Source organism: Mizuhopecten yessoensis, unplaced genomic scaffold (assembly GCF_002113885.1).
Source record: "Mizuhopecten yessoensis strain PY_sf001 unplaced genomic scaffold, ASM211388v2 scaffold8573, whole genome shotgun sequence".
Taxonomy (NCBI): domain Eukaryota; kingdom Metazoa; phylum Mollusca; class Bivalvia; order Pectinida; family Pectinidae; genus Mizuhopecten; species Mizuhopecten yessoensis.
The window spans coordinates 978,259-1,050,347 of NW_018407615.1; the positions used below are offsets into that span (position 1 = coordinate 978,259).

Consider the following 72,089-nt stretch of genomic DNA (forward strand, 5'->3'; position numbering starts at 1 on the left):
TTGAAGTAACGTCATAAAACTATTGACCTGCTGTTTCTTAAACACGAAACACTGAGTCAATATCAAACATCACCGCTCTCCACGTGATTATGATCCGACAAATAAGGATGTTGGAAAAAGTAGTGTAACCTAATACTTGTTGGTACAGTAGATTGCAAATGGTGCTCATGTACTGGTAATTCCGTATTCCTATTCCAGAACACCTACGTTGCATACTATAAACAGCCAAGTAGCGGCTATAGTGTTCTAAGCGGGTGTTTCTATGCCAGCTTTAGTGAGTGTGGCTTCATTGATGACCTCAGTATTTGTTTTGGAAGCGTCCTCACCACCACAAGGAAACTTGTCAGTGCCTCTTCACTGGTAAAGGGAAGGTAATTATTTGAATTGAAGGGTTCTTACGCGGAAATGGTAAATATTTCACAGATAAATATTCCAAATATATATAAACTTGGAATAACATTATATAATAATTAGCCAAACAAAAATGTGTGCTTATTTCGCAGCACTAAAAACACTTTCTTTTTATATTGTTTTATATTAAAAGTCAATAATAGAAAATATTTTTTCATTTCTTTTGAACTGTACATTAAATATACTAACGTAAAAAGGATTTTGGTCTATTTTTGTTTTATGAAGATGCCCAGATGACAGTACACTAGCTTTGGTATGCGATGGGATAGTACATGACTTTGAGATGGAATCAGGGGGTACTGTCAACAAGTACAAACAAAATCTAGCCTGTGGTTTTATTGTCAAGTTCTGGAGGGAAATACGAAATATACTTAATCCTGTAAGTAGAATACACATAATGTAGTTTTAGTTTTCATTTTATGTAACTTAAAAAGCAGTTATATGGCTTAGTATTAATTCCAAATAATGTCGTCGCGCTTATCAATTATTTGTTGACATCATTTGTTGACAAGTTGGTCGTACATGTAGTATGTTGATTATGACCGTATGTTAAGTCAATATTGTAAAGATGGTCGATCATGTTACCTGTAATCTTGTGCTTCATTACCTGTACACAGACTCAATAAATAAAACTCACAGAACAACTCGCAAAATGTCCACAGTAGCGAACTCCATATTATAATCCAAATTGCATTAGTCCGAGAAACAGGATGATATTGGTCTCCTGTGGACGCCGTGCGAAGGTCAACAAGTGTACCAGGCGCCATCTCCAGGACAACCAGCGCACGACACTGTTGGATGCCCTGTTCCTATAGTTGCTAGCCCGGCGCTAGTAACCGGAGAGGCCATGTTTCTGGACGATATGCCAAGATTTGAAAGTAAGACACCTTTGTCTTATTTGTGTTTAATGTAACACTTGTAATCAGATATATTGCGTTTGATACTCACTCGGCTAGGAACGCTGACTGTGTTTTTATCGAATACCTCTGAAAACCACATGGATTGCATACAAATAACGGTGTTACATAATTATGTACGAGGCTACTTCCTATGTAGTATTTAAATGAATTCTTTTAATACATTATTGAATTATAGATCTTATATTTGAAGGGTAATTCCTATTTTCCAGATGAGTTATACTTGCAGCCGGTTTTGAGTACAAAGGCTCATGCCCGGATAACTTGTGTTGATAAAAGTGTTGCCATGACTACTCCTGGAGTTGTAGACTTCCTGGACGTTTCATCAGTACCAGGAGAGAACCTATGGGGACTTTTAACAAATGATGAACCAGTGTTTGCTGAAAAAGAGGCGATTTGATATTCACTCTTGAATTTTTGCCATATTTGTAATATTTATTGTTTTCTATGATTCCAATTCTCTTGCTAAGTAACGAGATTCGGAGAAGTATATGTCATTGACTAACTGCACGTGAAAATAATTTAGTCATCAAAATAAGTTGCTTGTAAAAACCTGCCATGAATATTATGCCCACTGATAAAGTTAATATTTTATTTTTTATGGTGAGATCGGTAATTTTTATTTTATGCCTATTATAACAATTTCTGGAAAATGGTTTTCACAGGTGTTCTGTGTCGGACAAACAATTTGCGCAATTGTAGCTACATCAGAAGAATCTGCCAGGAGAGCTGCTGATCTTGTTCGTGTCACGTATGTGGATCTACCAAGTATACTTACAATCGAGGTAAACTGTCATAATGTGCAAAATTGTAATTCAAAATATTTATACCTTTTTCAGCAATGACTATTGCAAAAGTGTCAATAATCTAAATGTATAATGGTTAACTTTTGTATATGTTTAAATAATTATATTGCTGTTAAAACAACATGAATCATTTTTCTTCCTATGGATAATTATGACACACAATGATGCATTTGCGAACCCATTATGTTAGGCCTCGTTGTTTGTGCGACATTCATTCTATGATTATATTGCACCTTTGTTCCTTCATTTTATATAATCCCCATGTTTTCCATTTAAATGTTTATTTCATATTAACACAAGATTTGTAATATTCTAACATGCCTCTTGAGCAGGTCATTTAGCCTAATCAAAATAGATTATTTTGTGACCTTTCGTGAGAGTGTCTTCTCTATCAACCTTCTTTAAGTTCCTTTCATTAATACGCTCAATATTCGCACTAGGATATTACACATTGTTTGGCAATCAGTATCATCGGTCTTCTCAGCTATATTTTTAGAATAAGTTAAACAGTACATATTGATTTTCCCCGCAGTCAGAGTGTAGGATTCCTCACCACCACCACTCGTTGGGGAACCTCTATAACACCAATGAATAGAATGACAGTAATTGGGTGTAGAATAGAATGACAGTAATTGGGTGTAGAATAGAATGACAGTAATTGGGTGTAAAATGAGAGGCGTCTCCTCTCTTGTTGTCAATTTGTAGAATTATATATAAAATTCTAATAACAACTTTATTTTTATATGACATTCAACGGTGACTTACGAATGTGACCTCATTTTTCACTGACTGACGGATGAACACTTGCATAGCCTTTATTGCCTGAGGGCTTCTAATGCAAAATTACACACGTAGGTTTCCCTTTTAACGATTCATTCATCGAAGTGTCACGCATTATTTTAGGTGAAAATATACCCGGAATTTGTAAAAATATTTCTACGATATATTGAACAAATAGATGATTAATCTAATAATAATAATAATAGTATAAGCTAGACATATGCTGCTACTAGCTAATAAATCAGTTATATTACAAACGTGACCTCTATGCTGATGGCTTTTTTTTTATTATTAAAATATGTTTACGATTTGCAGGAAGCTATAGCAGCCAACTCTTACTTTGAGTACAACTCACATCCGATAGAGTGCGGAGACCCAGACAAACATTTCCCACATTGTGACTTTGTGGTAGAGGGCCAAGTTCGGTCAGGATTCCAGGAACATTTCTACTTAGAACCAAGTGGGGCACTTGTGGTACCGAAAAACGAGTCTGGAGAAATGGAAATATTTACAACATCACAATCACCCAGTTTCTGTCAGGTAGTAGTTTCCTGGTCTCATTACACCTCATCAGTTAAAATGAACATAACATTTCTGTATTGAAGTAATCATGTTTTCTAAAGATATGTTTAACGATGTCACCACCATCGTCATTGACAAGTCCAAATGATATACGTTTGTATAAGCGGTTGTATGACATAAATATAAGGTTATTCAATTAATACTCAATTTGAATAATTGGGATATTAAATATGATTTCCTTTTAATATTTATAATTATTAAAGTAATGATATATTTAATTAACCAATTTTCTAAGACACAGTAACCTTGTTACATGTTTCCAGTCATCTGCCTCGCGGATTTTAGGAATCCCGATGAACAAAATCATCGTCAGACAGAAAAGACTTGGTGAGTTAAGGAGTACTGGCACATTTATAAGTTTTAAATCATTATATCGTTCATAGCAGCATTTGTTCGCACTTATTTATTACGAATAAATTGTTGTTGTTTTTTACATATATATATACCGATGTCCAAAAAGATTAACATATTTTTCTTCAATGCACATGAATAAAAAAAAATATTCTTCAAGATGAGGATTAAAATGAAAAATATTATATCATGTATTTGTTTACATGTTAAAACTACAGGTGGTGGATTTGGAGGACGAGAATTTCGTACACCTTTAGTGTTTGGTCCATCGGCAATAGCAGCTCACAGGTAAGGATATCGACCGTTCAGAATGGGAGCAAAGTATAATAATGTGTGATGTTCATAGGTTGTTGAAGATGTTGAAATTTAAATACCATATTATATTAAATACATTTACAGGTTGGGAAAACCTGTGCGGTCAATAATGGACAGGTCGGTTGATTTAAAAACTACAGGAAAGCGCCACGAGTTCATGTCAGCATATAAAGTAAGCTATTTATTGAAGTGGGTGTATCACAAGTTTGTGTACATACATTGTAATGTAGATTATATGCAGGAAAAGAATGAATCAATTACTAAAATAAGTAGAAGAGAAAAGGGATATGCATAACACAGCGTAAACACACAATATAAAACGACGTCAAGAAGAAAACCAAACATAAAACGAAAATGGCACCAACTATTCCGGAGGTGTAAGTCATTAAGTACAATTCATGCGACAGTCATAACGTTTCCCTTTAAATCCAGAAAAGTATATTGGTCACTCATGGAATTTGACAGGATAATTCATTCTGAATAATATGTTTGATACACATATTTGTTCTAAGATAACAACATTTTTTACCGTTTTGGTATTAAGCTTAAATTGCTAATTTGCCTTAGGCGGGTTTCCGGCGTGACGGGATGTTGGAGGCTGTTTCCATACACATCTACATTAATGCCGGGTACACTCTGGATGCCTCATCATTGGTATGACATAATTTCTTAAACTGAACATGCTGTTAAACTGAACAATCTTTGTTAGATTTGAATATCGTTCAATTGGTATATGTTACCACGATATTTCATGAACAGGTTCTAAAAATTCGAAACGTAAAAAAAGCTAAATTCAAAAAGGGCAAAGATTATCATAACATCATGCATTACAATATACGTCTATTTTGTTGCAGTGTAATAAGTGATCAATAAATACATTGGTTCTCTATAAGTTGAAAAAAACAACATTTTTTTTACGTATTTTAGTTGTAGTTATTAAAATATCTGTTTAAGGTTTTAGAGAACGCCAGTATTAAAGCAGACGCGGCCTACAAAACTCCTGTGTTTGCTGTATATGGCCACATCTGTAAGACCAATATTCCCTCTAATACCTCTATGAGGTCGTTTGGCGCTGTGGAAGCTGTCTTCGCTATGGAGGTTATTTTATGTAAAGTAGCAGACACCGTTGGGCTCGATCAGGAACATGTATGTTTAATTTTATTGATTCTGTTTATTATAATTCTATTAACTACCATTTGTAAGTTAATATTGTCATCATTGATCAATATATATATCCATTTAAAAAATGATAAAACCGATTGTAATGTTTATCCAACAGCGATGTGTTTAGTGTAAATTGAGAAATTACTTAACAATAAATACGATTACGTATTTTAAGCCTAAACGTGCGCTTTAACGAGTATTAAGTGTAAAGGACAAGGGCCTGTTAGTGTCATTGTAATACAGATAACATATTCAATACTTACTTCTTCAAAACTATTTAGGCACTGCTCGTAGTGGGACAGAAATGTTCGCTTCTCGCAATAAAGAAGGACACAATCGATTATATTGCATATTCCTGATATCTAAAATGAATGACAAAGAAAACCCTCATAAGTCATACCTTTTTAATCTTCAGTACCGTCAATCGTATTCTATCGTATGTGTTAATTATAGTTATCGATATGCTATATGAACAGGTTCGAGAACTAAACATGTACAAGGAAGGAAGCCTCACTCACTTTAAAAGGAAACTTGAAAACTGTATGTTGCAACGTTGCTGGCGGGAGTGCATGCTTCAAAGCAAACTTGGAGAAAGGAAGACGGCGGTTAAATTATATAACAGGTAACAGTTTCTCAAAGAACGAATAAAAAATGAAAGTCATTTTTACAACTGACTGACATTACATTTCAACACAATGCTTTGATAAAGAAATCCAATGGAATTGTTTAACAGGTAGGGTTTATAAATGTCCTCTCCAGCATTCCAGGTTCAACATACAAGTGTTAAATGAAGTGAAATGGTATGCCCATTACTAACGATGTTTGGATATTTGACGCATATGATTTAATCACAACGCAATCACAAACCAATGTTTGCATAAGGGTGGAAAGTACAAGATGACATAAAATGTATCTACATGTATGTATATTTTATACAAAAATGTATTAGGGTATGCTCAGATTACATTGAGAATAAATACAGCGAAGTTTTGGCTAATGTGAATTGATGTATACATGCAATGACATTCGCAGGGAAAGCTATCTGCTTTAATACACTTGTATCTGTGGTTACAGCCAGAACAAACACACCAAGAGAGGTATCGCCGTCATGCCCTTGAAATTTAGCATAGGGTATCATGTCCGTTTCTTAAACCAGGTAATAGCACGCATTTAAACATTCACATGACAATAATCGATTCTATCTTCACAATAACGTGATATTTTTAATTAGATTACGGATATGAAATGAAATATGCACCGTTACCGGTTCCTGGCCGTCGTTGTTTTATATTATTCTGATATTTAAGGGGTAAAAGGTTGGAATTGCATCATTAATCTTACTTTGTGCACTTAACGCTTTTTTGGTTTTATTTCTGATTGTGTGAAAGTGAAAGTAGAAGCTTGAGGACAAAATTGAGTTGAATCATTTTATAATTTACTGCAAAAACCCTCAAATTATATAGCGATATTGATATGAGCCTTCGAATGACGTCAGTCTGTTCACCCCATTCTTGAGCTAACTTAATAATACCACTGTAGCGAGCAGATTAGAAAAAAATAGTACCTACCAACCGTTGTTAACACAGTTCAATCACAACCACAAACAGTCAGTATATTAGAATGACAACTATCATATCAGAATCATTTTTCTGCAATTCAAACAAACAGTAAAAGCATTTATAAAAGTTTCGTTACTTATTTGTAGGGGGCGGCTTTGGTAAACATCTACCTTGACGGATCTGTGATGATAGCTCATGGTGGAGTGGAAATGGGACAGGGGCTGCACACGAAGATGATCCAGGTATAGTTTGTATCGTACATGGCTCATACGACATATGAAGTGTTTAAAATACTGCAATATAGTTTAAATACGAAGGTTCAGTTTGTATAAATATCACATACATGTTTATGCTAGGAAACAATTAACAGTCATTTATAAATGAGAGTTTTGTGACCTAAATATGCGTTCTACTCAAACAATGATGGTCACTGGATAAGTCGTATGGTAGACAGTTACAGGATGCTAAATTATTTAATTATAATAAGATCATACACATTTTAAACAAAGAATTTACTTATAAACGTGTACAATTTTATGTTTAGATTGCACAAACAGCGATATTACTACTCAAAATGTAATGCCGTTATCGTTAGTCTACCACTGGAAGGCGGTACGCTAGACCTCCATGCAAACTTAAAAGAAAACATTATCTACGAGTAACGTTAGCTTTTTGAGACTACACTTTCATAAGCTGCATTCTTTTTGCAGGTTGCGTCCCGTGCTTTAGACATACCTATGGATAAAATCTACATCAGTGAGACTGGCACAAATACATGCCCAAATACAACCGCTACATCAGCCAGTGTGTCGTCTGACCTACATGGCGCAGCCATTCTGGTATATTTTAGAGAGAAGCTTTATTAAAAGGATCCAGTTGATAGTCAAATATATATAAATATATTATGTTTTCATTTGATCAAGTAAGAAAAAAATATTATTTCTTTATTTGATCAAATTGAAAATCCGTGCCTTTATTGCAAGAAGCTTAGCGTAGAGAACATGCAATTTCGAACTAGCTGTATACACTGTGAAATGACATGGTAAGATGGTTACGTATTGTGTTCGTCTAAAATTTCATGTTTATAAATCTTCTCGACTAAAATCGTCTTACCAGAGTATATTTTCCCTAAACAGAAAGAACATAGCCGTTTTATACATTTCTCCAACTCTAGGACGCATGCAGAAAGATCAATAAAAGGCTAAGGCCATACAAGGAGAAAGATCCGTCTGGACAATGGACATCATGGGTAAGTACAGGTTGTCGAAATTTGAATGAAAATAAACAGTTATGTATCGTGATATTATCCGTGAAAGGATTGCCATCATTAAAACTGTGTTCATTCAACAAGACTTACCAACTGTATACGTAGTATTTCCATTGTGTAAGGCGACGTTAGCTTTTGGCGAATACAGATTTACTTGAGAAAGGCGAATATTTCATTTGAGAGAAGTTTCCCGGTATTGAACATCTGAAACCGATACAAAAATTATGACAGCTGTGTCATTTATTCATCAAACTCATATGTATACGACTATTCTTTTTAAAATGTATTCATTGAATAGTCGAAAGGTTAATATTGATCTTTTGTTTATATAAATCCTGTGTGCTAAGTTTTTGTACAAAGACAAATGTTAAATAAAAACACGAAACGTCCTACACGATTTTAATGCTATTGTATTGATGTTTTATTCATTTAATACTTAAGAGGCTATGGCTTGTCTCGATCTATGACTATTTTGCGTGCTACAAAGATGCATGTTCTATAGTAGCACAAAACCATATCTCACATATCTCAATGTCATTGCATTTATGTTATATATATCATACATATATGTACGTCGTTAAATGCATTATTGTATAAACTTCCGAACTGCAAATGTGAGAAATACAACCTTACTCTGAGTGTGACTGACCAATACCGAGAAAAACAAACTTACTCTGAGTGTGACTGACCAATACCGAGAAATACAACCTTACTCTGAGTGTGACTGACCAATACCTGTATCGATTACTATTATAGAAGTAATCATTAGCTACATGTAGCAATTGATATCAACTAGATGCAATCAATTAACATTCTTCTCCTCGCCATTACAGATCAATCTGGCTTATATGGACAGGGTGAGCCTTTCCGCCACCGGATTCAGCAGGTAGTATATCATTATGTTAGGGAAATAGATCTCTTAGTGCACATCATTAAACAGTTATACGCCACAGTTCGATCGCAGCTGTCGGCAGAATAGCCCGCAATATGATAAAGAAAGTTGAGTGAAGTTCAATATAGTTCGGTTTAAGATATATTAGAATAAGGAGCTGATGTATAATGTTCCCAAACCCCCAATGAAGTAATATTTCTGGCAATAACCAAGGAAGTCAGATTTATAGCTGTTTTCATTATTATGTTTTGTAAAAGACCAGGAAATCAACAAAACGTTAAGGATGAGGGCAACTTCTTCCTCTACTACACTTATGGGGCAGCTTGTACGGAGGTGGAAATTGACTGCTTAACTGGGGCACACCAGGTGGGTAGCAGTTACAATACAATAACACCTTCTTTAAATGACTAAATCTATAATTGTATCTCTATTAACTTTACAAAGTTTAATGGCAGCCTCTCTCTCTTATTGTAAAGGCTTCGACTTTGTTGTGATTATGTGCAATTGTAATAGATTCAATAAAGGAAAACATATTTCTGACAATAAAAAGATGCTTTGTTTCTGTTAAATTTTATGCATGTAACCTCGGCGTTGACCATTTAAAACCAGTTTGTATTGTTTCATGATTTCGTTAGAATAATACACAGAAACCTTTGCAATCACAATACTACATGTACCTTTTTATTCAAAGACATGTTTTCTATGTGAAGTTTTTTTAAACAGTTGTGTACATTTTAAGCAAATGTTTATGATTGTTAATGTTTTTACGTTTCTGTGTGAAATGCAGGTGCTCCAAACCGACATCGTAATGGACATAGGAGACAGTCTGAATCCGGGAATAGACGTGGGACAGATTGAAGGTGGGTTCGTACAGGTACGTATTGACGTAGACACTGAACCCTGGTATAAACATAAAACAAAATGAAGGTGGGTTTGTGAATGTTCTATTGAAAAGAAAGTCTGAAACCTCGGGTAGATATGTGACAGAAAATATCTAAAATGGCTAATCTGCATGATTCAGGGATATGGATGGGTCACAATGGAGGAATTGAAAATCTCCCCTGAAGGACATATACTAGCTAGCGGACCAGTCGATTACAAAATACCGAGAGTAACGAATATCCCACGTCAGATGAAAGTATATATACTCAAAGATTGCCCCAGCACCGGTACCGTGTATTCTTCAAAGGTACGGCAAAACAATTTGGATTTATTTATCTAATTTAATATTTTTCACGTGACGAAATTTCACTTTGCATTTTTTTATATTTTCTATAATATCACTTGACGTAATACGTATCGAGCATGCGAGATGATGTTTGTATTTTTTAGGTTATGTTAATTGTGCGCTCATTTATGTAATATACATTGTTTTGTGATGAAATAGCCCAATTGTGATCGGTAGAGATGTTTAAGAACCATTTGCGACGTAAATAATTTTATATTGTGCTTCATTATAAAAATATCTTTGATATTTAATAGAATTAAGAAAAAAGAACAATGCCCTAAACCAATGTCAGCTTTCTCTTCTGCAAACCACTATTAACATACATTTATATATGTTCTTTTTGAAAACATTTAGCATGCAGGGATTTCCATTATGTATGTGCAAAATCTATATAAAACTACCCACTACATTATACTCTTTCTTTTATAACAGGGTGTCGGAGAACCACCCCTAAATCTGGCAATATCGGTTTACATAGCACTGAGGGAAGCAATCCGAGCCTGCCGAATGGACGTTGGAATCTCCAGTTCATTCGACCTTGATATCCCATTAACTCCCGAGAAAATCAGAATGGCCTGTATGGTTAAGATTCCCACGAATAAGAATCAACTCTAAACTACCGGAACAAAAGGATTTTCACAAAAACTAACTTTGTGGACACAAACAAGTTGTAATCGTCTAGTGCTGTAGATATAGTACGGACTGTTCATGTGATTGGTGTGTACTGCTCTGACATGCTGTAGATATAGGACGGACTGTTCATGTGATTGGTGTGTACTGCTCTGACATGCTGTAGATGAGCTACATATATGACTAAGAAATTGTGCATGATACAGTTGAACGTGGTAAAGAAACAAAATCCCATTTTCAATTATCCATTTCGTTACCCTAGATTCCTCCATTTTTGGAAAAATTAAACTGTGTTGTGTTAGTGTGTAAGATACTTCATATAATTTGACTTGTTTTATCTGGATTTACACATAAAAATTATAAAATGTCTTATGCCCATAATTTAACAAAATAATAGTCATATTATGTTATACCCTCAGTATTTCCCATAACGATCATATATTCACTGTTACATTGTAAGCAGATTAGCGTAAATTCAGTTACGTCTATATCCAAATTGATGCCGACGTAACTACATTGTATTCTACCACGTCTGTGATGTAACGACGGTTTTCATTGGTTAAAAAGGGTGCATTATTGAGCGATATACCATGCGCGTGCCAATAACAAATGCACGTGAAATAGTGCGTACGCATGCTGTTCCAACAACCTCCCCGTATTTTATCATGAATTAACAAAAATAGCATAACAGTCAGGCGGGATCAAACTATTTGACAGGCCTGCCATTCAAAAGATTACACGGATCTATAGACCTACAGTATATGGGTCCGTGCAGTGAAAATGATTTATTAATTATTGACATTTAAAATGTACAGGTCTGAAGACAAAATGATAAATTATTATTTAATTACTTCTGTTTACTCCACTGGGTAGTGCCGTACATTTCACGATGTGTGAAGTGTGTGTATGTACTGTCAAGCGTTGATTTCATGTTTTGACGAACGATGTCGATAGCGTGCCAATGTTTGATTGAAAATTTTTCAAAACACATTGTGAACTCTGATCTAGATTTTCTACTGGGATGTGTTTATATACCTCCCGAAAATACTAAGTATGCATCCCCGGAAGCGTTCAATGAAATTGAAAGGGAGATGATAGAATTATCCCATCATGGTAACAAAGTCGCCATAGTCGGAGATTTTAATGCTAAAACCCAAGTTAGAGATGATTTTGTAGAACCAGATGATAACTTCATTCGTTCATTAAACTTAGATGAAAATGATGAGCTATACTCATATCTCTATGATATTGAAAAGTTGAAATTATATAATGTTCCTCTGCGAAGGGCTAGTCAATGTAAAGCTAAAGTTAATAATTATGGCAATAAATTGCTTGACTTCTGCAAGCAAAATAATATGTATATTGCCAATGGTCGGATTGGAAATGATGCACAAATAGGTAAAACTACATGTAGTGATGTCAGCGTTATAGATTATCTATTGCTGTCGTCAGATATGTTTCGGTATACAACAGATTTTGAAATCAAAGTTTTTGACCCACTCATATCAGATGTCCACTGTAGACTTGTATTTAGCCTTTGTAAATTAACTGATGAATGTATATATAATACCGAATGTCATGAAAATCGATATACAAAGTGGAAATCCTGTAAAGAACAAGATTTTGTAAAACATATACTAGATGATGAAAGAGGTAATCTCCATAGAATTAATGATAAATTAAATGAATTATTAAATAAACAACACGACAATGTAACCAATAACGAAATTAATGACATTGTAAACTCAATTAGTGAATTGTTCAAAGGCTCTGCTAAGCAGGTTTTTGGTAGTAACAATGCTTACAGGAAACGGAGGTTGAGATGTGATAATAAACCTTGGTTTAATAGGGAATGCCACTTAAACAGAGTTGAATTTAATAAAGCCAAGGCCTTATTTCACAAAGTAAATAATCCTATAAATAAAACTAATCTCAATAGAGCTAGTAAAGTTTATAGAAAAACATTGAATAAAAATTACAGAAATTATCAGGAGAAATTGTCAAGCGAGTTAAGAAATACTGCTAGAATGGATTCAAAAAAATTCTGGAATATTTTGAATAAATGTGACGGATCTGTAAAGAAAGGTAATGCTGATATATGTATTACTGAATTATATGAATACTTTAAGGATCTGAACAAGTCTGTTTATGATGATGACGATTTTGAGCTGGAAAATCCTGATAATAGTATTTTTGATGATTATCTGAATGGTGAAATTACCACTGATGAAATTAAATTTTCTTTAATCAATTTGAAGAATAGTAAAGCCTCTGGTATAGATCAAATCCTAAATGAATATCTAAAAAGTACAATGGATGTATTTTTACCAATTTATCAAAAAATATTTAACCTTATTCTGAATACTGCGTCTATACCAGATGTGTGGAAGATCGGTATTATAAAACCAGTATATAAAAACAAAGGCGATCCAAAAGATCCGGATAATTATAGAGCGATCACTTTAGTCTCGTGCCTTGGCAAAGTTTTCACTTCGGTTATTAATAATCGTTTAAATAAAATTTCTGACGAATTTGACCTGATAAGCAGTGCACAAGCTGGGTTTAGAAAGGGTCATTCTACAACCGATAACATGTTTGTATTGTATTCTTTAATCTCAATATATTTTTCATTAGGAAAAAAACTTTATTGTACGTTCATCGATTTTAGTAAGGCGTTCGATTCTGTATGGAGAGTTGGTCTGTGGAAAAAGCTCCAAAAAAGCAACATTACTGGAAAAATTTTCAATATTATTTATAAGCTATATGATAAAACCAAATCATGTGTTAAAAATGGATGTGAACAGTCGGATTTGTTCAATTGTGAGATCGGTTTAAAACAGGGCGAAAATTTATCGCCATTTTTGTTTGCAATTTATTTAAATGATTTAGAAACTTATCTTGTTGAAAAAAATGTAAATTGTCTTCAAACAATAGACAAATTATGTATTGATAACATTGGAGTGTATCTCAAACTATTCATTATCTTATATGCCGATGATACTGTCCTGTTTTCAGAAACACCAGATGGTTTACAGTTAGCTTTAAATGAATTTGAACAATACTGTAATACTTGGAAGTTAACTATCAATTCAGGAAAAACTAAAATTGTCATCTTTTCAAAAAGAAAATGTGCAAGAACTCCCCATTTTACATTATGTAACGTAGAATTAGAAATACTGGAAGGGTATACCTATCTAGGATTATTCTTTAATTTTAGTTGTAGCTTCTTTAAAGCAAGGAAAAAAATTGTTGAACAAGCACAGAAATCAGTGTTTGCTGTCTATAAGAAATTGAGAAACATATCTTTACCAGTTGATCTACAATTGAAGATATTTGATTCATTAATCATGCCAGTTCTTCTGTATTCATCAGAAATATGGGGTTTTGAAAACACAAATATTATAGAAAAAATCCATCTTCAATTTTGTAAATATATACTAAATGTAAGAAAAAGAACACCAAATTTCATTATTTATGGTGAGCTTGGAAGATACCCACTAGACATCGAAATTAAATGTAGAATAATAGTATTCTGGTATATGTTGATTACCTCTAGTAAGTTATCAAGTACAATTTATAAGCTTATGTATACATTACATGAAAATGGAACTATGTTATTTAAATGGCTCGCATATGTTAAAGATATTTTTTCTCAAACTGAACACTCGATGTCAATAATCAAATTTATAAAATGTACTACTGTGCTTTATGTGTTATTCATGAGTGTTACAATGCAAAATAAAACATAAATTTAGAACGAACTAATAAAAGAGGTTTTTAAAGTTGTTATTTCAACGGACTTTATTATGAGCTGTTCCATCAGTCAAACAGTTTAGCGTTTCGTGAAGGTATTGTGATATTTTAAATGTTGTTATTAATTATCAAAAAAAAACCTAAAACTGAAAAAGTTAAATTTTTAAATTCTTTCCGTAAGAAAATTGTCTATGAAATATAATCATAAAAAGGCGAGAAGATCCGTATGTAGCAGCTAAAAGACCTCTAATATAGTATTAGTACTACAGTTATTGATATTCTGCTATCGAAATCTGTATTTGTTTACATCGGTCACGGCATTCAGTTGTTTAATTATTATTGTTTAAATGTATGAGGTTGTAGTATGAAGATGTTAAACAGTGTAGCACATAGGATTTTAGTCTTTTTTCTAAAAACTGCTGTTTCATTATTTTATAACGATTTGATTAAATATTATCTAAACAGAACTCAAATCAATCACTTTTGTTAAACAGACTTGTATAAAACGTTTGATTTAGCCTGTTGTTAACCACTTCCTTATAATAAATTGAAAACAGGTCTAAAAGTCTTGTCTTTTTTCTGCTATTTTTAGCTTACCTTGCGCGAAGTGAAACAGACTTACATGTACATGCATTCCTGAAGTATCCCTGTATTCATTTTCATCGAGAAGAATGTAAGAAAATGTATCAAATCTCCAGAATAGTGCCTTATATTTCCACTGAATAAATCATAACTGAGCACAAAGCCAGCAAGGCTGTAAAGCAAGTACACTATTCAAAAAACTACTGCAGGCTCTCACTCAGTTAGTCTGGATTGATTGTATCAATAGCCTTGTTAGCTTCATGAATGATTGTAAAATATCCAATGAAAATGCATGCAATTATTCTTGAGATTTGAAGCATTTTCTTACGTTTTTCTCGATAATGGTGAAAACACGGATACCTCAGGAACGCATGTACAGGTAAGTCTTTTTCAAGAATTATAAAATATTCAATGCAATTTTGTGCCACTCAAATTCTGTCTTCAAAATGGTGTGTCTACATTTGTCCAGAATTATGTAAAACCTCGATCTGACGTAACAAAACGATTCGAGTAGGGTCTGTCAGCAAACATCCGCGCATGTACAGGAACTTGCCTGTACCGGAAGAACTTAACTGTACCGCGGAGCGTTCGCTTTGCTTATGAAACGATATAACCACCCTGTACAGTCAGGGATGTAAATTGTAGTGATGTAAAAAGTTATATTATTGTACTCTTACTGTTAGGGATGTTGACCTGTACAGGCAGGGACGTAAATGTAAGTATATATGTATTTTAGATTGTACAAAATTAGTGTGTATTCGGTTAATTTTTACACTTTGCTATATTAGAATATATATGCATATAGCCATGTGCGTTTAGTCACCCAACAGTTTTGCATGAAATTTGTGCATCCTCTTATCTATGTACTTTTAATTAGTATGTTTAAATAATTCTCTCATACTTAGCAATAGTAGTTTTATATCTTTGTTACCTTGCTGTGATATTTTTTTCTTATGTTTTGTCCTAATAATAGCTCTTCAGAGCTAATGTTTCTGTTTACATATATACGACTTTAAATAAAATGTCTTGCATCTTGTATCTTGTAAGTTATAATATTGTACCGGTACAGTTAAGGATGTTGACCTGTACTGTCAGGGATGTAAATTTAAGTTATAATATTGTACCGGTACAGTTAAGGATGTTGACCCGTACTGTCAGGGATGTAAATTTAAGTTATAATATTGTACCGGTACAGATAAGGATGTTGACCTGTACTGTCAGGGATGTAAATTTAAGTTATAATATTGTACCGGTACAGATAAGGATGTTGACCTGTACTGTCAGGGATGTAAATTTAAGTTATAATATTGTACCGGTACAGATAAGGATGTTGACCTGTACTGTCAGGGATGTAAATTTAAGTTATAATATTGTACCGGTACAGATAAGGATGTTGACCTGTACTGTCAGGGATGTAAATTTAAGTTATAATATTGTACCGGTACAGATAAGGATGTTGACCTGTACTGTCAGGGATGTAAATTTAAGTTATAATATTGTACCGGTACAGATAAGGATGTTGACCTGTACTGTCAGGGATGTAAATTTAAGTTATAATATTGTACCGGTACAGATAAGGATGTTGACCTGTACTGTCAGGGATGTAAATTTAAGTTATAATATTGTACCGGTACAGATAAGGATGTTGACCTGTACTGTCAGGGATGTAAATTTAAGTTATAATATTGTACCGGTACAGATAAGGATGTTGACCTGTACTGTCAGGGATGTAAATTTAAGTTATAATATTGTACCGGTACAGATAAGGATGTTGACCTGTACTGTCAGGGATGTAAATTTAAGTTATAATATTGTACCGGTACAGATAAGGATGTTGACCTGTACTGTCAGGGATGTAAATTTAAGTTATAATATTGTACCGGTACAGATAAGGATGTTGACCTGTACTGTCAGGGATGTAAATTTAAGTTATAATATTGTACCGGTACAGATAAGGATGTTGACCTGTACTGTCAGGGATGTAAATTTAAGTTATAATATTGTACCGGTACAGATAAGGATGTTGACCTGTACTGTCAGGGATGTAAATTTAAGTTATAATATTGTACCGGTACAGATAAGGATGTTGACCTGTACTGTCAGGGATGTAAATTTAAGTTATAATATTGTACCGGTACAGATAAGGATGTTGACCTGTACTGTCAGGGATGTAAATTTAAGTTATAATATTGTACCGGTACAGATAAGGATGTTGACCTGTACTGTCAGGGATGTAAATTTAAGTTATAATATTGTACCGGTACAGATAAGGATGTTGACCTGTACTGTCAGGGATGTAAATTTAAGTTATAATATTGTACCGGTACAGATAAGGATGTTGACCTGTACTGTCAGGGATGTAAATTTAAGTTATAATATTGTACCGGTACAGATAAGGATGTTGACCTGTACTGTCAGGGATGTAAATTTAAGTTATAATATTGTACCGGTACAGATAAGGATGTTGACCTGTACTGTCAGGGATGTAAATTTAAGTTATAATATTGTACCGGTACAGATAAGGATGTTGACCTGTACTGTCAGGGATGTAAATTTAAGTTATAATGTTGTACCGGTACAGATAAGGATGTTGACCTGTACTGTCAGGGATGTAAATTTAAGTTATAATGCTGTACCGGTACAGATAAGGATATTGACCCGTACTGTCAGGGATGTAAATTTAAGTTATAATATTGTACCGGTACAGATAAGGATGTTGACATGTACAGGTCAACATTCCTAACTTGACCGGTACAATAATAAAACTTAGTTTTCCAGTTTGTTTTATCAGGAAAATTACAACTATTTTTACATTCATGCACATATTTGTTCAGACTATACTTCTGAATTATTATTAATAAATCTGGGCAGAAACTCTGCTTTTTAATCAAACAATTTGTATCTATCAACACAACTACTGCAGTCAATCGATTCAAAAGGAATTTAAATGATAACTTATTCCTGCCCATTCAACATAGCCTTCCAAAAATAAGTAATCTCTTGACGTCACCAATACTTTCTATGGATGACCATCCTATTAGACTGCAGCAGAATAATGTTACTTTTTATTACATTTGCCCATCAACCTATCTTCACGGCAGTGTCAAATGCTTTACGGAAATCAGCATATGAACGAAAACTTTTTTTACCGAGGGAAAATAAACGGATATAAGTGCATGCAAGACATTTTCTGTTGTAGAACCTATCCTATTTCTAAATTCAGCTAAATAACAGTGTTGAGTGCTTTTTAAGTATTCGTTTATGATGCCATCAATATTCGGTGCTTTGTTACTACTAAGATTACAACTGTATCAAGTAATTAATGTATTACAGTGTATGTATACTGTTTTTATTCAGCACTAATCACGACAACGCAAAACGAACGCGCCAGTACAGTCGCGTCCTTCCGGCACAGGCAAGAGTACGAGTACAGTCTGGGATGTAAGCTGACAGGTCCTGATGCTCTGTTCGGCGTAGCTTGCGCAAACAAGAAGAGTCTGGTTCTTTCCGAAGATAAATAACCAGTACCAAACTGTTCAGTCGTACCGACAGTGGTCAGATTAATCACGACGCTCAGCGACAAACTGTATCGAGTACGCCCGACGTAAGTATATAACTTACGTGTCCTACTTGTCAACTTACGTGTCCTACTTAATTGTCAACTTACGTGTCCTACTTGTCAACAACGTTACAGTAGTGCTCTCGACTTAATGTTAGTCGCTTTAGGCCCTACTGGAGCATTCAAAGTAGGAACTCTTTTATCCAAGCTTGTCATGCAAAGTACGGAATTTGTAGGTTGCTCATAATTTCCCTCAATATAACGGAGCATGGAAGTGGTTTGGGTATCGTGTACTGTATCCAAAACAATGTGAAACTATGACCATGGTCAAACTGTTATAGACTTTGTTGTCTTGTCTGAAAAGTGACATTTTATTACAGGAAATGTATGTACAAACATAGCCTATGTATTATGAAAAGTTAAATCATAACCGTATACAATTTTGTACACGCACTCCTGAATCCTCGGACGGTAGTGATTAGCATCGGATATACAAAGAAAATGCTTTCATAAATGTTTAATATAAATCATAACTAATAAACGAAGCTAACAAGGCTAGACGCACGAGCCATGCCCGCTCGTCCGAGTTAGAAACTGTTCTGTACAGTGTAAAGGTAACATAATACTTGGTTCGCTGATGCATACTATTTTTGTTCACTATAGTCAGCTTTATTACTTTTGCGCGAATTTTGCCATAAACATTAAAGGGACATCACGTGAAAAGGCGGGTTTTTTTAATGAATGTATGTATTGTATGCACTTCCACTTATGTTACCTCGCTATCCCCATATTCATAGTCCGTTCCAAATGTCCAGTTTGACCACTTGAATTGTTCGGGAAAGCCCGGCTAAAAATAGCGCCGATAACGTCACCTGATTAGGCAGCAAACACAAGTGGTGCGAGCGAGATGAAACGGTTTACNGCAATGATTCAAATATTCATACATATGTACATAACAGCAATGATTCATATGTACATATATATTTACATAACAGCAATGATTCCTATATACATATATATTTCAGTGTTTATTTTATATGGATAGACCGTGGACTAATGTTAAATGCTGACAGTGTACATGTTTTTTGTTTGTTACAAAATTATAAAGTAAAACAACGGAATTTAAATGTTAGTCAGTTTGTTTGGTTATGCATACATATACGTACGCCTTTTTTAGGACTGGTTGATTGGTGTTACCTTGCCTGATGAATGTGTACGGCCATGTGATTTCGGTTTTTTATTCTTGATGTTATAAAGACATTTGAAAATGACAGCCACCCAGAAGTCTTTGGTGTTTTTCGTAAATGGACATAAAGTAAGTTTTGGTATTATTTCTTCCTACACCATGAAGGTACTGCCCGACCTATCTTTAATACTGGTATAACAATAACACATTCCTGCTGGTATGAAATCGTTAAAAAGATAATTATACGACTTAACATTATAGCTTTGGTTGACCAGTTTCAGAGCCCGTAAGAGGAAATATTGTACACTTGGGCCTATTTTGACCTAAACGTGACCGACATTAAATTCAAAAATAATGCTTTTTAGTTAAAGGGACTTCTTGGTTACACCAAGATCAGAAGTTCGAAACCGTGTGTTGGAGAAAAATTATATTGTTATATGTATTTTTTTCTAAAAATGAAAGCAAATAACTATAACATTTTGTACATAAATATTTTCGTATAACACGAGGGAAAATGATATCTCTTATCGTTTATCAATAGAAATATTGTCGTCTGTAAATATCTAACGATATTTTGTCTTCATTGCTTGTAAAACCTATCTTTATCATTATGTAATCTAATGTGTCAAACATCAATTGAGCTGTTTAACTAACGTTAATTGAATTAATGTTTTGTTTCTTTCCTTTTATTGTATGTCTCTACAATATTCATAAAAACATGTACAATCATGACGGGAGCGTTTAAAATATACCCGATACCAGAGTAAGCGTACAAGTACTGTTTAAAATATACCCGATACCAGAGTAAGCGACGTACAAGTACTGTTTTAGACTCGAGTCACCGAATGCACGTGCCTACTTGGTCAATTGATCGTGTACTTCTAGACCGTGTCATTGCGGCAAACTGAAATAACAGCTCGCCGTTCCTTACTCGAAACGTTTATGAAGGATGCCGCTTCGCTCCAAAAAGACAGCGAGGGATAAATGTATCTTTGCAAAGGATAATTAGGCAGAGGATATTTGATGGTTTCTCATTAAATACCACGAATATTGTTCACAACTGCGTTTCGCATGGACTCCTCAAAACAGTTCTACCGTTTAATGATATGATATCTGCTTTAAAATGATCTGAATTCCGCATCTGGTAAATGTGATGATATGAAAAGCAAAGATATACATAATAACCACTTTCCTACCGTTGCTCCATCTGCATATGACCAAAAATGGCGGCTTTCAATATAGTGAATAGATTGGTCGGCACCAAAGGTGTTCTATTCCAGCTATTACGAATATCACATGGGTTTTACGGCTACTGCGTAGGCAACACTAAACGTTGACTCGATATCATGACGGTTTTGGTATTTCAATCCTCTTCTCTTTGCTTCATCTTCCTCTATTTAAGATTGTGGAGGATAATCCAAATCCGACGACAACCTTGCTGCAGTATCTTAGACGCAAATGTATCCTTATCACTGTTCAGTTCAACGGATATTGAAATACGAACGTAATTTTGTTTTTCGAAACTCCACTTAACATCATTGATATTCTGTTTTCATCAGTACGTCATGTGTATCGGAAATATATCGAGTCACTGGCAGCGTAATAATTTTGAAGAGTTGTTAACTTACAAGCAGTTACATTAATAGTCGCCATTAGTTAAAATTACACTAACTGATAAAGTAATATTGAAACTACATGAAATATGACTGCTCTAAATTTGACAATTTGACAAGGGCATTTGTCAAGTTAGATATTGTTAGGGCGATTTCTATTAAATAATTATTTACTATTATGTGAACATTACTTAAGTTCCAATAAACTTTTAAAGAAGTCAACACTTCTCCTTAGCAATATTAAGTGAAACTCACAGGGACAAAGAACGGCTGCAATCAAGGAGGATGTGGATCCTGTACAGTGATGATGTCGTGGTGGCACAAAACGGAACAACAACTCAAGTATCCTTTAAGAGATAGCTGACTGAAGTTTATGTAGTTGGTTAAATATTGAAATATCATAATCTCGAACGAAAACATCAACAATCGATATTGTATTAAATCGCCTTACAGTAGTTTAAAAATGAACGTGAACACTTATTCTTTTTTCATATACTAAACCATAAGTTTAGCATACGCTTTAGCGACTATTTCATAATACTTTGGAGATGTTTCAAATTAAATTACAAGGACATTGTAAACGTACTTATAGAGCTTGTTTCCGAGTCGTCGTTGTTAATGTTTTTGTATATAACATCAGTTTTGAATTATTAGAAATAAATAAAGTTTAAACTAAAATTTATATCCATTATGTACATTGCATTATACTCATACGATAGCATTCGATATACATTAAAATCATTATAGCGGCCTTTGTTCATAAATTATGTAGTGACACAAATAGGTAATACGTTCTTAATTTCTATTTAGCGAATACTAACTTGGTCGGTAATTTTAGTTCGATATCAATGATGTAATGTGTCGAAAAGAGGTAATTTATATTAGCTATTACATCAGTTGAATCGTTTACTTTGTAAAACATTGGGTTAATAGTTCTCAGCTTACTTTAATTTCCGTAAAGACGAAATACATTTAGCTCAACATGTATTCTAAGTACTATTAATGATTATAATAATCAATACTTTTGACACACTAGTTAAATTATTGATCTGTCTTTACAACTTACGAGACACTCCAGTGTAAATGCCTGCCTCATTTTGGTATGCCAGCTCCATGGTTACGCCATAACGACGGTGGAAGGAGTTGGAAGCACAAGACATGGACTCAGCAAAGTACAGGTTTGCAAATTACTCTTATTTTGAAAACAAAGCTTACACTTAAAACTTTTATATTACAATGAACATTTATTAAGGTTTATTGAGATAATGAATTAATCATGTTATGAATAGAATGCTGATAACAAGAGTGTTCAGTTATTGTTCTAAATTAGAATTCTAAATATGTTATTGATTGTCTTAATTTTGTAAAAAGAATAACTGATACATGCCCTCATATATTTCAGACATTTTGATGTAGACATCTTTTGAGAACTTTGGAGAACTGAAAAATTAAACACTTCGTTTTTATCATAAGGAAATTCACTGCGGTAATATTTATTTTGAAAATTACAAATAAGAGGAGGTTTTATGCACTTCCCGTTCGGTTCTAACGGTAGTTGAGACCTGTTTGGATTTCCAATGCTTTGGCTCATTGCATCACCGTTGAGTCCTAAAAGGACGAAACAGCTACACGGTGCAGTGTAATTTGTCTTTGGTCCTGATGAAGCCATTACTAAATTGTATATGTGCAGTTACATGTGTGAGTGTGTTCTGTTCATCTTTACACATAGCATACCATGATAAATAACTGCTTATTACCATTTCAACAACTACTTTAGCTACATTAAATAGAGGTAACAGAAAGTGTTCATTGATCACAGAAGTTACAATTTAGCACATAGGAATTGTTAAAATGTGTTTGTATATTTATTCTAATTTGATACACATGTATTCTGAAGTTTAATTGTACAATAACGTTTACAGATGATCATGGCCTTTGCCCTTAGCATGTTGAAATGTAATGTTATATCTGTCTAATGTACACTGCAGGCTTTATAATTGAGAGGAATTAAAAAAAAACCTATTTAACTGATTTCGTAGTGAAAACTACATGAAGAAAGTAAAATGGGATCTAATTTGCTTTTATAATTGTATATAAGACAGCTATGGTTTTGATTAAAAAAAACTTTGTAGCGTCCAACTAGTTGATATAACAGAGGCATTCAATTTGTATTATGGACATTGTAATAACAAACAAATGGATGAGTTGTTCATCCTACAGTTGTATAAACCTTGTATTTACAGACACGCTTGATTGAATCGTTCGGTATTCAGTGTGGCTTCTGTACTCCTGGAATGGTGATGACTATGCATACTCTGCTGCAGAATGACAACAATCCATCTGAACAGTCCCTGGAGAAAGTCCTAGAAGGTAGTGTACAATATTATCCAGAGACTATTAGTGTTCTAATTCATCTTTAAGCATAATTTTCATTTCATCTTTTTACAATGGTGTTGGTTCATGCAATAAAACCAAAAAAATAAAAACAAAAATGACCCCCAACACCGCCAGTAACAGTTTAAAGCTCCCTCGAACAGCATCATACTGAGTGGTTTAAATCTGCCAATACCACCTAAAGTAAGTCCTTACAAAAATAAGATAGTTTGTATCACGTCGATCTACTTTTTTCAAAGAATGACATCATGGCTATTTAACGAAGTAAAATTCTTGTTATTTTAACTAGAACTTGTCATATCTTTACATCGTACAGGATTGATACAATCTATTTATAATAATAATAATAATATATAGCATTTGATACAGCGCTCTATCTAGCTAACATAAGCCTCTCTAGAGTGCTTTACAGTACACATATATACAATTAGAACAATTAGCATATACATTAATCAATACAATTTTAAGGAAATCGCAGGAGCTACCCTATCAGGCGCTAACAATGTCGTTCAACTCACTTAATCCAGGTCAAAGTTATATTTTTTAGAGTTGGTTTAAACAATATTTATTTCATCATTTGCACACTTCATTGCAATACAGTGCAGATACAACGAGGATCGGATAACAAGCCATACGCTTATATTAATTCCTCTCCTCTAGTACAGTTGCAGCACTTTACATGTATCGTCTGCAAAAAGTTGAACTTAACATCTTAGATTAACAATTATATCGTTTATATAAACATGAAACAATTACCACGTCATTATATAATAAAGGAGGGATAGAAGAAGATTTCTTTGAAAACCCAGTAAACCTGTTTGCTATTGTCCACCATTCACGTGAAGAATATTGTGTAAGCCTAAGTTTATCAGCTAGTTAACTAAAATAATCTGCCTTAGCTTTTCTTGTAGCATCAACACAAGAACTTCTTAACTGTTTAAACTTATTCCAATGAACTTGGTTCTGAGTTCGCTTAGCTTTCCTATGGATACGTTTTCGTGAACTTTTAATGTTCTTAAATGTATATTATTGTGCATCCAAGGGATCTTGAGAACGGACAGTAATTAATTTGTTAGGGATTGAAACTGAAGCACATGCTAGTATGGATTCGGTTAAGAAGTTGACTGCATCTTGTAGAGGAGAATTTCTATTTTGGCTCGCCAGTGGATTGCACCAAGTTTGGTATTGGACAAATGATAATCGCCCTGATTATATAACCATATTTTCCTTTTAAAAGGTATAATTGCATATGTATTTAGGGATATCTAGGTGTATATATATAGTGCAATGATTTCTGTCTATAGCTGGTAGAACAGATTCGCAGACTGATACTTTTTTTAATTATGTTCATGTTGTTAACTATGAACACATCAAGTAAAGAAGAAGATGATTCCGTGAAGTTTGTAGGTTCCTCCACTAATTGTGTCAAAGAGAAACGGCTAAGTATATCATTGATACGTACAGGCCTGTCAGTACCGGTAGAGTTCAATAGATGTTCATTAAAGTATCCCGTAATGATAATGTTACTAATATTCGTATCAATTGCTAGGTCTATAGAGTTATCTATAAGATGCCATAACTCATTACTAGAGTTTGGAGGTCTATACAAAGTTCCAATGAGGATGCCCGTATTGTTTATACTTAACTTCTATCCCTCCTTTATTATATAATGACGTTGTAAAGTAAAATTTCTAATTCTGTTCACACACACTGCTATGCCTCCGCCTATGCGGTTGTATCTACTATTTAGGAATGGTGGGTGGAATCTATCAGATAGCAAATCATCAGATGTTTCAGTTACAGAGTTCAGCCATGTTTCAGCAATAGCAATTATATCAAAATTTTCAAGTTCAGACCTGAAAATATCTATTTTAGGTAACAGACTTTGGACATTTTAATGAACCATTGACAAATCACACCTGTTATCTAATGACTCAGTACTATAGGATGAAATAGAATCGGAGTCGTTCACTAACGGACCGGGGTTCAGTTCAACGTCTCCGCAGCGATATAGCAAGTATACCAACCACAAAATGTATAATGATATTATGGAACAAATGAACAAATACAAAAATAAGATTTAAAAGTTATTACTTACAAAGGTTGTTTGCTGTTTTTGCTTGAGATTGACAGTTGCATTTAGATTGCCTTCACATGTCAAAAATAAAAACATGATAATCGGGAGTGATCTCAGATTATAAAACCAAAACAAGTTTATCATCAAAAGAAAGAATAGATTGATCCTCTTTTTTGGATGTGGAAAACGAGCTCTGATCCCATGCATACCAGTTCTAATGCGGTGACAAAAATAATCAACTGGCATTAAGTGATACGGTTTTTATCATAAGTGATTCGTTGGATATCATAGTCATACTAGTAGGATATTTTATACAACTACCATACATACAATATCATATATAATCATTGATATTGATAATATATATTAATACAATGCAGTTTCGTGTACATTTCACTTATAAACTACAATGGATTATGCATAGTACGATATAAACACAAAGAGTCAGTAAATATTCCCATTATAGTTAGACCCAAGATAGGGATCAAGGTTATTAATGCCGAGAAGCTCCAGACGAGTTAAAAGTCTCTGTGAACTGGAGGTTCGATGGTGTGGCCAAATTGGATGAGATCTGACTCCTCTGTGATTTGGTGTTTGTGTTCGGACTTGTCTCTGACCATAATCTTATTTTTAGAGTTGTTGTCGTTAATCATAAGTTAAATGGGAACTCATGTAAAATCATGTATACTACTATGTATTTATATTTCCAGGAAATCTCTGTCGTTGTACCGGATACAGACCGATAGTTGATGCATTTAGAACTTTTTGCAAAAAGGTAATAATGTGTGTTTATATTTCAAACGAAAGACAATGTGTCTTGAACTTAGAACAACTCTTGCTAAAATCCAATAACTGTTATGTCAAAAATATATTAAATTCTCACAAAAACGTAAAGTTTTGGCGTTTGTAGGATCATTATTTGTGTTCTTTAAATTATGTATTCTATATCGTAAAGCTGTTGAGGTAAATGTGAGAGTGGGAATGAAATCTTTAGTTGCAACTTGGAAAAGTATTATTTATTTGTTTGCCTCAAGGACTGCTCAAATCGGGAAGAATGTGCCGGTGGAGACATTGAGGACATCTGTCGTGATGACACTGATAGGAACAAGACACCCCAGGTACACGATACACATATTCACAAGTATCCATGATTACAAGTATCTGTCTCTTTACCAATTTTAAAACCATAATGTATACAATCAAATATTATCTGCATTTGACAATTTTTAAAGAATATTAAATTAAAGAACAAAATTAATTATTTAAAAAAAAGGCCTTCGATACTTTTATTCTTTAAACCAATTAAGATCAATTGATGTATCAATATGTGGAAATAACACTTTTTGTTGTGTAGTAGCATAGGTGAGGCATTTACATTATATTAATTTAGGGGCAGTAATCAACAGTAAACATTGCCAGAATGACCCCTTTAGAAATATCGCTGTTAGGTTTCCTGCATCAGAAAAATTTGTTCATCTGAAAAAAATATTTGAAACTTAAATACACTGATATACTTTAGGCGTTAACAGTGTTTATTTGAATATCGATTCCAGGGCAGCAGTAACTATAAAGGCGGTGAACAGTTGCAATTTCCAAACGAACTCCAGGTACAGTGTATACTGAAGTGATATCAAAATAATCATTTCTTATGTCATTAACCTTTATAAACTGAAGTTATTTGTGTTGTGAATACATAGTTTGAGTGTACAAAAAGTGATCCTCGTATATACCAGAAGAGTTAAATTGATAGATTTGTTTAAAAAAATGTCATTTTATTATAGAATGAAACCACAACATGTCTGGATTTTCGGAGTGGAGACTGGTGTTGGTTCAGACCGTTGACATTGGGGGCGGTTCTTAGCCTAATGGATCAGCATTCGGACTTCCACATCATAATGGGGGCGACCAATCTAGGTAAGGTATCAATCTAAATGTGGTTGCTGATCTAGGACCTTTTTTCATAAGATAAGGGGCTATCAATTTAGATACATGTACCGATCATCATAATGGGGACTTTCAATCAAGGTACAGTGTCATAATAATTGGAGATATCAGTCTTTAAGGTATACAGTTATTACTGCTATTGTAGTGTGTGTAACCAATCCGGTAATGTATACAGTGATTACTGTTATTGTAGTGTGTGTAACCGATCCGGTAAGGTATACAGTTATTACTGTCATTGTAGTGTGTGTAACCAATCCGGTAAGGTATACAGTGATTACTGTTATTGTAGTTTTTGTAACCGATCCGGTAAGGTATACAGTTATTACTGTCATTGTAGTGTGTGTAACCAATCCGGTAAGGTATACTGTTATTACTGTTATTGTAGTGTGTGTAACCAAACCGGTAAGGTATACAGTTATTCCTGTTAGTGTAGTGTGTGTAACCAATCCGGTAAGGTATACCGTTATTACTGCTATTGTAGTGTGTGTAACCAATCCGGTAAGGCATACAGTGATTACTGTTAGTGTAGTATGTGTAACCAATCCGGTAAGGTATACCGTTATTACTGCTATTGTAGTGTGTGTAACCAATCCGGTAAGGCATACAGTGATTACTGTTATTGTAGTGTGTGTAACCAATCCATTGTAGTGTGTGTAACCAATCCGGTAAGGTATACTGTTATTACTGTTATTGTAGTGTGTGTAACCAATCCATTGTAGTGTGTGTAACCAATCCGGTAAGGTATACTGTTATTACTGTTATTGTAGTGTGTGTAACCAATCCATTGTAGTGTGTGTAACCAATCCGGTAAGGTATACAGTTATTGCTGTTATTGTAGTGTGTGTAACTGGAGCTACCAAAGTACAGTGTCAGTGTAAAACACGTTTTATGTAAAGAAACATTTCTTGCTTCATTTTTCTTCGTAGTGTATAATGGTCACTTAAAAGACAAAGATAGTTAAAAAAAACCCGATTTTAGTTAATGTCTTGACATTGTTAATATAAAAACATAGCCAATGTTTCTGATTCACATCTGTTTCCCTATCTTTTCAAAGGTGAACAAATAAAAACAAAGGTAATCACTCACGGCACATTGATATCGTGCACGCATGTAGAGGAAATGATGGTATTTGAGCAAACAGACGACTGTCTCACGATTGGTGCCGCTCTTACACTTACGGATATTGCCGAGCGTCTGGAAGCATGTACATTGTCTCCATCAGGTTTGTATTTTAATCATGTTACACATTAACAATATGAACACATGATGTTATCTTCTTGGCGTCTTTATATGCCATTTAACAAAAACTTCAGAACATGAATATTATGAGAAATACTGTTTATTCGTATCTCGTAAATAAAGTGATAGGCCAAATGTTCTTGATAAAGAGGTTGATTACCTCGAAAAATTGCCAATTCCTTTTTCTTCACTGTTGCTATTTCTTCATTGCTTATGTTTCTATTTACTCATCCAAAGAACATTGTTTGGTTTAGTTCCAATGGTCATATTGGTCCATATTGTCACTATGACTACTAATGATACCTGATACTATTAGAAGTTCGTTTTACATGTACCGAGGTCCTGTTTTACAATGGAATAAATTACATTTACATCATATATTGATGCAAACGTATGTTTATATGTTTGTGTAAATCGCCTTATGACGAATCACTGGTTACATATACGTGATATGGTTAATGATATACACACTTTACTTTTGTTTCAACAGTAATTTCTACCTTTTTGAATTTCCAACATTTTGGCCCATAGCATCACGGATGAGTCCAAGAAGGACGAAACAACTGTATGCGCAGTTTTATTAGCTCGCCTGTCCGAATGGCAAGCGAGCGTCCGTCGTCCGTCAACGTTTCCTTCAAAATGCTACTTGGAATTTAACTAAATTTAGTCTGGAGCATCCTTGGGCCAAGGGGTCTCCAGTTTGAATAACAATTTGGTGTGGCCCCCCTGGGGGCAGAGGGGTTGGTCCGAATAGGGGAAATAGAGGTAATCTTTAAAATCCTTCTTCCACCATTGGGATGAAGGGATTTCATCCAAATTTGGTATGGAGAATTCATAGGCCAAGTGCACTCTATTTTGAATAAACGGTGGGTGTGGCCCGCCTAGTGGCAGAGGAGAGGGGCCCATTAGGGGAAATATAGGTAAACCTTTCATATCCTTTTTCTACCATAGGGATTAAGGGATTTCATTCCAATTTGGTCTGGATGATCCCTAGGGCAAGGGCACTCATTTGTATAAACTGTGGGTGTGACCCCCAGGGCAGAGGGGAGGGCCAAATAGGGGAATAAGAGGTGAAACCTTTGAAATCATTCTTCTACTATAGTGATAACATGATTTTATCCCAATTTTGTCTCCATCGAGTTTTCAAGTATTGCCTGTTACTATTAGGATGTATTTATTAAAACAAGATGGCCACCAGGCCGTCATCTTGGGTTTTGACATTTGAAGTTTGTTCTCGCTATATCTCCAGAAATACTGGATGGATCTTTCTGAAATTTCATATGTACATACAGTACCAACCATATATTGCTATATACTTACCTCATATCAAGTTCTTTAAACATATCCAGGTGAGCAATATAGGTCCACTGGGCCTCTTGTTCATTTTTGGCATACTGCATCTATCGCCGAATTTTAAAGATACAATCATGGCTGGAGTGTTACTTCATCTTTGATAGGATGCATATTTATATTTTAGTACAGCTTTGAAATTTTGAAAATTTAAAAGGGAATTGCGATTTTCAGCAAAGCTGAGGAATTCACAAATAGCCGAAATTACAGGAATATTCAATGTTTGTAAAGATATATTGTAAGTCGGTTTCGTATATACATGTCATTCGTAAAAAGAAGTTATTTTATATAATTTGTGATGACTGTTAATTGATATATATTTATTATATTTACTTTTCCGACAGGGCGTGGACTACGCGGTCACGTGATTAGCGCTATGCAGGACAGTCTTCGATGGCTGGCCAATCAGCAGATTCGAAACCAAGCGGTATGTTAGGGAAATGTTTTTAATTATGACAATAAAGTAATAATGTTTGATACTCTTCAATTCAATCCATATGTATTAATGTTAGCATATTTTTAAGTGATATACATGGCCTAAATGTCATTGGTTTCAAGGTAAACTAAATATCAGGTACTGAGTTGAAAACGTGTCTCACGTAACCAAACCCAAACTGAACTAACGATCCGAGATTTGATTTTGCACACTGTTGAGTGGTAATGGCGGACATTGTTGGAAATTTCATAAATATCAATTCATATATAAAATTTAAAAACAAAAACCAAAAAAACCCGATTTGGTATATTTCATTTTGCTAGGTGAGTTTCGGCAAGTTTTAAGGGTCAAATTGTGATAGCTTTTAACCATTTTTATCATTTCAGACATAAAACGTTTTCGTTGCAATAAATATGATGAATTGTCAAATACTGATCCCTTTAAAAAACGAAGATAGTTAATAAACTTGTAAAGAAGAATCGCAAAAGGCTTTGGGTCCCCTATATATCTCACTGAGCCTTTATGCTTTAATAAAGGGTCAGCTATCGACTTTGGCATCGAGGAACCTATCTTTATATACTTATAGGGCAGAATAAATTTAACGCTACATCTGCAGTCCATTCCAATTATTATCTGGGTACTTAATGTCAAATTGGTCAATATTAACTAGCGAAACTGTTGTGTGGTATCATTCCAATTACGATATTAAACTGTAGTTTCGGAAAATATCTGATTGTTGCACCGAAAAAAAAGTCTTAACAATGAGGAATTACAACATATTTGAACTGTTTATATTCTGTCAACCAGACTCTCGGTGGTCACGTGACGATAGGAGACCCTCGTTCTGATCTCTGTGTTGTATTAATGGCGGCTGGAGCAACGGCTGTTGTTGCTTCAAAAGGTAGGGTTTTTTTCATAACAATTAAATGCGATTATTATTTGTCGATAGAATGATAAATTGTTGTTTCGATAATGAATTCCTTCATCAACTGAAATACACATTACTTACTAACCTTTGTATCTGAATTTGATAATTGTTTTAATATAGGAATAAGGAACTTTGATCTTATGAAAAATGGACTTTTTTGATGTTACAATTTGGTGCGAACTTGCACCATTGGAATACTACGTTTACGTAATTCGCTCTTTCGAAATCAGTTTTATGCTTTAGCTAAAAAAAGGAAACGGGGAAAACAAGCCATTTAAAATGAGAACTATCAAAATGCAATAATATATTGATATAAATAATATAGGAACTCCAGAAAAACAGTCATAATATAGACTGTCAACTGATTGTTGAAATCGATCATACCTCTGTTGTTTTGGTTTGTTGCAGACGGTAGTAGAGAGATAGAACTTGACAATCAGTTCTTTATCACGGATGGGATTATATCACTTGGTCGGACTGATATTTTGGTATCTGTTAAAGTACCAATTAATCCTGTGGTAAGTCGATCTCAACATCACTTTTCCATGAGTCACTAGAGTAAACACTTTTAAATGGTGCATATTCATCCTGATAAACAATTAACATTCAATAAAACTTGCTTCGTATTTCTAATAAATTGCGGTTACAGTAGATTTCAGATGGTGCTGTTGTAGAGACCAGTGATTTCGCATTCCCATTCCAGAACACCTACGTTGCATACTATAAACAGCCAAGTGAAGGATATGCTGCTCTGAACGGCTGTTTCTATGTCAGCATTAGTGAGTCTGGCCACATTGATGACCTCAGTATTTGTTTTGGAAGCGCGCTCAGCACCACCAGGAAACTTGTAACTGCCTCTTCACTGGCAAAGGGAAGGTAAACTTCTTCGTTGAAGGGTCATTACACATAAACGGTAAATATTGGTAAGAGGAATAATCAAAGGTAAACTTGAGAAACTATAATATACAAATAGCTGACGAAATAGTTCGTTTTTTCACGACACTCGGAATTTTTCTGTAAAAGCGTGGAGTAATCGTATAATGCTTTTGATAAAATGCTTGATTTATAATTATATTTTTTTTTTATTTTTCATTTGAAATCAAACTGTACATAAACATAAACATATCAAATCAAACAAGATTTTTAGTATATGTAAAAAACTTGTTTCATAAAGATGTCCGGATAACAGTGCATTAGCTTTGGTATGTGATGGGATAGAGCGTGACTTCGAGCTTGAATCAGGTGTCACTGTCAGCAAGTACAAACAGAAACTCGCCTGTAGTTTTATGGTCAAGTTCTTGAGGGAAATCCAAATCATGCTTAAACCTGTAAGTATATACTCTGAGATTATTTGTTTATTATCTAATAAATTTCTCTAATAAATAAATAAATTTATTCTTGTTTTTGATGTTATTGGAAACCGAACATAAATTGGCATTTATTTCGAACAATGTCATCATATTTGTCAATCAATTATAGATATCATTGTTAAACAAATTGACTGCGATCGTATTTTTGGATTAAGTTCTTTTAAAAATATCCGATATTGTCAAAATGGTGCTTGATGTATCTCTACGTTAGGTAAAAAAGTGAAATTACACAGGAAACCGCGGAAAGAACGTCGAGAACAGCAAACTAAATAATATGATCCAAATTGCATTAGAACGAGAAACAGGATGTAAATGGTCTCATGTGGACGCCATGCGAAGGTCAACAAGTGTACCAGGCGCCATCCCCAGGACAACCAGCGTACGACACTGTTGGATGTCCTGTCCCTATAGTTTCTAGTCCGGCGCTAGCAACCGGAGAGGCCATGTTTCTGGACGATATGCCAAGATTTGAAAGTAAGACTTTTCTTTTATTAGTATTTGAATACATATTTTGTTAGTCGTAGCATTCGTTGTTTATGTTTGTCTTCCCCGACAACAGAAAAGATTGTACAACTACAGGTGTCAGTACTTGGCTAAGAACTTTCGACGGATGTTTAAATTATCTGTTTAGTTTAGTTTAAGCATATACTATTGAACAAATATACAAATGGATTGGTCGACGACAAGTTATTTCAATTTAATAAAGTCCTTTCCTCAGAACATATGGTAAACATAGTATATATGTTTTTTGGGAAAGGGAGAAAGATAGGGTGAAGAAGGAAAGGCGTGTGTGTGTGTTGGGGTGTGTGTTACACAGAAAAGAAATCGTGTACAAATGTGGAATGGATCAGCATTTGAATAAATTTAAATAAATTAAAAATTATACAAATTTCATGACATGCAGCCTGGAAGAGTAATTTCACATATAAATAGAATCAATGTAATTGTAATTTCATCAACACATATAACAAAGTACACACATGAATAAAAATAAACAAAAATAATTATAGTTATCAGAACCTTTTGCTGGATTTGATGTAAGGCTGCACATGTTTTACTCTATAAAGATCATATTTAAGTGGACTACATTGATGACTAAGTTTTGTGTGCAAAATGTTTAATTTACGTTCACCGAAGCCTAAGTAGATTGTTGGAAGAGATTTTACATTTGAAGTTAACGAGGTTTTGAAAGAATGTAAAGATGCCAATGATCGTACTGTTGACGGCAATAGAGAATTTGGAGTTTTCTGCGTTTTCTCCTATTCGAAAGAGTTTCTAAACCAGTTTCAAAAAGTAAGTCTTCAATTCGGGCATATGAAGGAAGTCAAATTACAATACGAGAAGCTTCTCTTTGGGCTTTCTCTAACATTTCTGTTTCATAGGTTGTACAACCATCCCACAATTTACATGCATATTCTAAAACTGGTAAAATAAATGATTTATAAATCTTTGAGAGGTTATCTCGATTTAATAAGTATTTTAGTCTACGTAAGACGTTGACTTTTTTCATAACTGAAGTATATATTGCACAAATATAATCCCCCCATTTTGCACTTGAGTCAAATTTGAAAATTCGTCATTAAATTCTTGTAGTAAATCTTTACCAATTTTAATTGAGTTTGAAACAAAAATTACCTCAGTTTTTTTCTGGATTGAATGTTACTAACCAAGTTTTGGACTATGCATTAAGAGACTCGAGATCTCTACGCATAACCGTTTGGATTTCTAGACATGAAGAGGATGATTTTAACTAAGAAGCAAAAACATAGCACTGTGCATATCCTTACAGTTGTACACACAAATTTATATCTGGGCACGTACATGCATTAAATTTAGCAGGTACACACTTATACACGAACACATGCACAAGCATGTGGTATGCTCACATGTGCTGGTGAATGCCTGCATACATGCGCGCAAACACACACACACACAAACAGGCAGGCACGGACGTACTCACGGAAGCGCACAACACACACAAAGGGATGTATACACAGTGTACATGTACACACACATGCACTCACATACACGTACACATATTGTATATATTAGTTTCACTGCATTATAAGTTGGATTACTAAGGAGTCTTAAGCAAAAATAAACTAGTACATCTCCAAACGCGTATGAAGAATAGCTTAAAAGAAATATCATGCAGAAATGTTAACCTAGCAAGGCCAAACACCAGGTTGACAACCTAACCTTCGAAAAGGCAAGCTTACTGAAGGGTTATGTAACTAACGACTATTATGATACACATGCTTATGTTAATTAAGTCCCCCAAAACAAAGTTTTGGGGACTTACTGTTTTTACTCCGTTTCTTCTTCTTCTTCTTCTTCTTCTTCTTCTTATTATTCTGTGTTGTTCTTCTTCTTATTCTTCAGCCATGAACTTGTCCAGAGGTTTTCTCAAAAACTACTGGGCGGATCATCATGAAACTACACACATATACTCATTAGGTGGTATAGGTGTGCAACAAGCTATTTTTATCTCGTTCGGAGGTCCAAGATGGCCGCCATGAATTTTTGAAATTTTTGGGAATTTAAAATTTCTAAAGGTGTGCGCTAAGGTTAGCCAATGTCACCTATCCTTTTTTACATGTTTTACATATATTTTCCAATCAATCCAAATTCGGCATGTAGGTGTATGATGGTACCGCAAACACAACTATAATATCCGTTTTCTAATTAAACAAAATGGATGCCATATACTGGTTTCTGATTGGTCGAAGCTCCGTTGTAGTTCGATTTAGTTTAAATTTAGTATGTATGTGTAATATGGCATTGCAAACTCAACTGCGACATTTGTTTTCTAATTTGACAAAATGGCCACCATATACTGGGTTCTGATTTGTCAAAATATAGATGTTATCCGATTGTCCCCGGAATCGGTACATAAGGGGTTTGAGTGATGCCTAACACATTGGTAACACTTTCGAAAAGCTCAGTTACCATGATAACGAAATGGAGGCCTCTGATTGGTCGAAATTAAGAAGTTGTCTGATTCTGTCCAAAATAAGTACATAAGGGTTTTTAGCGATGCCAAACACAATGGAAACAGTTTCGAACAACTCAGTTGCCATGGTAACGAAATTTGTCCCTCTGATTGGTCGAAATTTCAATGTTGTCTGATTCTGCCTAAGTCCCTAACTCCAACAGGGGTCGTTGGGGGACTTCTGTAACGGCCATCCGTTACAATTAGTACTAGTTTCACTTGTATTTCCTTTTCCCCTTTCTTTCTATGGATACATATGTACGTACTTCAATATATATAGGGACGAACACAAGCAATTATCTGTCGAATCCTTCGGAAAATAAACCATAATATTCCTAAAGCAACGTTTCTTAAGTGGTATTATAATTGTTAAGACGTGTAAATTTTCTATTATTTTTGAAGTAAATTACTCATTTTTCAGATGAATTATATGTGCAGCCAGTTTTGAGTACCAGGGCTCACGCGCAGATAACGTGTATTGACAAAATTGTTGCCATGGCTACGCCGGGAGTTGTAGACTTCCTGGATGCATCATCTGTACCAGGAGAGAACCTATGGGGACTTTTCATACAGGATGAACCATTGTTCGCTGAACATGAGGCGAGTTGATACATGTAGTTATACGTTTGCACAAACTTGTGAACTGTTAATTTATTGGATTAGATTGCATATTTGTAATACTTATGTTACTTAAGTCCCATCACATGCTTTTAAAAGAGTTTGCAAAATTCTTTGACATTAATTAACTTCCTGTGTAAATAACGTAATACATTGTTATCAAATTATGATTTAAATTCATAATCAAATTATGTTTTAAATTCAAAGAACATTGACCTTTTTTCGTCTGGTAAAGTCATCTTTTAATTTTTGATAAATGAGATCGGTGATTCTTCACTGTTATGCCTTGTAATAAATATCATAACAGTTTCTGAAACATTGTTCTTCTGCAACAGGTGTTCTGTGTCGGACAAATAATTTGCGCTATTGTAGCTACATCAGAGGAAGCTGCACAGAGAGCAGCTGACCTTGTTCGTGTCACGTATGTGGATCTACCAAGTATACTAACAATCGAGGTATTTATACCTGTTACACCGACTCGTTTTCCAAAATGGCAATAGTCCAAATTTACAATGGTCAAATATATCTATATGTAACTATCAAACTTACATGATGATTTTTCTTTCAATATCTTGGTATGTATGATAAACATATTTATCATCTACACACCACTTATACCACCCACCGATTGCATGATACATTCATGATCATGGGTTGTCAGTATGAGAATACTCAAGAAAAAGTTAAGTACGACTTTAGAACAACATGACAAGAACTTGAGAATGGATTTCCCCATTTCTCAGCATTTGGGAACGTTTTTTCTCAAGACAGAACGTCTGCTCACGCCAGGTGACGTCCTACACCGGAAATAGTATCCACACAAAGGTGATCTGCGTAAGAAGGTAGTCCGCCACAAACATATCAATAAAAAGTTACGAAAAAATATTGTGAGAATAACAACATATTTTAAGCGTAAATGTGCTTTTGGAAAAGCAAATGACGATAAGGTTGTTTTAAAAATATATTTTCTACATAGTTTTAAGGTTCGTGGTATTCCTCCGCGCGAATCATCTATTTGTTTACGTTCGATTTGCGATCGATGACCATTGAGCCTAAAAGTCGTTTGGAAAATATGGTGTTAAGTTGACTTTTTTATTGAGAAATAAATAAGGTAGTAGTATATAGATGATAAACAGTTTACGACACAGTATTTTCGAGGTTTGTCGTTCGAGCAATTTTCTCATCGCTCGTTTGTGAATAAAGGGCTACACAGTTTGGCGTTTACATGTTGCGTTATGTTTTGATATTTTTATGGTTTTCAATATATTGTGATCATTTACCTTCGTCCCTTGACTTTTTTAAGTTATATATATCCCTTTTAGATGTTTATATTAATTGCACGAGGACTTGCAATATTCTAACGTGTCACTTGAACATGTCCATTCAGCCTCATCGCGATGGATTAGTTTTTGCCTTTTGGCGAGATTGCTTTTTTATCGACCTGCTTAGAGTTCTTTTCGTAAACAAATAATCTAAGGCTGTCATTCTTTCCGATTTAATTTTAGAATACTATAATAGAATATGAAATTTTGAGAAAATATGATTGGCACCCATGGACAGAATGATTGTTATTGCATACAGAGTAAGCGATATTTCTCTTGTTTTCAATTTGTAGAATAGCATCATAATATCCAATAGATACTTAAATGTTCACGTCAATAAACTGTAACATACTAATGTAAATAAACTGAACCCATACATGTCTTTGTTGGTTGAGAAAAAAACCTTAGTCTTAGCAAGATTATAGTATAAGGCAGTGTTCCCAGTAATAGATTCACCAAATCGCACGTTGATACTAGTCTTAGTTGAAGCTCTACGATTTGTAGGAAGCTATAGCAGCCGACTCTTACTTTGAGTACAACTCACATCCGATAGAGTGCGGAGACCCAGACAAACATTTCCCACATTGTGACTTTGTGGTAGAGGGCCTAGTACGATCAGGATTACAGGAACATTTTTACCTAGAACCAAGTGGAGCACTTGTGGTACCGAAAAACGAGTCTGGAGAGATGGAAATATTTACAACATCACAAACACTCAGTTTCTGTCAGGTAAATTTGTACTTATTTTTATCAAACATCTTAAGAAAAAATGTACATACACATTCGTATTGAAGTAATTTTATTTTCAAAATGAATGTTTTTACAAATATCAATAATGATAACATCACAATATGCTATAAGGATGCATTTTGTAATTCACACTTCAATTATGCAGTTTTTTATATAATGTATATTATCATTTTTATAAATAACTAAGGAATTAACTATTATTGTACTGGATGGATACAACATCCACTTTATACAACAGTGAGATATTTGATTAGCCAATGTTTTAAGAAGCAATAATCTTGCCTTATGTTTCCAGTCATCTGCTTCGCGGATTTTAGGAATCCCGATGAACAAAATCATCGTCAGACAGAAAAGACTTGGTAAGTAAAGAAATACTTACTGGCACATCAAAATTTAAAATCATACCATGATTAACAATAGCCTTTTTTGCACACTACCATTTTTGCGAATCATGTGTTCTATTTCTATTATTAATTCATTTTTTTATGATTATTAACATAAACAAGATTGAAATTAAAACAAATGTATTATTTATTTGTTTACCTGTTCATTTTATAGGTGGTGGATTTGGTGGACGAGAGTATCGTACACCTTTAATGTTCGGTCCAGCGGCAGTAGCAGCTCATAGGTAAGCGCTTCCTGTCGAACCTTTAGCATGGGTAGAATTGCATGTCATGTTCATAGATAGGAAAATGTATGACTATCCTATATATGTATTCCAGGTGGGGAAAGCCTGCACGGACAATAATGGAGAGATCAGTTGATTTCAAAACTACCGGAAAGCGCCACGAATTCATGTCAAAATATAAAGTAAGTACTCGATTGCAATATACAAAATGTTTGTCATTTGCGTGTATATGAATATCTACATAAGACGAAAGAGGTGTGATGCATAGCAACAGGTATAATAATAAATCGTTATTCACCAGAATAAAATAATCTACTCGACGTAGATTTGAGAAGACAACGACCGGAATCTAGTGGTAACAAGCACAAACATCTCATCAAGAAAACACACAAAAAAGTTGCCAGGAAGTGCTCCGAAAATGTAAGCGTTTAAACTATCATGTTGGACGACAATCAGGATGTTTCTTTTTAAATAATAAAAAAAAAGAATGTTGTTCAATAATCACAAAGTCCCGCATTGAGAAACATGTTAGATATAAAAAAAAGTTGTTTATGATGACAACTGAACTGTTATGATATTGAGTTTATATTGCTCATTTAACTTAGGTGGGTTTTCGGCGTGATGGGATGTTGGAGGCTGTTTCTATACATTTCTACGTGAATGCAGGGTACACTCTGGACGTATCGTCTGCGGTAAGACAGAATTACTCTAATTGAATATTCTGTGAAATTCAAGTACTGAATGTTTTATGATAAGCGTAAACCTGTAATTTATTTAAAGCATGTATGCTAAAAATATCTCATAATACAATCAAAACGTAAAATAGCTAAGTCCGAAAGAAGAATGACAGTTGTAGCATGACGCTTTATAATATGTATGTAATAAAGTTGATAAATATCTAATGTAAGTATTTACAAATCACATCTTTTTTTTATAAGTTGAATACGTACATTTTTGTATTTGTATCAATTAAAACAAATAGTAGCAACCACTTTTTTGTTGTTGTTAGATTTTAGACACTGCCTGTTTTAAAGCAGACGCGGCCTACAAAACTCCTGTGTTTGCTGTATATGGCCACATCTGTAAAACCAATATTCCCTCTAATACCTCTATGAGATCGTTTGGCACGGTGGAAGCTGTCTTCGTTATGGAAGCTATTTTATGTAAAGTAGCAGACACCCCTGGGCTCGACCAAGAACATGTATGTTTAAATACACTGCTTCTGTTTATTGTACTTCTTTAATATGATAATTGTTCATCATTAACCCATATGGGTGTAAATATTTTTTTAAAGAAAGCGATGGAGATGTTTACCTATGAGCATCATTCACCATAAAATTGTATCATAGGCGGCACTTATAACAACAGAGTCAACCGTAGAGGTCGAAAATATTTGTTTTATTGTTTATCATGAAGATTTTGTTTAAATAACACATACATGGATTGAAATACTACCTTCTACTGTATAGATATTTAATGTTGCGTGGCAAAACTTTAGGAATTTCGTAACACAAGAATCTGCTGGTGTATGTTTTTACCTGACCTTGAAGCTTGACTATAACAAACATTAAAGTACCACTAGACGTGCGCGTTAACGAGTATCAAGTGTTAGGGATAAGGGTCTCTTAGTGTCATTGTAATACAGATAATAGATAGCATATCCAATGCTTACATCAAAACTATTTTGGTATTGGTTGTAATGGAAAAAAATGTTCGCTTCTCGCAATAAAGAAGGACACAATCGATTATATTGCATATTCCTGATATTTAAAATGAATGACAAAGAAACCCCTGATATTCATAAGTCATACCTTTTAATCTTCAGTACCGGCAATCGTATTCTATCATATGTGTGAGTTATAGTTACCGACATGCTTTATGAACAGGTTCGAGAACTAAACATGTACAAGGAAGGAAGCCTCACTCACTATAAAAGGAAACTGGAAAACTGTATGTTGCAACGTTGCTGGCGTGAGTGTATGCTACAAAGCAAATTTGGAGAAAGAAAGACGGCGGTTGACTTATATAACAGGTAACAGTTTCTCCAAGAACGATTTAAAAAGGAAGGTCATTTTCACAATTGTTTGACATTACATTTCAACACAGTGTGCTGGTAAGACATTCAATAGAATTGTTAACAGACCGGGCCTATAAATGCCCTCTCCGGTATAGAAAGTTTGAGATACAAATGTTTATTTAAATGAAAAAGTTGACATCTGGAACGAGAGGCCTTTTACCTCCAGGGTTTGAATATTTGTCATGAATTATTTGTAGTAAATCATATTTGGCATATTGCATCAACGGGAGAAAAAACCGATTGAGATAATAAATCTGTACATGTTTGTAAATATGACCGGAAACTGTAATAAATATTATGGTATTTTCTGAGTTTTACTAAATTAGTACTGTCACTTTTTTAGGTACATGTATTTGAATTAAATGTATCATGACTATCAACTACGGTTGCAGCCAGAACAAATACACCAAGAGAGGTATCGCCGTGATACCCGTGAAGTTTGGCATCGGGTATCCTGTCCGTTTCTTAAACCAGGTAATAATACACATTCGGACATACATTATGAAGTCTTTTCAATTAACATTTATCTTAACAACAATTTGGAAAAAAATCGAATTATTTGAATGAAAATAAATGGAAACATCCATTTGCTCTGGTAAGGCCCTTGGGGCTCCCCAAACTTCCTATGTACGTCGCCGTTGTTGTTTTATATTATTTTCATGTTTTAGGTGTTATATATAGAATTTTCCGTTTGCTTTCTGCAGTTTACATTCCATTTGTTTTTAATTCTGTGAAAGAAAGATCCTAAAAAATAGGCTTTCCAATATTTAACAATCCGTGTTATTTAAGACGAAAATATAGTTACGTTTTATCTACTGAATTTATTTTTTCACTATATTTAGCAATCCGTGTTATTTAAGACGAATTCTAAAATTGAACGACGATTTTGATGTATCCAACGTTGTGCTTTCTGGCTCAGCCTTTGAATGAATGACGTCATCTTGTTTAGCCTCTTTCTGGAGCAAACTGCATAATGCCCAGTGACCAGAGTAGAATAGCGCAGTGCGTTCTAACCGTTGTTGACACATGTCGACAACAATACAAAGCTTTCAATATGTTTAAAAGACTATCAACATATTAGAAACACTGTCTATCATTAAATCTTAATGTAAAAATCCTTCAAAAGGCTAATTAATTATTTGAAGGGAGCAGCGTTTGTGAACATTTACCTTGACGGATCTGTGATGATAGCTCATGGTGGAGTGGAAATGGGACAGGGACTGCACACGAAGATGATCCAGGTACATGCATATTTTCTAGAATTTTCTTAAAAGTAACATAAATCGTATTTGTCAAGTGTTCAAGATATTGGTGTAAGTTTTGAATAGGAATGCTCAGAGTACTGTATGCAAATTTAACGGGTATTTACATATACGATATTCTCGCTAACATTCTGAGGTTTACATGCTTGTTAGTCGACGAATCTCGATCGCTTGACTTGTTCAACTTAATCCAAATAGGGTCATGCAAGTTTTAATGTTAGAATTTCTTTGTTAACTGCGAGTTTTACAATCGGACAAATTAATATTGTCGCAACAGCACCATTCATTACTTCAGATGAAACTCTGTTGTAATTATTAATAGATTAAAAATAAATGTATGTTAGCCCGCAATATACGTTTTCGATTTAGCTATACTTTACCAGTTTTCACATCCGCTATAATCCATGTTTGCAGGTTGCGTCCCGTGCTCTAGACATACCTATGGATAACATCTACATCAGTGAGACTGGCACAAATACATGCCCAAATACAACCTCTACATCAGCCAGTGTATCGTCAGACCTACAAGGCGCAGCCGTTCTGGTATAACTAAAAGAAAATCTCGATATGATAAAAACGTGCATTCGATGTTCAAAGATATGTTACATATTATGTATTTCATTTCTCAATTTGAGAAAAAGCATGTATTTGTTTTTCTTTTATGAATGTCATGTGATGGGAGTACACATCCGTGTCTATGTTTTATATCGTAGAGCGTACAATATACTGTTGTATTAACTTAATAAACTGGGGAACAGACCAATAATACATCTTTACAAATATACTCGACAAAAACCATCTTCTTACAGTATGTGTACCCAAAACGTTAAGAAAATTATTGTTTTTATACATCACTTCAACTCTAGGATGCCTGCAGAAAGATCAATAAAAGGCTACGGCCATTTCAGGAGAAGGATCCCTCTGGACAATGGACATCATGGGTAAGTAAAATAATATGAAAATTAATTGATACCAAACTGCAACTGTTAGAAACACCAAATTTACTTTCAAATTGAATGAAAACTGCCTGTGGCCGTTGTTTTTATAGATGTAAGGAATGTAGTTAGCATTTGATTACAATGTAACTGCCTCACTATAAAATAACAATTCTTCATAATAACCTGTCATTTTTCTTATCGCTGTTACAGATCAATATGGCTTATATGGACAGAGTAAGCCTTTCCGCCACCGGTATCGGCAGGTACATATGTATTGCATGAATTTGTTAGGAAATGAAGCAAATAGTAGACATCATAGAAAGATATTTCCCCTTAAAAGTTTATACAATGAACGCAACAGTCAGGAGAATAGCCCAAAATATAGCGTAGGCCTTGAACACAATTTTTTTTATATGCTGGAATAATGAGCTAATATGTAAGCGAATGGTCGGTTGGCGTAGTTGATAGCGCACTCGACTTTTTCCGATCGGTCGGAGTTCGATTCACCGATTGGACGTGACAATGTATAGCCTCACCTGCCTGACCACGTGGGTTTTATCCTGGTACTCCAATTCCCACACACTGTAAGACCCCCTGCGCGCTACCTCCCGGGCCAACAAGAGTGATTAATAACATATGGTATTAATTGTTCATTGATTGATTACATACGATTTGTATGCAATGCTTTTAAATGAGGTAATCCTGAAAACAACCAAAGAACATGTAGCTAGATATGAGGCTGTTACATTTACAATACGTATATTAATTGGTTAAAGACCCGGTAATCAGCAATGGGACCACGTGAAGGGTGAGGGCAGTCCGTCCCACTACTACACTTATGGGGCAGCTTGTACGGAGGTGGAAATCGACTGCCTAACTGGGGCACACCAGGTAAGTAGCAGTTACAATACTGTGGTCTCCTTTTCAAATGAATTAATGTTCAATTTTTTATGTATTAAATTCGAAAGGGTCATTTCATGCTATTTTTAAAGGCTTAGACCTTGCTGTGGTTATTTGCACATCTTGTGACCTGTCATATTTCGGATATTTAAATAGGTTTAATAGTTAATGTTTTTAATAGACTATGGAAATAAATTAAAAAAAGATCGATACTTTTAAACTGTGAAAATATATATCTCATACATTATGGAAATACTTTTCTAAAAATAGATAGATACTTTTAAACTGAAAATGTTACACTTGGGAAATGCAGGTGCTCCAAACCGACATCGTAATGGACATAGGAGACAGTCTGAATCCGGGAATAGACGTGGGACAGATTGAAGGTGGGTTTGTACAGGTACGTATTGACGTAGACAGTTTGATCCCCGGGATAGACATTGGGACATATTGAAGAACTGTTTTAGGCCTACTCATGCAACGATAATGCATTTATATATCTAAAGTAATGAACTATTGCCAAAAGTCAGTTTGTTACACTTGCATTGAAATAATTGTAAAAATATTAAATTCATGTATCAAAAATATATGTTTTATTAAATTATATTTCTAGCAATTTAATTAGGCTAGCAAAATCAAAATATTACATGTATGTCATGTTGGTTAGAGGAAAAATGATTGTTTTTCATGTCTTAGATATTATAACGGTGATATTTATAGGGATACGGATTGATCACAAAGGAGGAATTGAAAATCTCACCCAAAGGTCATATACTAGCTAGCGGGCCAGTCGATTACAAAATACCGGGTGTACGGGACATTCCACGTCAGATGAAAGTATATATACTCAAAGATTGCCCTAACACTGGTACCGTGTATTCTTCAAAGGTACGGCAAAACAATTCAAATATGTCATCAATTTTTTTTCCATGAAGGAAATATTTCGGTTTTGCATTTTCTTTTTCTGACTTGAACTTCTATCGCATGCGCATGAGAGGATGTTTGTATATTTCAGAATTTAATTTGTGAGCATAATATCTTGTCCTTTTAGATAAGTGATATTACATTGGCGTATGATTCCTTAGACCAAGTAGTGATCAGTTGAAATGCTCAAGAATCATATTGACGTAAATACGCCTATACTGTGATTCAGTATATCCATACATTATCTTACTTCTGCCAACCACTTATCTTTGTTAATTACAAAATCTGCATATATTAACAGCTTTATAGTATGCAATATATTTTCATTATGTATGTGCACATTACGTAAAAGTGATCAAATACAACTATTCCAATTATTTTTATGACAGGGTGTAGGAGAACCGCCCCTTAATCTGGCAATATCGGTTTACATAGCACTGAGGGAAGCAATCCGAGCCTGCCGAATGGACGTTGGAATCTCCAGTTCATTCGAAGTTGATATCCCATTAACATCCGAGAAAATCAGAATGGCCTGTCCAGTTAAGATTCCAACGAATACGAATCAAATATAAACTACCAGAACAAAACGATTTTCATTAATAACGACAATTAACTTTGTGGCTAAAAAAAATCGATCCCAAACAAATCGTTACCCTGTTCTTTAAGCAGTACTGGGCTTGTGTTTTACACATGTCGTTAGTAGTACGATCAGATGTAATGAAATAACAATAACAAAGTATCACCAGTGATAGCAAGGACGAGCATACGACTCGTACACGGCCATTATACACTGTGGATGAACTATAAAATAACATGTATAGTGTACGGATTTGTTCTAACTTTTCAATTGATCCAGTTCATTATCTTTGTATGCTATAGAATGTGGAAAACGTTCAACATTTAAGCATTGAACTGTTACCAGATGCAATATACAGTCGATATGAATGCAAATTGGGTGACGGATAAATAGAATGTCGCCCGTTAGGGCGACATGAATTAACAGGCGACATGAATATTTGTATATGTCACACAAATTGCATTCATATCGACTGTATACTGCATCTGGTAACAGTTCAATGCTGCTTATATTTACATTTATATAGTTTATTTTGTATAGAAACTGTGACGTCAGTAAGTTCTAATCCCAGAACAGTCGAATTTTCCAGAAGTAATAATATAGTCCCTCTTGTCATTTCAAACCACACGCACATCAAATGGTTTGAACACAAACTTAACTGTATTACTTATTTCATATGAGTGTGTATATGTTGAAAAATTGTTAATAATTGCATAACATTTTCTTGTTTATTCGCGCATTGATCGATTACATGTATTTGGAAGTGATGCGGCGCTGAACGGATTTGATTGTTTCCTCGGAAACGCTTATGTTTCCATCGACTGGAATATTATGTTATTTTCAAAAGCACATATACTCGGAAAATTTTAATCAAAGTGGTCGTGATTTTGAGTTATGGATGACATCACTTAAAAAGGTATTTATGCACATTCTAAAACCTTGTCGATACCCTCGACTTTAACAAGGTTTTATAAATGCTGAATTTTAATGTTGTGGTTATTCACTGTTGTTATGCATAACTCAAAATCTCTAAATCGAGCCATAGGCACTTGACGCTTTGTTATGTCAGATTTTTTTTTTTTTTATATATAAGTATACATTTTTTTTTCAAAATTATTATCTGAGAATTATCTGAATAAAAGAAAAGAAATGACCATTTTTTTTTTTTTTTAATGTACATGCATTCGAACCAATGAGAAGGTAAATAACTACAGGGATGTAAATTTTGACAGAAATTGACCAAGTCCGTTAAAATCAACATATCTAAAAAAATACGCAAGCAATTTTCGATAACGAACGTCCAACTTACAGAAAACATTCCCAGCTTTCCATTGATACACAGTTGAAGGATATACTCCAATTATTAAGATCACGGCGTGCTTCCACACTCCGAAATTCACCGGATATTTGTAGGTAGGACACTTACCTGATACCGGTAAACACCACAAAAAATCATTTGACTACCGCCTTCCGTCGATCTCCTGTGCACATAAAATGACATACAGCGAAGGAACTTACCGAACTGAGATTATCTACGACATCGATATGAATGTACATCCCATTGTTTCCGTATAATCACGCCAGAAAACTTTAGCGGGCTCACATTTGAACAAAAAATAGCCATCTTGGCCGGCCAAACACACTTTAAAAGACGGCATCTGATTGGCAACACAGAATGTTAATATATGTCTTTATATACACTTCATATGGATTGATTTGTTTGAACTGTAACAGTGTTTGCATTAACAGAATGTATCTATTGTTCCATTATAGTAAATATGAAAAAATAAGATATTGGATACCATAAGATTCAATTAATTAGATCTTTACGGAAGACTGCTTGCTACCTTACCGGCAAACAAGAGTGATTAATACGTGTATTTAAGTAACGTGCATCATGGATTATGTTTGAACGGAACTGTGTGGCATACTCTTATAAATGTTAAAAAGATGCTTTTCAAACCTTACATTTACGTTCTATTTCACTTTTTTGAAATAAAAAAATAAAAAAGTTTTTTCACGTAAAAAAACAATTCACAGTCTTGAAAATAACATTATTTGAACAGCATTTTTCGCGGGAAACATGATACGTTGTCAATTGTGACGAAATACACAGTTGAGCAATAAACAAATAGTTCCAATTTGCTTATTTTAATCATTTTATTTACATACCAGCATGTTTAAAAAGCATTGATTATCTTAAAAATTGACGGTAAACCTTAATTCGAAACAAAAATACTCTGTAAGATATTTTAGTTACAAAAAAGTCAGTCCGTGTTGGCGATAGTAGCTGACCGATAAGCAACGGTTGTGCAGACAACGGTTGTGCAGCGGCTAAAGGAGGCAGTTCTTTTTGCAAAAATACTTATAAATAAAATAAATAAATAAATGTGTCATCAAACCAGTTATTACAATGATGTAGTCTTAGAATAGATAGCCATGCACCTTTTTTTGTCTGCAGATGATTTGTTTTTAAGTTCAAATAGCACAAGAATTTCAGTGTTTTGATTTCGTTTTTAAAAAATGGCGCGTGTGACGACTATGCATTCTGTTTTGGACTATAGGAATAAATTCACACTATAGAAATACTTTCTGTCTTATAAATTCAAAACGTCATCATACAATGTTAATATGCTGACAAAAAAAAATCATTTGAAGCATAAGATACTGCAAAATTCAAGCCTTGATCCGATTTGGGTTCTGACATTCAAAAAAAAAGAAAAAAGGAAACGTTGATTGGTGACTTCAGAGCGTTCTATAAATATCTCAAGTGAGCCCCGGGTGCTAATTTCGCTTGTAAGAACACTCATCAATATTCTTCCTTTGATACAACAATAAGTGACTATAATTCCTCCTCAGATTTTTCAATGATTTAATGAAATGATGGTTTGGTGATCCGATTTGGGCACTGTCACCTTAAGCACATCAGGCCACGCTGCGATTGGAATATCAACGAGTGGAGTTTCTTAAGAAAGCAGATGACGATTTAAAAGACGCTGTTGACTGAAGTATTGTGTCGACCGACTGCGACATTCGGCATGTGTTACTGTCGCTGAGAGGACTGGCCGACGTGCCGGGATGTTTCGCCAAGTTTGCAAATGACGCTAGTGTAGAGGATGGCGACTCTGTTCTGTTCTGTTGAAAAGGACCTGTTATAGGATCTACATGTATATAGCAGACTCACTTCGGTGGCCCGATATAAACGTGTAGTGCCTTGATTCAAAACCACAGTCATTCATCGCCTGTATTGCCGTGGCACGGAGACAGTGTGATGTGTATATATATTATTTTTTATTTATGTTTTCGAACCGGATCAAAAAACATATCGGGTATTTTTTGTGAGTGGGAGGGGGTGGGGGTGTTAAATAGTGATGTCAGAGGTCATATAGCGGTACAAGGTAGTACTGTTGATATTACTACACACTTGCTTTTATTGAATCATAACAACATTTTGAGTTGGTACTGTTATCTAGAGGGACTGCAACACAAATGTAATATAAGAGGATAGAAATTGTTTAAATACAGTTTATTCACCTCTTTAGCGTACTTCCCGTCTATCATGTTGTTTTCGTTGATGTCTCTGTTAAAGGATGAGTGTCTTTAAGCCCCTTTTTGGGCCCCGGTATATTAGGATTCTCACCCCCTTAATTTGTTCAAAGCTATCCTATTGTACTTGGCGACGCGACGATGTGATGGACTATAATATATTGCGTAATTAGAGGAATAACCCGTCCTCTCTGAATTTCAGACATTCGTATTTATTCGTGTTTATCTAATATATATACATGTATCTTTAACATTCCTTAGACATGCGAGCTATATATCGTTCTCTCATTTAAAGGTAATTACGATGTATACATACATATTGAGACAAGTGACCTCTGTCAGAGAAAATCGAAGTGTGGATGAAATAAATAATCCAAACTTAAATCGATGAAACAAGTGCAGAACATATTCGAAGAAAATATAACAATAAACTGTAGTGTTTAAATATAATAGGGGGATACTTATTATAAATATGCAGTGTTGCTGGCTGGAGCAGACGGAGCAGGTGCCTGTCACAATGGCTGGCTGTCCTTTCGGAACTCCTGCTACCTTCTCTCAAGGGAAATAGATAATTGGGCTGAGGCGAACGTGAGTGTTAAGCATATTAGAATGTCAAATGTATTGATCACAAGAAACTACAAACTTCTACCGCACGACAAGCAAAGAATTATCTTTGGTTGTAATCCACTTACAATGATATTGGCTTTACAGTTGTAGAACCGAACACATTACTTGTCATACACTGTCCAGTCCAATGGATTGGCATTTGACCCTTCGGAGTGACCTTGACCTTATAAATATATGGATATAAAGGCACTCCACACTCTAGCTAATCATGGGTTTTAGTTGTTCCAAATTCATACATTATTTTGAATGATTCATTGAAGAAAACAATTAACGAGTGAATGCATATTGCAATGATTTCTTCCGTCCTATCAAGATGGACGTATTAAAAACACAGCTTATCATAATCAAATTCATTATTTAGATAGTAAACTTGTGCGAACATTACCATTACTATTTCGTCATGTGCTTTGCAGTGTTTTTTCAGAACTTGTTTTATTTGGCTGCTTTTTTCAGTTTAACTGTCAGCTCTTTCATAGTGAGTTAGTAGACATTACCGATGCCGATGAAAATAACTTCCTGATATCACGGCTTCTGCGCCTTCATCAAAGAGGTACAACATTTGCGAAGTGTTATATAAGTGTCCAGTGTTGTAATACTGGTATCATAATCATTATTTTTTGACAATACTTTTGAAATTATACTTTGCGATTGAACCCATACACCTTTTTACGTCTCAGACCCAAACAAGAACGAGGCGTGCTACCTGACCAGCCGGACGGACACGCATGTGGAGGGTGAGTGGGAATGGGCCAACACTGGAGAGAGGCTGACATTCACGGACTGGTACCCTGACGAGCCGAACAATAAATACCCAGGTCTAGAGGAGAACTGCCTTTGTTTGTTCGGACTGGAGGACTGGAACGATGAACCCTGCGATCACCCATACCACTTCATCTGCCGGACACAGCAGTGAGCCAGTTATACTTTCTGTTCAGTAATAAAGTATATTTTTGTTGTGTCGCCGAAAACATGACGTGTAGGTTCGACATTCACAGGCGTACTAGTATCTGAATCACAGGCGTACTAGTATCTGAATCACCTGTGTAAATGTGTTTTACCACGGACTTTAAACGAATTCCGTGGTTTTACTAACCTATGTATTTGTGGCGCATACATCTCTATTCAAGCGTCCACTCCCGCTGTGTTTCACTGTTAAACTCTCCAATGTGCTGATGTCCAACTTGGTGTACAAGTGTCTTGCTCACTTTGGTCATACGAATATCAGTGCCTCAACTAAATACTAATCTCTGTCTCTCCTGTATGTGAAATAGCGTCACACTCACCTGCGTACATGCATCTCTTACCTGTATACTTATGTCTAACAACAAGTGTAACCTGCATGTAAGTACCTTACATTGTCTAACTGTGTTTTTATCTCCGGCATAGTCTTAACTCTTCTGTGTGCCATAGAGTCTCTATCACCTGTATGCGCAGTAGGTACTTTCCTGTATTTGATAGACGTTATGACTGAATGGAGAAATCGCGTTACTTGTCCCTCTGGAGTGCCTGGTTAGTGTGATTTCTATTTTGTCCCTTCTGTTCTTATTGCTTTTTAACAATCAAGTATTTTCCTATGCATATTTAAAAAAACCGGCAAGATCAGCATTACTTGGAAGAAAATGCTAGTACACTACTTCATTTTCGGGGAACAAAAGGCCAAATGCACAATTACTGTATCTCGAAATTCAGTTTCTGCACGCTAAGGTGAGTTACCCGTCGACTTCATAGAAATCATTTTCAGCACAATAATCAGAATTCATCATAATCAATGAAATATAATCTTGCTTGAGACTGTTTTTGTCCCCGTAACATTTCAGTTTTGTTTATATTTTTTACAGAGTCAACAACAATTCTGTCGTAATCGGCTAAAGATATTGAAGAAATACATGTAGTACAGTATTTTTCCGTCTATAAAACAAACCTCTGTGAGTTAATACTGTCAATTTATCATCAATAAATCATTTTATCATAGCATATGTCAACCTATTAAGATATAACGCATATTTTGCAAAAACATAAATTTTGTATGAGGCAATAAAAAGGTTAAATTTTTATATTAGTTGAGAGGGCTCTTGATATACGAAGGCATTCATATTTGAGCATACAGAAAAATTGCCAACATATACTTCTATGCGGTCTAGTAAAAATGTTTAAACAATACATTGGTAAGATTTAAGTGTTGTTTCTTTATATACGAATGTTTTTTGATAATAGTACAGGGACTAAGAAAGTAAAAGGACGTGATTCTGAAAGTCCACTAGGTCGACTCATCCTTCCCACGTCAACTTGGACAGTGACCATGAAGAACACTGAATCATTTATAATTTTGGCCATTCTACACCTGATGGACTTTATCTGGTTTGAATTGTATAACCTGAAAAAAACAACACCAGGAATTATGACATAACATACCGCAACGGTTTGGGCAGTATTTTGTCATTCTAACTTCTGAATGGTTGAAGGTGATTAGCGGTTAAATGACTATCAATATGATAAAGGCAAGGTTTGTTTGGAACAGGAATTGAAAACGTATCTTACGAGCTCTCGAAAACGTATGTTTCCTATGTCAAACAAAGAGTGTAAATGACCGGTGTCTCGACTCTAAACCGCTGAAATCAACTCACTAAACCACATTCGGACGAATCAGTAAAGACAGCTATCAAAAATGATAGAGACATTTGCCCCATTGCACTCTAATACACTAAGACACTAATGTCTAACTCTCCTGCCAGCGAGTCTCTCACTTTCCTGGAGTTGATAAACGCTTTTACTAAATAAGTTGCTTGCTCTTCTGGAGTGCGTGTTTATCAGAAAAATATCACCATCCCAGACCTTTTGTTCACTGAAATAAGGTTATCTAAAGGTAATTACATATTTTAAAAAATGTTACCTTGAAAGTGGGCCAAGGTCATTCATCCAAGCATGCTACTGGCCAAATGTCAACAATCTGGGTCTCATGGTTATTCAGAAGAAGTCGTGTAAAGATTTTGAACATATTTGACACCTGTGACCTTGAATATGAGTGAAGGTCATTTGAACAAACTTGGTAGCCCTTTATTCTAGCATACTTCTGGCTTCATGAAGATATCATTATCCTATGTCTTTTGGTTATTCAAAGGAGGTCGTTTAAATGATTTTAAACTTATATGGCCCCCTTGACCTTGAATACAAGTCAAGATCATTCATTTGAACAAACTTGGTAGCCCTTCATCCAAGCATGCTTCTTTTTAAATATCAACATTCTTGTTCTCATGATTATTCAGAAGAAGTCGTATAAAGATTTTAAACATATTTGACCCCTGTGACCTTGAGTATAGGTCAAGGCCATCGATTTGAACAAACTTGGTAGCCCTTTATCCCAGCATGCTACTGACCAAATATCACCACCTGGTCCGTTTGTTTATTCAGAAGAAATTGTCTGAAGGTTTTTTAAGACAATTTATCCGTGACCTTGAATATGAGTGAAAGTCATTCATTTGAACAAACTTGGTACATGTAGCTCTTCATTCCAGCATGCTACTGGCCTAATATCATCACACTGGGTAGGCATTTGGGTTATTCAAAAGAAGTTGTTTAAAGTTTTGAACATATTTGACCCCTGTGACCTTCAATATGAGTGAAGGTCATTTATTTGAGCAAACTCGATAGCTCTTCATCCCAGCATGCAACTGGCCACATATCATCACCCTGGGCATTTTGGTTATACAGAAAAAATTGTTTAAAGTTTTTGACATATTTGACCCCTGTGACCTTGAATATGAGTGAATTAAAGGTCATTCATTTGAACACACTTGGAAGCCCTTCATCCCAGTTTGATTCTGGCCAACTACCATCACGCTAGGCCTATTGGTTATTAAGAAGAAATTTTTCAAGTAAAATCTTGACCCTGAATGAAGGGCAGACAACAGACACTGCTCGGCATAAGCTCACGGCACGGCATAAGCTCACTTGGCTCTTCGGGCCAGGTGAGCTAAAAATAAGTTTCCAGCACAAGAATCGGAGTTACTTTCGTGAACAGTGCAGTCATTTACCCTTGTCCCAAATAGTTATTTGAGATTCCATATTCATGTCGCCATAATATTTTAATTTCTTTTTTCCAGAGCCAACCACAATTCTAAAGTGATAGGCTAAAGGTAAAGCAAGCGAATACAACAATTCTCTGTCTTTGTCTAAGAGAGAAAACTAAATTCTAGGAGTTCAGTCTGTCAATTTATTATCAATAAATCATTTTAATACAAATCATGTACAGATCATGTTAACTATATAAAGAAATAATGTGCCGAAACATGAATCTGGTATAAAGGTAATAAATACGCAAGTGAGTAAATCTGTTAAATTATTCAGTAGTTGTCTTGATGCCCAAAGGTATTCATATTCCGAATACGCTGACTAAGTACCGACACATAGATCTTTTGTATATCTACAAAGAAGTATTAACATGATTAAAAGTTCTATCATTTCTTTATATTTACATTTTAAATAAAAAGTTAATTCAAGATAAGCAGAGGTAAAACAATCGGCAATCATTGTAATGGGATTGGCATGACAGTTATAGAAAAGAATAATAGAGAAGTTCTCTCGTCAAACTCAACTAGCTCGTCCTGCCAGGAATCGACATGTCAACTCGAACAGTGAGCATGATGTTCCGTCATGGATTAGCTCTCGGTTAACTTATCATCATTCGTAATCTAATTTAAATTCCCCAAAACCTAAAAAATCTACAACACCAAAAGTGATAATTCAAGATTTTTAACAGTAACTACCGATTGGTTGTAATTTTTGTTGTTTTATCTTTAGCAGATATTAATTTAGTTTCAGACCTATTGACTTGAAATATTTACTCTCTTTTTAAATTTAAAGACAAGGAATAACAAAGATTGTGGAACTATACGGATTTCTGCAAAGTGTACCGTTAATTCGGTATATACTGGTATACCGTAAATTCCCAAAGCCTATCCCCTACAATACCTACGCCTACAATACCCTACCCCTACAATACCTAAATAAAAGGATATGTTAATGATACCATTAACTTGCTAATATATGTTGTCTTGTACTTCTTGCAATCAGTAAAACTTTGAGTGAATATTCATGCATGTAAAATAAATTAAATGATTATTCGATACTGTTATATAGAATTAAGGAGCATTACTAACAAACAACAGACTAAGAAAGAAGAAATGGGTGCAAAAATGAAATTATTCCGTTGTGTTGAAACACGGATTTCGATAAAAAATAGAACAATTTTCTTTTACACAATTACAAAAGTACCAGGTTACTAACGGTAAGCGACGGTACGGATTACTGAAAACTTCCAAAAAGTCGTAAACATATCAGTTCACTGTATATTTTGCTAGCCTATAGCATCATTTAACCATGAGTTGATTGGTAACAAGTAAGGAAGCCCAACAATAGCGACATTAATGGAATGTTTACGTCTTACTTAATTCTAAAGACATACCCGCACTTCATAATACCACCAATAGTAGTTAGCATTTTCTAATATAGCATACAAACTGTATACTGTCCTAATGCATGTAACACCAGAGGATACAAGTAGGGTTCATGTGTTGGTTTTGGTGTTGTAATTAAACACTATTTGACACTAACTGGAGATTTTTGTGGCACTTTGTTGTTGGAGTTGATTCTCTTAATATGGTATATATAATTCCTGCAGCACAGTATTCAGGTACTCTACCAGTAAATTTGTATTGCTGGTACTGTAAAGCCTCGATCAGTCTGGATATGTACGAAATCTTAGTGGAAATTGTCTAGGTACTTAATATTAACAAACGTGATTAAGCCTATCAAACATTGTTCATTATAAAACATCGTAGTTACGTTGTATATTGAAAGTGTTATGTAAATCGTACAGTCCAATATATGAAGTGAATTAGTTACCATGGTATATTTTGTATACGACACTAAGACAGCCTAACACGATTAGCTTAACATAACTTGAAACTATCACATTGGAATATATATCTTTAAGAACATTAGGGATAGAATTATCATCTGACTATTACAAACAAACTTAACTATTTTTATTTCTAAGGATTTTAAACATACAGCTTAAATCTTGTGATCTGATTACATATTGAAACATACAATTAACTCAATTGTTACGCTAAAACGAAATACAATTTATTTATGTGTTATTTAAATATCCATAGTAAGACAAAAAAAGTGTGATACATGTATATGACCACTAAAACTCCCAGTGAAATAAAAAGCAATAACATACATTATCATATAACGATATATAGGATCTAGTTTTTGTGTCACAGTCAGTGAAGTACCTGTTATATAAGAAAAAAACATGTTTGTTATATTTGCCAGTTGCTGGTACATTGATTGTTTAGGCCACACACCTCTGACGGTTAAATCTTCAAACAATCAAATCTTCTAGATTAAGGAAAACTGTAACGTTACATTATATTTAATTATCATTCTTAGATAATCAGAGCTCTTCCTATTGGCTGATGAGGTTAGTTGATGCTTCCATAGCAGCCATTGTCATGACCTTTAACCCTCACATGTTCCTTGATACATCTAGGTTTCACACTAGGAAATGTTACCTTATGTCGATAAGATAGAAAAATGCAAAAATAAAGGGAAAAGCATGGTATATTTTGTAAAAAAAAAAAAAAAAATTGCAAATCATAACAACATCCATATAGTCAGATGTATTTGACTCTCACCCAACCAAAGGTGAAGAAATACATCAAAAAGAAACGCTATTGCAACAAAGCTATTCTCAAAAATTGGCCAAAAAAATATCACAAAGATTTTTGAGTGTCAAACATCACAAAACTATTAGAACTTTAATAAATTATAAACAATAGAGAGGAACTATATAAGATAGCATCTTGATCACAGAATATATTTACGTTCTGACTTTAAAAAACTGACTAAATTGGAAGGCACAATTCACCATAAACGACACTATCTTTACACATACTCGGACACAACAGGACAACGACTACTGTCTCATCAGACACAGTAACAGTAACACCACTTACCTATCACACAATCATTACTGGGATTGAAGACTTCATGCATTAAGTGTCTAACCATACATTGTACTACGACAGCGGCTTCACATTCCATCTTATCATACAATAAATGCTCAGTCTATTTTGAACACAAACAGTAATTGAAAACTTATTCTGGGAGTTTTCGAAAACGTCTGTTTCCTTTGTCAAGCAAAGAGTGTAAATATCATTTTTGCATCTTGTCATACACTTTACCACAAGAGAGTCTTCACTTAGCGTCCTTTCACACAACGACAGTGAAGTCACACCTATCATGGTAATCTTACCAAGATTGGCACGAATTGTGAGCACATTCAACCACTTTAACTCATATCAAAGATTTCAGGAGTTATCTGGATTGGCATTTAATTGATTTACCAGTATGACATTTCCTATTGGGATAACATTTATAACAATTTGTGATAAAGAATGAATTGGAATTCTTTCCATTTCTCAAAAACTGTTTAAACTTGCCAACTACCCATTAAAAAGAAAACCTTTTATCAATGTGATAAAAATGGAAACCGATATATATATATATAAATATATGCCTTTAACATGCATCAGTCAAGAAGACATGTTAATCAAAATACCTCTGTTCCGAGCAAAACAGGACAGGATGATGAATCGATTGGATTGAACAGGTATTGGAAACTCATAACATACATGTACTAGAAGTTGAATATATTATGCGATTTATATCAATAAATTGTGCTAGGAATGTTCCATCAACACTGCATGGCAGCACAACAAAAATCTGGATAATGTAAGCTACACAATTAATTAAAATATACTGGTAAAAAATAATGCAGAATATTAGTTGAGTTATTAACTACATCCGTCCATGTCAACCGTGAACAAATAACCACCATGAGAGTATTTTTTTCACATAATTAATCCTTACAGATTAGCAAACAAAGCTTCCAGAGTGTGGGTTTTAAACATACTATATAGAGTTTCTCCTTATCTAGATGTTATTTTAGTAGTCATAAAAATATGTTCTTTACAAACCTTACTTCGGATTATTATCTAGATGTATAATGCTTTCATTTCACAGCATACCCATATTACATCATCTTATCATGTGGCATCCTGAATCACAGGGTTTCAATTGATGAATGCAAATCTGTTGTTCCAACAAGATTGTTGAATACCGTCATGATCAGATGGATACAAAACAAAATTGCACAAAAACGTGTATTGCTAGTTCAGAGGGGGTCCTTGTTAAGTATATAATCAGTAATTCAGACTTAAGCTTACAGCAAATGATGAACTCTGGCTTTTAAGGGACCATTAAATCAAACACATTTCCTTTATTCATTTAATGTGAATTGTATAACAGTACACCATGCATAGATCTGGATTTCATTGACAGCCTCTATGACTAATAATAGTTCTATGATTATAAATCTTGTTTCTCAAAGAAAGCGACCAATCAACTGTCATGATAAACTGAGACACTTAAATATGCTTTAAAACTTAAATTTTGGTTTTGTGTCATGTATAGTAAATTCGATTTATTTCTGAACTACGTAACCATATCCTAACAAACTTAAAAAATTGATGTTGCTGCTAATTCAAGAGCTAATTTATTTGCAATATCTCCAATCAATGGATACATGCATATGTAGCACCATGTTTTTCAGTGCAACACCCACCATTTAAAGAATGATGTGTCATTTGCTTCCTTCATGTTCCACAAAATCGGTTGTTTTTTTTGCTTTTACGAATGAGTGTGCAATATTCTAACCAGTATAGCCAGCATTGGTAAATGAATTAGTCATTCAAAGAGTTTGATCATATGTACTCATATACTCGATCTTGAAATAAACAGAAAAATCTAATTGACCACTGGGTAACTGCTTAAAAACATTTTGGTCTATAGTAAACCGCCTATAGATATAAACAAAAAGTGCCATTAGAAGGAGATTAAACAAAAAACTTTTGAAACCATCATTTCTTGGCTTCAAGATAGGTAGGATTTTCATTCTTTATAGATCCATTTATTCAAACCATGAAGCCCAGAATAGAGCTACCAGTCTCAGCAACACGCTTCATAATACATATCAAAACATACCATAAGCCAGAGTTTATATGCAGTATTTCTTTTATAGGAAAATATACATTTAACAAAAAAATCTTTAATAGTTTAGTAGTTCTGAAAAACCATCTTTACTATAAATGAGTAGCTTTGAAAAATCAGTCAGACATACATGTATACATATAATGAATTATTTATTTATGCATACCAGTTTTATTTCATCAAGCTGGGTGAAATAATTTCATGATTCAAAAGTTCTAGTGATATATTTTTCTTTATCCAACATACTAAATTATAATTGGTATTCATAAAAACAAAATAACATTATTTTCACACCATTCATTAAGGAAACAGATACTGAATTAACAGACTTCATTTTAATGGCATATCAAAACAAGGTTTTGTCACATCCATTTAATTATGAAGTCACAACCCAATCACAATTATTTGTTCTTGTTATTTTCAACAGTAAATACACTGAATCTGATTATAATTAGTCATTTTACTGTGTAAATAAAGTGTAATTGTTCCAGCTAGAAAAATATTGACTTTATTTCTATTATAAAACAGCATATTTCACTTGTAAACTGAAATGAAATTAAATATAATCACTGTATCCTGATTCGTCGTATTTATAAGATAACAGGTATCGGGTATTCAATCAGATGACAAAATGTTCAAGTTATAATACTTTTTACTGGATCTTCTGAGAAAATGCAGTCCCGGTGTGTTGCCATTAAACTATTTGTTCTATAACTTAGGCTCTCCAATCATTAGGTTGTCATTCCCGAAGATATTGTCAGGATCAATGAAGTTCTTGATAGCTCGCATTGTCCCAAGGCCGATGTCCCCAACTGTCTGCTTCAAGTAGCGCTTTCTCAGCTTACCCACTGAAAGAGAGCAAGTGATCAAGTTCTTATATCCTAGAGAAAACAAACCCTTGAAATGACCTATAAAAGTTAGGTACTATCTCCATACTTTATTGATAATACACTGTATGTAGAGAACTAGTTTTAGTGGACACAAATTTTATTGTATTATTGAGTTTTAACAGATTAGCACAAAGGCGATTCATCAGTGCACTCACAATGTGATAGAAACTATATACAGAAACTCTAGAGTAATCATAAATTAGTGCTATATTTAGGGCATGAAAAGCACTGAAATTATAATACCTCTAAAATTTGAAAGTTTGCAGTATATATACATATATATATACCCACATTTAGAACGTTGGATAAACTGTGTTCAATGGAAAATAAGTTGAACAGACTCTATTAACATCTGTTTAATTAACAACACTGGGGAAGTCATATCTCCATTGTAATTGGTTATTTCCCTTTGTTGCATCTCTATGACAATGTGTCTCTTATCTGCATTGTCGTTTCGGAAATTTTACCTCATTAGCCCGAGATATCATTGCTCCCAACAGTCATATCTCCATGGGTTATCTTATCCTATTGTTTCAATATCTGTTTCCAACAGTTGTATAGGTATCTCCAGGGAAATGACTATTTACCACATGGCGTTATCCCTCACTAATGCTCCCATTTGTAACCATGTGGCAATTAGTTATCTTTCCCCAGGATCACACTTTATCTCCCAACAGTTGTATTTCCATGATAGTGAATTATATTCTCCCATTATTGAAATCTGACCTCCCAACTTAACCCCCCACCCCCTGATGATTTGCATTCCCCCCAACTCTGCTACCAACAGACATACCTCCATGGTGATGGGATATACTTCCACCATTGGCAAGGATCTCCTCTCTAGCACAATTCTGTAAACAATGGGATTTCATCTTTGTAGATAATTATCTTTTTGCATTGTGTAAACAGTTGTTACAAAGAAAGAACTTCACTTATTTTATTTAGTATACTGATTGAAAGAAATGAGTATTTATGCAATAATTTATTAATAACCTGTGAACAATCTTACCTCAATGTCTTCATAAATCTGTACGGGGTTAGAAAGTCCTCGGTAGTTAAAACCAAAGTAGAAATAGACACAGGCGCCAGCATCATATGTCTGTGTGACCCGACAGGTGATATAGGGAGGAAATTGGATTGCTCGCTTTTTACACTCCCGGTCTAGTCGATCCTTTACATTGTTACAAAGATCCAGACACCTACAATAGTAAGTTAAATTTAATGGAAAGTGTAAAGAGTGTCATTAAAAGCAATGACAAGTACCAACTAGAGGAACCTTTTGATGGCTACAAAATCAGTTTTTTATAGAACTAAAATATTGCATCTACATTACTGTAAGTAAGATTTAAAAATTTAGGAGAATGAAAAGAACTAATTTCAGCAATGAAGTGTTACTGTATGTATTGATCAATTATGTATTGGCCTGATTAAATGAGCTCACTAGATTTATTTTGTCTGGTGAAACAATTTAGCTTTGAAGCAATTGCTTTTTGAAGTAAATGTGAGGAACATTTCAACAACATTTGGGAAGGAAATTTGATTGATGCCGTGAGAATACAAAATATCTGAGTCAAAAACAATTTTAACATCTTGGATTTTTAATCGATCATGAAAATGGAACATTTGTCCAGCACCATAGGAGGAGGATCATACACCTTTTATACCGATTAGAATAATTAAACATACCTGTCCCATGGTACAGATGTCTCAAACGACTCTGCTACAATGTAGTACTCAAATCCTAGATCCTGAAAAACAAAAGACTTGTGTAGTTTACAGTAGAACTTGAAACAAAACTGAAGATACACAGTGATATCTATACTTCATAGAAGTAACTTTTGTATCCTTTTGAAGGCCACTATATAGCTATCATACACATAGTTTGAGTAGGTCTATGTTCAAGGTTTTGCTTACCCTAAGATATGCTATAACAAATGTCAACATATAGCCACGCTCTCCATTGTCTGCCCCTGCTGCTAGACCTCTGTAATTATACAACAGTACATCATAATCATTGTTCACAGAATAGTAAACTATCCCATGTAATTACATGCACAAAATCTATTTGATTTAGATTTTTAAAATATAATCTACGAATGTGTAACAAAATGGAAAAGTCCAATTAACTCTAATGATCGATGCTGGTGTATTTAAGATGTAATTCATGCTGTTCCCTGTACTAAATGTCTTCTGTACCCAGAGGTCATTTAATATCATTAAAATCTTTGATGCTATATATTTCCATTTGTTTACATTACACATAATATATTGTAGAGTTTTAATTTTTGTTACATTGGCAGCTTGAATAAAATATGCAAAATATAAAACCCAAAAATCCATTTTGCAGAGTTAGTTCCAACCCATTACTATGAAAAGAACAGCATATAACTTCCAATATTCTGTTTAAGGATAAATCCTGAAAAGTTTGACCCTGCAAATTTAAAGCTCCAAACAGTATTAAATACACATTCCGAGATACATATAATGAAACATCAGAAACGTTACTCAAAGATTGTGATATGTTAAACTTACCCAAACTTTGATGCAATTTCATACACTCTCTTTTCCTGTGCAGCTACCTCCTGTAAACATGCAATGACACATTCATGTAACCCATAGTGAAGGCACAGGTACAAACCAAATTTGCTAATTATTTTAAACCAGTTCAGCCATTTACTTCAATACAATTTTAGAACCAGGTTATGTTTTGTTTGTAAAAAGGTTGACATTCATATTAAATATAATAATAGATTGAGCAGAAACTTTTCAGTTGCACTTTTTTGTGTTTCTGGTTACTTATATACCGGTATGTATTTTGAAACTTTTAAATGGACACTTTAACTGAAAAATTATAGAGTTTCCAGTCTGATTGAGTAAAGTTTCTATGTCTGTGTGACAATGAAAAATGCATTCCTGATATGAAAATCAAGTAATGGTCAAGCTGGATTACCTGTTGGGTCCCTTCAAACAAAAGTGTCGCCACACTAAGCTTTTTTGGATCAAATCCTTTCAGCTTGGTAATGTAGAATTTCTTGATTCCATCAACAAAGCTTGTCAGGATCGATCCACTCTCAGGCTTCAGGGCAGAACCTAGGGTGGCAAGAAATTCTAGGGTTAATTTGAGTCGGTGGTCAATATATATATATGATGGGTTTTTTTGTTAGACAAATAAAAGAACTGGGTATTGAACAGGCATAATGTATATTAATCCTCTCCACATCATTATATATAGACCAACAAAGATGATGTATTGAACATCATTGTTATCTCCTTATTTATCAGATACATTTTTTAGTTTAAACATATTTTTATTGTCGTAAATAAGGACAATTAGGATTGCATTGCTACATGTGTGTATGAACTGTACATTGTGCATAGTACAAGAAAATAATTAGCAAATTTGTAAATTTCAATATTTATAGCACTAGAGATTTGTATTTTGAACGAAAATATATGTGTCCCCTTAATAGCATTATTGTCTGTGGGAGATGCAAGTACATGTATACTGCAAATTTCTTCACAATATCTGTAACAGTTTAAATATTATGGCATGGACCAGAAATTATAAGGAGAACCAGAAGAAGAAGAACCAATATGTCTTCCTTCATTTGAAGAGGAGATAAATATGAGGACAAGGCTAAGTGTAACCTTCACATCTTTGTACAGACCTTTGAATGGTAAGTTTTGTAGCTGTGAGTGTAATCGATAATTTGCCTTTGTACCTACCAAACTGGAACTGTTGGTTGTCCATCAGTCTGATGGAGGCTGGGGCACATCTCTGGAAAGACAATAAGCAATATCATTACAACCTGCCATTTAACACAGGTTACTAAGCCCTAACATCCAGTAGTGAACATACCTATAAGATGTCTTAATCTTGATTGGTTATCAACTTCAAAACCGAAGCCCATGTGGGCCAAGCTACAAGCACTGGTAATGTACATATATAAATAGTAGATGAAGCCAAGGCAACTAGTTGTCTGGCTGGATGGACATCTACCGAAATTTACTCAAATGTAGCATTACTTATAATCTATCTGTTAATTTAAATCACAGCAGTTGGATATCGAGTCCAATTTACGGAAAAACAGTTAAGATAATACATGTACCATTCCCTATGAACCGATCACAGTGAAACATGGTCAGGTGGTAAAGTCTCTACCTGTTTAGCCACCTCCCTCAGACAAGCCACTCCATTCTCAAACTCTGGGAACACGATTGACCCGTATTTCTTACATTCGGGCAGAGGTCTCACTTTGATGGCCACCTCAGTCACCACACCAAGGGTACCTGTGTGTCAAAGCACCAAAAAGGAGGTTTACATCATGAATGACTTAAAGGTTTGTAAACAGTGATCAATTTTGGTTTATTGTTAAAAGTTATTGGAGTGTAAAATATCCAGGTCAACATTCAGAATCCAACATAATCCATGGATGCACCACCAGAGGTTGATATTATTTTTAGAAAAGACACAATCGATTTTCCTAAAACTGGCCAATGTGAATTTAACATAATGTGCTAGGCTATATATCACTGGACAGTATATGTATATTTAAGAATATAATTATTAGGTTAGAAATTTGTCCTACCTTCTGACCCCATCATGAAGTGGTGGATGTCTAGCCCTGATGATATGCGTGGCACTTGACAGCTTTTCTCCATGACACCTTTAGGAGTCACAAACTTAATATGCACAACCTGTCAAAATAAATCAGTACATTAATTACTCCAAAAATATACAACAGTGTTTAACAAATTTAACAAATGGTTGTAGTACAGTAGGTATCATGAGTTAAATTAATGTATTGGGAAATTTCAACTTCATACCACTGAACGAAACCATTCACATTCAGATATAAGTTATAACATGATAGTTTCTAGAAATGTCTGTAATCAAGTAAAAGAGATCTGGGGTACTTACTAAGTCTTCTATGTTGCCATAAATGTTTTTCTTCATGCCTGAGGCTCGCGTGGCTACCCAGCCCCCCAGGGAACTGAACTCCATGGAGTCTGGTTCGTGACCTGTACAGAACCCTTTTTCCGCTAGCTGCAAACCATTAAGATTAAAAGAGCAATTATAAGACAATCATTTATCAAAGTTAAATTTCCAGAAAATAATGTTATGAGGGGATTATGCCAAGTGGCTTAACATTCTGGCCTTCTATACAGTTGGCAACAGTTTGATCTCCTAAGGAGTTGTAACATGGAATATTCAAAGGAAGTGTTTTTCTCCTGGTGATATAATCCAAAACACAGCTGGAGTATATAATGGCCTTGGATTGGTGCCACATTGTCAGTGCTGTAGCATTCAAATAGGGTGGCACTATGTGAAAAGAGATGTCATGGAAACAGAACAATTACAAACAGGTATGCACACATGTGGAGGTATTAGTGAGGTGGCTTTTGACCAGTAGTTAGCATCTGTTAAGGCAGATTCTATGAGGTCCTCATATTATAGTGAGTCTATTAATTGATTTCCTTTGCATTGTATGACCTATTCTAGCTAGACAAGGCACAATATGAATGGGTCCTATAATAATGACATAGGGTATGCTAGCCTTTATATTTTATTGATGATGATTTTTTGTAATGACATTTTCAATCATATTATGAAAAGTGATGATGGTCATATACCAGTTTGTCCACAGGTCAATCTTCAATACTTTATATGTATTAACCTTCCCAACATATTTTGTAAAACTTTCCAGACCACTATAGAAAATCAGTATATGATGCTCAGATTTAGAAATATTATGTACATTACACCAAATCTTCTATAAGTGTATAACCCTTAAAACAAAAAGACATGTTCTGATGATTCTTCTGCCAATTAAACATTTTCCCAATCTAGAAAAAATGAATTCTTTTTGTGGTAGTATAGGTGTGTGTTTGACAACAAACAGTAAACTACTAGTTTAGTACTTGTCATTTGATTGCATTATCAATCATATAATTGTTTTTTAATTCCTCGTAGCGCCATCAACCATCAGGACAGGACATATTCTATACTGCATGTTCTCTCAAAACAATTTTAAAGATTTTATTTCTTAAATACTGCATTGTTATTATTAGGAATAATGGCTCTCAAGTGGTTTGGTTGTATGTATATGTACTATGTAGATGTTTAATAGGCCGGTACTTACCCTGCGCTCCAGGTCCTGGCCAATGATACCTGCCTCACATTTGGCTATCATGTTCTTCTCGTCTACCCACAGGATCTTGTTCTAGAATGGAGAAAAAGTGAAAATTAAAGACATAATAAAATAACAAAATCAACCTGGTACAATGATTTGGAAAAAGTATTGCTGCAATAATTGAAAATTAAAGGACTAAATATGACATAATATGTGAAGCAGAAAAATGTAAATCATCATCGTTTTAGCTTTCTAATACGGACAACATTTGCAGAATTTCTGGAAAAGATTTATTCAATTCTAGTGAACAAAGAATATCCTGCAATGCAGTAGACATGGTATTCTAGGGTTCTGGAAAAGTCAAAATATATATATGTACACACACACCAAAACAAAACAAAAAGATGGTGTAGAATTAAAAATCCATGGAAAATATAACCAATGAAACAATGATAAAAAGTTTATTTATACATGTATATTTACATTCTTGATGTTTGTTCTGTACATCAACCAGTCAGCTGATTTCACACTCAATGACAAATCATATTACTACGCATAGTACCGTTTCTGAGAAGAGTTATCTCCCCTTCTCCGAGATAACGTAGGTGGATAATAAACATTACAAAATTCATAAATGGTGCACAATTGTACTATTATTTTTTTTTTTTAATTCGAAATTTGAAAAAATATATTTATAACAGTGTCATATTAAATACTGACTTCCGACTCTCAATCGGTTCCTCGTTGTCACAAACTTTCTAACACCCAAACATCCGGCTGTATGGGTAATCCCTGTGACATCAACTTGAACATTAAACCAAGAGAACTTTGTAATGACACAGGGCACTTAATCCATCAACTTATCATCATTTACATCTGCAGGTTTTTGGGAAAACAGCATGTTCAACGGCTGTACCTTAAACTTCAAATGAGCTCTATGCCTACTGCCGCCGGGTGTCCTGGATGGTTACTATGGTAACCGATGATTTGAAATAGTGCAGACATAAACCTTTTTCTAAATATATAATATGCAGTGTTTAATGTGAAAAAAACATCAAATAAGATCAACTTTAAAAAATTAAAGGAATATCAAGTGTTGGTTGATTCTAGATATAATTTTAGTTATGTATTCATTTCAACAAAATTAGCTGATCAGCGGAAGTGGAACATTTGAAGTTTGTGTGTAGGCTGGAGTTCTGGCTGTTCCTTTTTTATGGTTTTCTATCTGATACTAAAATCAAAAATATTAAATTTACAAAAAGTGTTGTAACTTTTTGTATTGTAGCTCATCGTAACCTAAATATATGAATTGAATGGATTTTTGTTTTCATGTACATTGTGCAATGAATAGCAGTAGCTGATCTACATAAATTCTGATGAGCTCGTTAGCGCTCCACAGCTAGGAAATGTAGATCAGCTACTGCGATCATTGCCAAAATGTTCATGAAAAAAATTCCATTCAATCCCTATATGATTGGCATTGTATTAACATACCATTTGTGACGTATCCAGTGATACGATCATCCTCGTCTCGCCCTCGGGACATTCTACAGCTCCGGACACAGTGGTTCCTCCTTATAGTCAAACCATCACATATATAACACTTACAAATTGTTTATATGTTTTTCATTACATACAAGCAGGCAATTCTGTTCTTCATTTTCTCATAAAATCTTTGAATTCAGAAATATTGTTGTACTACTTAGAAAAAAAAAAGACACTTTTCACAACTTAGGTACAATGTAACTATCAAACCTAGATCTCAGATAAAAGCTATTTTATCAATGTGATAAAAGTTTTGTTTATGAACTCTCACACTAGCGCTAAGACTGATAAACAGTTGCCCCAAACTAAGACCAATATGATGAGTTCTTCATATTTATTTAAAATTACAAAAGAAATATACCAAAAATATTGAAAAGAAATGTGCAAAGATTACATCACGTTACAACTAGGACTATTTTGATACCATACCCTTATCACCTCTCAGGCTAATCTCAAAAGTCTCAGGATGATTAAGGGTATAATACTGTAACCGGGATAATATTTGTAATGTATATGTTATTTTAATATTATATATGCATAGCGCTGTGAGTCCTAGTATTCGTACATACTGTATTGTCAATGTGCTGTGTATGTCCGTGTACCTGTACTGTTCGTGTCACGTGATGTATGTTACCTGTGGTATGTATGTACCTGGTAGGTGTAAGGTAAGAGTGTGTGTGTCTGTGTACCTGTACTGTCCGTGTCACGTGATGTATGTGACCTGTGGTATGCATGTACCTGGTAAGTGTAAGGTAAGAGTGTGTATGTCCATGTACCTGTACTGTCCGTGTCACGTGATGTATGTTAAATGTGGTATGCATGTACCTGGTAGGTGTAAGGTAAGAGTGTGTATGTCTGTGTACCTGTACTGTCCGTGTCACGTGATGTATGTTACATGTGGTATGCATGTACCTGGTAGGTGTAAGGTAAGAGTGTGCATGCAAGTGCCTCGTTTTGGTTTTATATGGTCAGTGTCTTTGTGTAAGTTTGGCGCGTAAGTCATTCATATCGGACATTTGACAGCGGACATGTTCAGTGGACGGAGCTAGAAAAGTAGTACGGGGAATCGAAATAATTGGTACGTACTTAATGTATTTTAATAATTTAACTATAGGCATTATTATTCTTACTGTAATATCTATATATGTAAGTTAGAATAATATTGATTTGGATAAATTATCTCTTTTCCTGAATTACCATTTTGTGAATATCCGTCATCGATCATTTTGATGAGTACATTATTTGAAGTTAATTTTAATATCTTAAGTATATACAGATTTCATTGTATTTCAGTTGTTACCAAGCTAGTCATTTACAGTATGTCGTATTGACGACTCTTACCGATATTTCATCTTTAGACCCTTGACCCATTGTTGGGGTAGGTACATAGATAACGTACTTTGTGTAAAATTCTGTATTGGACACGTATACATAATTTATTAAGTATTGAATAAATGTAATGTATTTTGGTATCTGTATAATGAAATGTATATTTCATTATAAGGTAAATGTTAACTTATGTTTCAAACTTTCGAGTAATTTAGATAAATGTAAAGCATATGTATTGTCCATATATGTTGTAACACTTTTTAACTATAATTTAATTAGGTTGTATTGTTTCCTTGTAGGGTCTTGAATGTCTTAAATATGCTTAAAGGAAATAAAATAAATGTTCATGAAGAACGAAACCGTCTTTGTTACACTAACACAATAGTCAAATGATAACCTCTAAATATATATACAATATCATAGGGTCCTGCTTAATTTTACCTTGTACACTAAAGCATAGAGACACTTACCACCAAACGGGATCAACACAACATTATGTTGACAGGCTAAGTTCACGATTTTTACGCAGTCATTGTGGGAATCTATAAAGAAAATAGGATACATATTTAAGAATTGACCTTCATTTTGACAGTGTATACGGTAGGTGGAACGCAGTTGACAACAAACATATTCTATGGAGCGCATTAGATACAAAATGTGATGATGCTGTATTGCTGAACCACGAAGTAAACATAGAAGTAGTCTGGCACTATCTTGGAAATGTGTATCAATGCACCAAGCCTTTTTTCACTGTGAATACGCTAATTTATACACACGATCAGAGTTTACAAAGCTGAGGAAGGGAAAGAAGTAAATAGATCAGTATGTTGACCATTAAGATCCGGAAGTATATATACATGACAATAAACAGAGCAAAGCAGACAATCTACAGATGTTGTTTGCACTGTGAACATTTGTAAAATATTCTGTAAACATTATGGTGAGAAGACAAAAAATGGCTTCCAGCTCCGTGTTGGCGCTAAATGTCAATTTGGAGCACAATTTGTCTCCAAATGAACCTTGTTTATGTAATTCTTTGTTTTACATACAATAGTCATAATCACATGACCACATGGTACATAAAAATATACAAAAAAAAACATAAAAAAAAAAATCTGACCTACATACTTATATATACCCTTGTTTTTTGCCCATGCAACCCTAAACAGACTATATGATTTTGTTTGGCCTAAGGTGATTTTTTGCTCAGTTTGCTAAGTGCCTTATTTTCCCAAAATGACCAAAAAGTGAGGAATATATTCCCCATTTCAATACATTAAGTCATGCTATATTTTGCCAATTCATTAAAGGAACAGGCTGTTGTTAAATTAAGATAACAAAAACACTGACGTATTATCCTTAGTTCCAGGCAATAGAAATCTTTTTTGGTTCGAATACCCCAGGAAAATATTATTCAGATTTTTGCCATCATAAGTATGAAATAATTGTATAGTATAATTAAAATCTACTTACTCGGCCACACTACTAGGTCTGGAATGCGTTTAAATATCCCCTCCCTGAGTACGAACACTTCATGCAAGGTATGACCTGAATGAAAATAAAAAGATACAAATTAATATAACTACAGGAAATATTACTACCCTGGTAGCATTCAACAAAGTCTGAAACATACAGGAATTGTTCCTTGACATGTTTTGTGAGGTCTTTGTCAACTTCGTTCAACATGTCCATCTTCTGATGATAACTCAAGTCTTGTAAGAGTTAACCTGACAAACCATGATACTGTTTGTTACTTAAGGCTTCAGATCTGGATAAATAACGTGGTACATGCCTGTATAAATCAACTCCAGCCAATATGGTGAATGCTGACCAGGCCAGTGTTTGATATCAGATTAACAGCTTGCATGAATTGAACATTGTGTGTTAATCTATACTTATAATGCTTTAAGAAATTTATATTTATATAATATACTCCTTTACTCAGGAATTGCTCTTCGCTGACCCCAAACCCCTACAATCACATGATTATATTTCCCAGACATCATGTATTGACATTATCCATGCATACATGGATAATGTCCACGTGTCCACATATACACCATCGCTAAAGTTGTTTGGTTAAACTGACTTGTGTTTTTTAATGATAGATTTTTAATACATCTGGACTTCTATTTTAATGTTTCTGGTTTGTTTTGTTTCTGATGATTAGAATCTGATAAGGTGCTACTCTTTACTTATAAAACGTACCTCACACAGCGTTTTACCACTAACTGGCACCATGTCTGAATATGGATGATACTATCTGATCAGGATGCTTAAATAAGGGTAAAACTATTAAATCATGTTTTATGTCGAGAGATTATTTTATTTTACCACAAATAAAGAACAGGGTGGATCATTTATATTTACCATGAGCTCTGAACAGTCGGTCCTGACAGTCGTCTGTGAAGGGTATCGCTTTCTTCCGAAGTTCTGATATAAACTCTTCATTCTTCACTGGTGCAGGAATGTCTTTTGCGGTGAGTTCAGGCTGTAATCATCATCAAAATTTACTTTATTTTTATTCACATATCTATAACTTACCAGGGTTACATATATGAATTTGGGACAATGCAATAA

The 72,089-nt window shown here is 34.3% G+C and overlaps 3 protein-coding genes across 5 annotated transcripts in view; 2 read left to right on the forward strand and 1 right to left on the reverse strand.

Moving 5' to 3' along the window:
* The first annotated feature begins 2,451 nt into the window (after positions 1-2,451).
* Positions 2,452-10,887, forward strand: LOC110456230 (xanthine dehydrogenase/oxidase-like). Its single transcript, XM_021506833.1, has 17 exons — positions 2,452-2,466; positions 3,230-3,454; positions 3,760-3,823; positions 4,066-4,135; positions 4,247-4,334; positions 4,730-4,816; positions 5,117-5,308; positions 5,803-5,948; positions 6,401-6,482; positions 7,032-7,127; positions 7,596-7,724; positions 8,060-8,134; positions 8,986-9,038; positions 9,302-9,410; positions 9,832-9,918; positions 10,066-10,233; positions 10,705-10,887. Exons 1-17 carry the CDS (start codon positions 2,452-2,454, stop codon positions 10,885-10,887), a joined length of 1,869 nt encoding a protein of 622 aa, XP_021362508.1.
* Positions 10,888-18,659: 7,772 nt separating this feature from the next.
* LOC110456221 (xanthine dehydrogenase/oxidase-like) lies at positions 18,660-47,032 on the forward strand. 3 transcript variants are annotated; one of them, XM_021506817.1, is made up of 35 exons: positions 18,660-18,841; positions 19,974-20,111; positions 21,385-21,442; positions 21,841-21,937; positions 22,665-22,773; positions 23,839-23,965; positions 26,777-26,841; positions 27,101-27,184; positions 27,620-27,673; positions 27,848-27,980; positions 29,065-29,232; positions 30,944-31,026; positions 31,843-31,936; positions 32,372-32,481; positions 32,667-32,839; positions 33,138-33,291; positions 33,627-33,807; positions 36,747-36,925; positions 37,279-37,398; positions 38,770-38,994; positions 39,311-39,374; positions 39,574-39,643; positions 39,738-39,825; positions 40,249-40,335; positions 40,653-40,844; positions 41,530-41,675; positions 42,113-42,194; positions 42,866-42,961; positions 43,397-43,525; positions 43,849-43,923; positions 44,131-44,183; positions 44,697-44,811; positions 45,134-45,220; positions 45,541-45,708; positions 46,134-47,032. In XM_021506817.1, the coding sequence occupies exons 2-35, from the start codon at positions 20,064-20,066 to the stop codon at positions 46,314-46,316; spliced, it is 3,897 nt and encodes a 1,298-aa protein (XP_021362492.1). In that variant the 5' UTR covers positions 18,660-18,841; positions 19,974-20,063; the 3' UTR covers positions 46,317-47,032. The 3 variants fall into 3 exon arrangements, with proteins under 3 accessions (XP_021362492.1, XP_021362493.1, XP_021362494.1); XM_021506818.1 differs by lacking the exon at positions 40,249-40,335; XM_021506819.1 differs by lacking the exons at positions 18,660-18,841; positions 19,974-20,111; positions 21,385-21,442 and adding an exon at positions 22,998-23,081 and having other exon boundaries at positions 21,847-22,773.
* Positions 47,033-54,690: 7,658 nt separating this feature from the next.
* Positions 54,691-72,089, reverse strand: part of LOC110456220 (alkyldihydroxyacetonephosphate synthase, peroxisomal-like) — a 20,090-nt gene continuing 2,691 nt past the window's right edge. Inside the window, exons 4-19 of the mRNA XM_021506816.1 lie at positions 71,880-72,000; positions 70,983-71,057; positions 69,980-70,051; positions 68,130-68,209; positions 66,645-66,725; positions 65,423-65,548; positions 65,091-65,199; positions 64,664-64,791; positions 64,228-64,279; positions 63,452-63,591; positions 63,034-63,083; positions 62,416-62,485; positions 62,188-62,249; positions 61,511-61,700; positions 61,295-61,352; positions 54,691-60,459 (exon numbers count right to left, since the gene is read on the reverse strand). Coding sequence (XP_021362491.1) covers positions 60,320-60,459; positions 61,295-61,352; positions 61,511-61,700; positions 62,188-62,249; positions 62,416-62,485; positions 63,034-63,083; positions 63,452-63,591; positions 64,228-64,279; positions 64,664-64,791; positions 65,091-65,199; positions 65,423-65,548; positions 66,645-66,725; positions 68,130-68,209; positions 69,980-70,051; positions 70,983-71,057; positions 71,880-72,000 — 1,554 coding nt within the window. The 3' untranslated portion in view covers positions 54,691-60,319. The remainder of the gene's footprint in view (positions 60,460-61,294; positions 61,353-61,510; positions 61,701-62,187; positions 62,250-62,415; positions 62,486-63,033; positions 63,084-63,451; positions 63,592-64,227; positions 64,280-64,663; positions 64,792-65,090; positions 65,200-65,422; positions 65,549-66,644; positions 66,726-68,129; positions 68,210-69,979; positions 70,052-70,982; positions 71,058-71,879; positions 72,001-72,089) is intronic.

What these genes read in the sequence shown, in the direction of transcription:
- LOC110456230 (XM_021506833.1), top strand. An exon ending in AATCACCCAGTTTCTGTCAG is followed by an intron (nt 3,455 to 3,759) that starts GTAGTAGTTTCC and finishes ACATGTTTCCAG; the next exon opens with TCATCTGCCTCGCGGATTTT. An exon ending in GCGGTTAAATTATATAACAG is followed by an intron (nt 5,949 to 6,400) that starts GTAACAGTTTCT and finishes CTGTGGTTACAG; the next exon opens with CCAGAACAAACACACCAAGA.
- LOC110456221 (XM_021506817.1), top strand. Translation starts at nt 20,064, where the DNA reads ATGACAGCCACCCAGAAGTCTTTGGTGTTTTTCGTAAATGGACATAAA. An exon ending in ATGTACATTGTCTCCATCAG is followed by an intron (nt 29,233 to 30,943) that starts GTTTGTATTTTA and finishes CTTTTCCGACAG; the next exon opens with GGCGTGGACTACGCGGTCAC. An exon ending in AAACACTCAGTTTCTGTCAG is followed by an intron (nt 38,995 to 39,310) that starts GTAAATTTGTAC and finishes TTATGTTTCCAG; the next exon opens with TCATCTGCTTCGCGGATTTT.